At 40.2% G+C, this 72089-nt stretch overlaps 3 protein-coding genes across 4 annotated transcripts; 2 read left to right on the top strand and 1 right to left on the bottom strand.

Moving 5' to 3' along the window:
- The first annotated feature begins 25287 nt into the window (after positions 1 to 25287).
- On the top strand, positions 25288 to 27712 carry LOC133419742 (guanylyl cyclase-activating protein 2-like). The gene is made up of 4 exons (XM_061709150.1): positions 25288 to 25494; positions 25593 to 25742; positions 26942 to 27050; positions 27153 to 27712. Exons 1-4 carry the CDS (start codon positions 25297 to 25299, stop codon positions 27278 to 27280), a joined length of 585 nt encoding a protein of 194 aa, XP_061565134.1. The 5' UTR covers positions 25288 to 25296; the 3' UTR covers positions 27281 to 27712.
- Positions 27713 to 30019: 2307 nt separating this feature from the next.
- On the top strand, positions 30020 to 39466 carry si:ch211-210p4.6 (malignant fibrous histiocytoma-amplified sequence 1 homolog). 2 transcript variants are annotated; one of them, XM_061709139.1, is made up of 10 exons: positions 30020 to 30095; positions 30758 to 31661; positions 33980 to 34271; positions 34586 to 34772; positions 34878 to 35071; positions 36153 to 36652; positions 37732 to 37889; positions 37969 to 38143; positions 38644 to 38711; positions 38797 to 39466. In XM_061709139.1, the coding sequence occupies exons 1-10, from the start codon at positions 30080 to 30082 to the stop codon at positions 38808 to 38810; spliced, it is 2508 nt and encodes an 835-aa protein (XP_061565123.1). In that variant the 5' UTR covers positions 30020 to 30079; the 3' UTR covers positions 38811 to 39466. The 2 variants fall into 2 exon arrangements, with proteins under 2 accessions (XP_061565123.1, XP_061565116.1); XM_061709132.1 differs by having other exon boundaries at positions 33974 to 34271.
- Positions 39467 to 48187: 8721 nt separating this feature from the next.
- Positions 48188 to 68796, bottom strand: si:ch211-71n6.4 (para-nitrobenzyl esterase). Its single transcript, XM_061738922.1, has 10 exons — positions 68735 to 68796; positions 64806 to 65076; positions 61501 to 61921; positions 59708 to 59815; positions 57934 to 58130; positions 55416 to 55615; positions 55277 to 55335; positions 53358 to 53525; positions 51681 to 51908; positions 48188 to 50063 (listed from the first exon to the last, which is right to left on the bottom strand). Exons 2-10 carry the CDS (start codon positions 65067 to 65069, stop codon positions 49921 to 49923), a joined length of 1788 nt encoding a protein of 595 aa, XP_061594906.1. The 5' UTR covers positions 65070 to 65076; positions 68735 to 68796; the 3' UTR covers positions 48188 to 49920.
- Positions 68797 to 72089: the final 3293 nt, after the last annotated feature.

The raw sequence follows: 72089 nt of genomic DNA, 5'->3' as shown, positions 1-72089 counted from the left end.
CATTGACTATGCATGTTATTATACAAAAGTATTTTTATGAACCATCATTTCATAAAATCAGAAAACTGGACATGTAAACTAAAGGGTATTTTGAGATTAAACTAACTCACGTAAGTGCAACTGTCACTTGTTCTCAATAGTAATTAGGCAAACAATTGAGAGAGTCCTGGTCTTTCACAAGGTTACCAAGTTCTGCTTATTAAAGGTGGAATTAAGCTTTTGAACTGTTAAATTGCTGTTGACAAGAGGTCAAAATGAGCTTTCTGAAAATCAATTTCCTTGTTCTACAATTAGACACTTTGAAAAATAACAGTAATGTCAAACATTTACTTTAAAATAAATGGCAATTTTGTGACATTTACACTGCCATAGTTGCAAAATATAAAATCTGATAATGTGAGGACTGGATTGATTTTTTAAGTAGCTCGTGCTTGCAGGACACTGCAGGCTTCAGTGAGCGATTTATCACAGAAAAAAAAAAAAAAAAAAACAACAGCCTTGGTGAACTCAGTGGAAACCACCAGGGCAGTACCGACACATGTAGTGAAATTATTGTCGTTAATGATACTCTAACTCGCCAGCCAGTCCCCCCATTTTCCCCTCGGGCTTTGTTTTGGAGTGAATTTTGGCGTGGAGCTGAATGGTCAGCGTTTACAGGAAACTGCAGCACGGCCATGCCTGTGACCTTGATCACTGACCCAGACGCTGTTTCTGGAGACAAAGGACATAATTTACAGATAACAACCATAATCTGTCTCTCTCTCACACACACTGCTGTCTCCTCTGTCTGATTAGCCACGTGGTCGATATTCACCAGTGCATGTCACTGTGTCTGGGGAAGGAAGACAAAGGTTAATGATGGGGCAAAAGGGCAAAACCTCCCCTCCTCCCCCGCGGCGTGTGAGTGCCCATTTTTAGTGGAGAACAAAACAGACGGCAAACCACAGAAGGATGAACAGAGACCATGTACGGACAGCCTTTCACTGAAATGATGTAAATCTCCTTTACTCATCAATATATTCAAAGGGTCAACAAGGGTTTTATTTAAGTAGCTATCCTTTCAAACGCTCATCGGTTATAATAGCAATATACTTGAAGTTGTGTTGAAACTGGACATTATTGGACTAAACAAAAGGATGGAGGTCCAGATTCTCTGCCAATGTTGGTGCAATTACCTCATGGACACAACATTGTTCTTTAAGTTTCTGTGACAGCAGTTATTATGTAGTATGTTACACAACAACTGCTCCCAGCCAGTACTGGGAGTTATTGTGAACATCCATAATAATTAAACCAGGAATGATGAAAGAAGGAGAAGAAGAATAAGGTCTGAACTGGCTGAAATGATCCTTGAACTACATATGTTAATATCTAAACATCTGTTACGAATAAACTTCTCACCAGTTATTATCTAATTGAAGCATGTACCCAAAATAATGGAAAAATCCAAGTAAAATTGCTGTGATGATATATTTGTGCACACCATTGTTATGGAAACAAGGCACTGCTGGAAAGGGACTATAATGGTTATTTAAAGAAATACAAAAATCTATGACTGTGTATCTGTGATATATCTGTTAAACGAATGACTCCACCACTACAGTGAAGGCAGAACCCAGAAGCCCTGATGGCTTTAATTGTCTGTTACCTCATCTTACACTACGTCTCTCCCCTAAAGGGAAATTAGCAGCAGTAAACCATTTTTCTACTCAACAGCCCACCCACAAAGGCTTAAAATTTGTCTCACAACATTGGACAGTTTAATCATGGAGAGCACAAATTAGTAAAACAGACAGAATGAGTAGGAGAGAAAATAACAAATCAACAGCTGGTCATAAAAACAAGAGGGCGAAACGGCTACACTTAAGGTCATGGTAATGTTTGGTGCACATTTATTAATATGTTGCTGTGGATTCTCAGCCAACCAGGTGTTGGTAATCGTAAAAGCTACAACTGAGGGTAACTGGACCTCTTTTCTTGGTTCTTGAAAATGTTTCACGCTTCATCCAATTGATGTCTTCAGTTCTAACTGAGTGGAGTGGAGTGTCAGGATTATAAACTTTTGTTTAGTAATTCATGCTTGTGAGTCACGTCAAACACAGGACAATAAAAACATGTAAAAATGTAATTCCATATCTCACAGGGGGGTCTGAGAAACTTAAGGCTCGTTGACACAGCAATCTCAGTTTAAAGAGACTCGGAGTCCCTTTTTTATCCTGCCTCTTTTCTCCAGCTGTCCACTCAAAGTGATACCAGGAAAGCACAATATTGCCTCTCTTGTGTGTGCATTACAGCCTTCTCCAATCTGAAGATGGCTCCTTTATTTGTCTTTGTAGTGCGCAGCCAACAAGTCCCTAATGCCTCTGGTCACTGACAGCTTTATTCAGTCACCGCTGAATAAAGCTCAGTGGCGTCTGGTCTCTGCCTCTTCAACCAATGTGATCGTAAACCTGGTGGTATTTATTTATTTATTTATTTTCCACGGTTGTATTATCTAGCTTGTTACTAGGGCTTTGGTGCTTCTTATAGAAATGGCGTTGACATTTTTCCGGTAGGCATTCTGACAATCCATCTCTCACCTTCCTCGTGCTGACTGATTTCATCCTCTGCTCAGAGTTTGAAGCCTTCCTCCCGCCTGCTGTTACACCTTTCTATAATGCATCTGCACAAAACATTCTTTTCACTGTAGTCACAGCCCTATTACAACCACCCCAAGAAGAAATATAGCCACTGCAGTTTGATCAATTCACCTAACACAGCGAGATTAAGGTGTTAAGAGTGGCAGAAGAAACAGCTGTGGGAAACAATAATAATTTTTACCTCGCTAAGCAATCCAAAAGATTGCTTAAAAACGGTTCTTTCGGGGGCACAGTGCAGCTGGTAATGCAGCCCTAGATGGTCCTGGGTTCAATTCCCGCCGGGGACGCTGTTCCCCCATGCCTTCAGCGCCCCACACCCTGGGTGGGGTTGGTGAAAGGGCCTTTCTGTGTGGAGTTTGCATGTTCTGTCCGTGTTCCCTTGGTAGCTAATGTGAGCTACCCTCACAAAAACATGCAACAGTCCTGGGTTATACATGCCCCCTCTGGCCAACCGGGACACCAGATGGGAAAGGAGGATCTGGCTGGAATAACGTGATCCTTCCACGTGCTACGTCCGGCCAGAGAAACCCCACCCTGTCTGGTTGGTAGAGGGAGAGCAATGCCCAGGAGTGAATAAAAGTAGGTAGGATCACTGGTTTATTAAATGGGAAGAAAAATCAGGGAAAAAAATATAAATTTAAAAAAACATTTCTTCCATCCTGAGCAAGCACCAAGAGACTGTGAAAAGGAAAAACTCTCCTTTAACAGCAATAAAACTCTGGCAGAACCAGACTCAGAAAAGGCAGCTATCTGCCTCCACTGGTTGGGGTCTGGAAAAAATGAATTCCTAATCCTCTAATGCTTTAGAAGGATCTTCGACAAATAGTACATTACAGAAACTTCAAACCTAGCAACACTTTTAAACCCAGATTGGTTCAGCACAAAGACAAAAAATCCCCAAACTGACTGCCGTTTTTACCTGAACTCTGATGGTTGAGGAGTATGGTCTGAACAATTTTATTTCCTACATTGATCCAACGCGCAATCATTAAAAACAGTGCTTATTAATCACAAAACACAGTTTAAGTAATATGACCAAATTCGCTACGACTGGTGCTCACTGCAGACAGATTGCCAGACGTTCAGCGGGACCAATGGCTCGCCGATAGTTGATGTCCATCCTGTTGATCCGGGGACCAACCTTGTTAAGGAGAGCATCACACTCACTCATGTCTACAGGAAATAATGCTGAAACCAAGCATTGTCAAAAGGGAGCTTTGATATCAGACGATGAAATTCCCCGACAAGTTCCCAGGTTCGCAGCACTTTGTGGAACCAGATGGGCAGACGGTGCTGGGCCCTGCGCTTCTGCAGCAAATGCACTGCTGAAATATAAAGAAGGTTTCCCAAAATGTGATCTATGGTGAAAGAAGAAACCGAAGATGAGCAAAAAAGTACCAATTGTGCAAGTTCTCCCACTTAAAAAGATGAGAGAGGCCTGTAAAGGTACACTTCAACTATGAGAGACAGAATGGGAGGAAAGAATCCTGGAAATCACATTGTAGGATTTTTACTGAATGAATTGGTAAATTCCTCTGTAAAATAAGTATTTGGTCACCTACAAACAAGTAAGATTTCTGGCTTTCACAGACCTGTAACTTCTTCTTTAAGAGGCTCCTCTGTCCTCCACTCGTTATCTGTATTAATTACCTGTTCTAACTGGTTATCAGTATAAAAGACACCTGTCCACAACCTCAAACAGTCACACTCCAAACTCCACTATGGCCAAGACCAAAGATCTGTCAAACGACGTGAGAAACACAATTGTAGACCTGCACCAGGCTGGGAAGACTGAATCTGCAATAGGTAAGCAGCTTGGTGTGAAGAAATCAACTGTGGGAGCAATTATTAGAAAATGGAAGACATTCAAGACCACTGATAATCTCCCTCCATCTGGGGCTCCACGTAAGATCTCACCCTGTAGGGTAAAAATGATAACAAGAACGGTGAGTAAAAATCCCAGAACCACACGGGGGACTAAGTGAATGACCTGCAGAGAGCTGGGACCAGAGTAACAAAGTAACAAAGGCTACCATCAGTAACTCACTACGCTGCCAGGGACTCAGATCCTGCAGTGCCAGACGTTCCCCCTGCTTAAACCAGTACTTGTCCAGGCCCGTCTGAAGTTTGCTAGAGAGCATTTGGATGATGCAGAAGAGGATTGGGAGAATGTTATATGGTCATATGAAACCTAAATAGAAGTTTTTGGTAGAAACACAACTTGTCGTGTTTGGAGGAGAAAGAAAGCTGAGTTGCATCCAAAGAACCCCAAACCTACTGTGAAGCATGGGGGTGGAAACATCATGCTTTGGGGATGTTTTTCTGCAAAGGGGCCAGGACGACTGATCTGTGTAAGGGAAAGAATGAATGGGAACATGTATTGTGAGATTTTGAGTTCCATCAGCAGGGCATTGAAGATGGCTGTGGCTGGGTCTTTCAGCATGACAATGATCCAAACACACCGCCCGGGCAACGAAGGATCGGCTTCGTAAGAAACATTTCATGGTCCTGGAGTGGCCTAGCCAGTCTCCAGATCTCAACCCCATAGAAATTCTTTGGAGGGAGTTGAAAGTCTGTGTTGCCCAGCGACAGCCCCAAAACATCACTGCTCTAGAGAAGATCTGTATTGAGGAACGGGCCAAAATACCAGCAACAGTGTGTGAAAACCTTGTGAAGATTTACAGAAAACGTTTGACCTCTGTCATTGCCAACAAAGGGTATATAATAAAGTATTGAGATTAACTTTTGTTATTGACCAAATACTTATTTTCCACTATAATTTGCAAATACATTCTTTAAAAATCATTGGATTTTCTGTTTTTTTTTTGTTTTTTTTTTTGTCTCTCATAGTTGAGATATACCTGTGATGAAAATTACAGGCCTCTCATCTTTTTAAGTGGGAGAACTTGCACAACTTGTGTCTGACTAAATACTTTTTTGCCCCACTATGTAAGATACACACACACTTTCCGACGGCAACCGATTTTGAAGCTTTCGTTGTGAATGCAGGGTTACACCAGTAGTCATGAACCCTGGGCCTCAAGATCTACTGTCCTGTATGTTTTAGATCTTTCACTTCATCAACACGCCTGTTTTTCATTAAGGTCTGCACAAGTCTGAGAGTGACACAGCCACTTGTCATGGTGTGCTGAAGCAGGGAAACATCCAAAACATGCAGGACAGTAGATCTTGAGGACCAGGGTTCATGACCACTGCCCTACACCCTTCCAGCCAAAAGGTTTATTTTTTGAGGCTTTGTGACTCACAACTCCCCCTGCTGGTCAAATACTGTTAAACATCCACATATATTACAGGAAAATCCTTCCATTTGATAACACACTCAAGACTATACTGTAACAGTGTAGCGATGTGAATAACCCAAGTAAAATCATATAACGGATATGAAATGCGTTTCATGTATGATGTGTATACAGATGCATTTTGTATTTTTTTGTTTAGTATATTGTGGGTGTGAAACATTACACTACAATAAATTATAAAACTTTTTTTGGGGCTTGTGGGGTTCAGACAATTTCCCATCTTTGAAACCAGATAACTTGCTTTGGGGAAAAAACTCCTGCATGGGGTACTGATGATACAGGGCTGCACAAGGAATACATAGCGAATTGTTACAAATTGGGATATCGGGGGGTCATGCTCTGGGTGTCTGGAAAGCGCCTAGAGACAACTTCTGTTGTAGTACATGCTATATAAATAAAATTGAATGGAATATATGCTTTCATCTGTCCTGGTAATGTTGGGTTCTGAGAAATATCCCTGGAGTTTGACCCTCCCATCTGCATTGTGAGTTGTCTCAATCTCCTTCGCTGTAGCATCTAAGTAACGACAAAGCTAACCCATAAAGTTTGAGAGGATCATCTATTTATGTTCACTTTCGTGCTGTACTCGAACCACTTCCTGAACCACTTAGGCTTCCGACATCATCACTGACGCCACTCGCCCTTAAAGACCCAAGCCTTGATACCTGCTTCACTAAAAAGTTCCAGAATAACTTGACAAATGCACTGAACCATCGGCACATTTGGACCCATTACTGTGTATAAGCAGTCCACAACACCAAACAGTGCACAGACCTTTTAAATAGGAAAAAAGGAGACAACTCCACAAATCCATGGCGCAACTAAGGGACGCAACCTCGAAGACAAAGTGTTTACATTTTGGGCAGAAGAAAGATAATTTGAAAAAAGAGTGAAAGAAACAGTGTTAAACCCGAGAAACCAACATTAAACAGTCCCCTATACTACACTTATCATACAGCTTTGAATCTCCTTTCGTAACCATTTGCACATTGACAAAATATCTCTCTTCCTGAGTAGGTACACAAGTCTAAGTTGTTTAATCCACTGGAATGTATCTCCAAACAAATAACTTGTATTTATATATCGTCTTTCAAGGAACCCAAGGTCACTTTACAATGTTAATATATTATTCATTCACATATGGTGATGGTAAACCTGATTGGATACATGGAGGATCAACCAGTACGGAACCATGGAAAGACAAGACAAGATATACACAAGGGTTGACAAGACACAGGTGCCGATGATCAGGGCAGATTGGAACAAGGGAGGTCAAGACGCAACTGAACCAAAGACATACATTTCAAAATAAAACACAAACTAAATAACAAAACTGTGACAGTCTCATGCATGTTTAGTGCACAAGACTAGTAATTTAAGTGAGCAAGAAGAGGCAAAACTGTCTCTAGTTGTCAGCAATAACACCAGAAAGTTGTATTGGCACAGCAAACAAGTTTACTGGCCAAGAGCACACCAAGAAAACCCAGCGTGAATCCAAACAGAGTCTGTATTTGAGACAGATCCATCTAAAAATAAAGACTGGATACTGGAAGAAGGGAAACAACAACTAATATTGGAGAGATTTTCCCTCACTTGAGGGTAAAAAAGGAACTGAAGAGTGACCACATTTCTGTTGAACACATTATTGTTAGCATTTCAATTTGTACATACAGTTGAGGTGGTATGTTAGTTTGGTTAAACCCCGTGCATCCATCTACGTGGTACGTTAAGGGATGGGATTAATTCATATAATGTTAATGTATGTAACATGTGCCTTCTCTCCAATTGAAACATTATCATCGTGCTGTGTTTCTGCTGCAGGGCTTAGTTTGATTTGTCTCTCTGTAGCCTGTAGCCATGGGTGTTTTCTTGCTTCAGCTCAGCTGTATTCACACTCTCTCTCACGCTCACACTCTATAAATGATTCAGAACTTTCTATAGCTCTCAGCCCAAACCATGCCTCTAATACCTTCAACATCCCTTTGCACAAAAACAGCCAAATAAAAATATACAAACCCACTCTCAGGCACTCATGAGGTTACAACACAACCCAAAATAACTGTATTTACTATTTAAAAGGTTTAAAATGCGCTTAAAGGCCAGAAACACTGAAAAGGGAATGGAAGTAAAGCAAGAAAATGCTTTTTATGTTTTTTTTGTTATTCTGGCATCTGACGTCTGCTAGTATATATATATATATATATATATATATATATATATATATATATATATATATATATATATATATATATATATATATATATATATATATATATATATATATATATATACACATCTTAATCCTATATCAAATCTGTAGAGGCTTTTAAGAACCTAATTTTGCTGAGATATAATGTGGTTACTTTTTGATTGCTTCCAGCAAAAACACATCAGGCCAATCAGGACAATGTCACATAAACAACAATCACAATCACAACACTTCTTCCAACTGTCTGAAAGACATCCTGGAGTACATCTTGAGGCAACTGCAATTTGAGCCCCTTGACTCAAGCAGCAGAAAATCTTCTCTCTTCCTCAAAATCTGCATATTCCAAGATTTTTTTGTGATTAAAGCAACACAATATCATTGTTACTTAATGTTGACTCTGGAGTACTTTTTTTTTCCCCTTTCTTCAAAGTCGTACTCACAAATTTGCATCTTGCTTACTTCAAATCGCCAATCAGTGAAATGTGCTTCAGTTTGATGAGTTCAAGTATCTCGGGCTGTTGTTCACGAGTGAGGGAAGAGTGGAGTGTGAGATTGACAGGCGGATCGGGGCAGCATCTGCGGTAATGCAAACTCTGTATCGGTCTGTTGTGGTAAGGAGAGAGTTGAGCCATGAGGCAAGGCTTTCTGTCTGATCCATGTTTCTAACCTCACCCATGGTCAAAAGCTGTGGGTAGTAGCAGATGCAAAAATGTTTCCGCCCCAGGGTGGCTGGACTCTCCCTTAGAGATAGGATGAAAAGTTTAGTCACCCAGGGGGAAGTTGCTGCTCCTCCACATCGAGAAGAGCCAGCTGAGGTGGTTTGGGCACCTGGTGAGGATACAGTCCTCCGGAGGTGTTTCAGGCATGTACAACCGGGAGGAAAACCCAAGACACGCTGGAGAATACACATCTCCGCTGGCCTGGGAACACCGCAGTAGACTATTCTCCAAGCACCAACTATCTAACTTCAGGGTTGAGGCTCATCCGAAACTCAGATTCGTTGCAGTTCCTCAACTGACCAATATATGGAGCCAAATCAAGGCCAAAAGTTTTGCTAATTTGAAAATAAAATTTGAACCTGAAAATTCTTTTTTACAGTTTCAATTTTATTTTTTTCAGTATCAGATCTTTTTTTTTCAGTTTCACTTCTTTTTTTTTCAGTTTCAAATTTTTTTTTCAGGTTCAGACTTTTGGCCCCGATCTGGCGTGGGGGCGTGGCATCAACTGAAAGAGGCGTGGCATCATGAGTGACAGCAGAACAGAGAAGGCGGGGGACGTTCCTTAGTCTTGTTGCCTTCAGGAAACGTAGATTGCAGAAGTTATCAGTAGAAGTATGATTCAACACTGTATATGCACCATATTCACATGATTGGCAGTGGAAAAAACTGATATTAGTGACACATTTCTTATTTCATATTTACAGCCTGGTTAAAAAAAAAAAAAATAGGTTTCGGTCCCAATCGTTTGATTTTACATCCGTGACAACTCTGAAGTTATCCCGCTTACTGAAGCAACCAGCTGTTTATGTTAACCCAGTTTTGGCTAAACATGACAGTCATCTTTTGATTGCACAGACTCAACATTGTTGCCAATGTAGCATTAAATAACCACTGGGTATTCCAACAATTCATCCAAAACCTTTTCTGTCTCAGAGCTTAAGTCTCATTCCTTTTGATCATCTGAATAAGGTGCTATGGTTTAATGTGTATGCTCGGAAACCACCATATTTGGATAAACTGGAGCATTTTGCTATGAGGGAATGGGATAAAATCCCTAAAGAGAGATGTGGCAACTCAGATTGGAACTACCAAATCAGTTGAATGTCACAAAGGCTTACACAATCAGTTAGTTGTGAGAGGGATCATTCTTTTGGCCTTGCCATATTTTAACTGAATACAGAAACAGAAAAATCTACTATCTAATCTATCTTCTAACAAACATGATGTAAACATCCAGTGGAAAAATGAGGACCTTTATGAAAGTATCCACTCCCCTGACAGCTTTTGTATGAGCCTGTGAATGATACAAACAGATATGTTTTTCTTTTTAAGCATAAAATGATTGGAAACCTGATGAAACATTAGACATGAAAACTTGACAGGACTGCGAAGAACTGAAGCACCATGGGGAAAATTTAAAAGAAAACACAAAAATCCTTGCCCTCTGGATACCCTTGTTGGATGGGTGGGTGTGTGTTTGTGTGTATGCACCACTAAAATAGAATAAGAAAGTGAACCAGCCAGCCGTATGTTGACAAAATAGTGTGTGGAGAAAAAGTAAAAATCAATGTGTCCTCCCATCATTCGTGTTATTGACCTGCAAAAATTGTTCATCATAAGATGTCGAGGGAGAAGAAGGTCTCGAAAACAAAGATTCAACCTTGATTTTTTGAGAAATTTTATGTGAGCAAACTAGGAAATCTGTTTTAATCCTTTAGAGCCAAAACAGTAAAAATAATCCACATTCCCTCTGAAATTAAACCAGAATGTCCTATTCAAGAGTGAGTATTATGACAGGTTTATAACTCTGTTTTGTGCAGTTATATAATGATGAGTTTAATTTGTGCCCTTCTTTTCCTATGGAGTGGAAAAGTGGCAGAATGTGTGAGGCCGATGAACTCCGCGAACTGAAAAATTATTCTTTCCTCTTTGTCCAGGATTGAAGCAATACATAGATGAGCAGAAAAGTTAATGAACCACTATTTATAGGTACCAAGAGAGGGACGGGCTCTCTGCATCAGGATGTGTCGTCCATCATTCCACCAATCTGGGACAGTCCATCCCGTATCACACTGTCCATTACCAAGATCTGAACAATAGCTGCAGCTTCCTCTCCAGACCTGCAGAAATAAACAAAAAACAGCAAAGCTGAATAAAAGTGATAGCATTCATCACATCTGTTTGCCTTGAGGTGGAGCCTAATGATTTTATTTTTCCTCAGTGAATTTCCACTTAGTTGTGTGTCTCTTAAAGCGTGTGTGCGTATGTGTTACATGCACAGAGGAGACCTAACTTGTGAACAAAAAACATACAATATCCAAATGCTATTTAAATGTAGACAAATTACGCACATTAAAATTCATTTTGGCCTCATAGAGCCTTAATATCTCAGATTATATCTCAAAGATAAGATATTAGAGAAAGCTTGTGGCTGAGAAACATAAAAACTGTTGGGGTTTTTTTTTCAATTAGAGTATTCTGAGACCTTTAAAAAGCTACTAAAATGAGTGGCTTTAAGCTCAGCATTAAACACTATCGTATAAAATTAATTAGAACTCACTATTTAGCGGCAAGGTACTGGGTTTTTATAAAGCATATTTTATGGACTTTGCATTTTCTTCTGCGACCAGAGTTCTTCAGGTTGTTACCCGAGGCCTCGTTCAGACCCTCCAATGACACGTATCTTGAGACGTCTGATCAGATCAGAGGGCTGAGGGCTGCAGAAAAGACCATTAGGACTTCTCTTCCCCCCTCACTCAGAACACTGGAAGCATTTGATGTCTGACGCGAGTCAAACGCACCATCAAAGACTCCAGCCAGGAGAAATCCTGGCTGCAAATCCTCAGTAGAGGAACAGCTTCTGTAACGGTTTTATCCCCAAAGCCATCCGGCTGCTGAACCTGTCAAACAATCACACCTTCCTCCACATCCGACACACACTTTCATGCTCCACTATGTCATAAATTGGACCTCTAGATTATTCTATATTTGTTTTTCAGTGCAATATTGTACAAAAGTGAATTCACATAATTTATATAGATACATATGTTGTATAGTACCAATAACAAAGATAACCTTTTCATATCTTTAACTGTGGCTCTTCATTATTGCAATCTCACACATACAGTATTATACATGTAATATTCTTTGTTTTTAATCATTTGTTTTGAGGACGTTCACAATCCTAGGTTCACAATTAAAATGTCTACCTCTATATACCATAAACATTTACGGGACTTTCCCTTCAAAAATACAAATTGAACATTTAAATCGCCACAGTCTGCAGCTCGTAAAGGCGAGGCATTACTCACAGACAAAAAGCTGAAAAAAAGAAGACCCACCACAAACTCTTTTTTGCCCCCAAACTTTATTTGTCAGAGCAACGACAAATCTCTGCGTTTGGACTAGAAGTGAATATATCTACCTCGAATAAGAAGTCAGAGTGGCAGAAGACATTGGAGTAATTCATCTGCAAAATGAAACAAGCTATCACCTATTAGGTGGTTTATTAGACGTCCCTGAAACTGTCTCTGGACTCTTCAGACCACGAAGAGAATGATCACATCTGAATCCTCCTTGGAACATGTCCAAACCTTTCAGGGATTTGTGGATTTTCTATTATGAACCACAAAGCTGTATTCAAAATGTTACTTTTTTTCTTTTTTGGTTTATTTGTATGCTTCTATGTGTTGTCTCACAAAAGATCCTTGAAGTGCTTTTCTTCTTGATAACAGTTGTTTTTTTCATCTTCGTCTTTGGCATCTCTCTGATTTAGGGTCATCTTGGGGCTCTTTTGTTTGTTTATTTTTCATATTTTCCGTGCGTAGGTTTACTTCTTGATGTCAGTCGGCATAAACTTGGGCTGAATGTTATTTGGATTAAATAGTTCTATTTGGGTGAATTCTTGGAAAGTTGGTGAAGAGTCAAACTTATGTGGCTTTGTTGTGTGGTAAGTCACCGGCATCCTGACTGCACACGCTCGCATCTTTGATCCACCCAATAGCAAAAAGCCACTTTTTCTGAGCACCAGACGGTAAAGTCGCAGTGTATTCACCTGCTTACATGCTGTGTGCTGCACACCGGAGGAGGCTCAGAGATTTACAAAGTGTAGAAGTGGAAGATTTCAGGATTGCATCTGAAAAAGATACTTCCGTTCTGCTTTTGAATGTTGTGGTGGATAAAAGATTGGAAAAATATAAAAACATCAAACCTGACACAATTTTCCAGCCTTGCAGCAGTTCCTTTTTTGAGCAACTAAATAAATGAATACATGATTATCACAAACCCTGATGAAAGAAATATTTTCTAAAATGGTTCAAAGTTGAATAATCCATCCATCCATCCATCCATCCATCCATCCATCCATCCATCCATCCATCCATCCATCCATCCATCCATCCATCCATCCATCCATCCATCCATCCATCCATCCACCCATCCATCCATCCATGAATCCATCCATCCATTAGGGATGGGCGGTATGGACTAAAAACGGTATCACGATAATTTCTGGCATTTATCCCGATAACGATAAAAATGACGATAAAAAAGATACCAATTCAACTCCACCTTTTCAACTATAAATCTATCTCGCTCTCAGATCCGCCATGTTTGTTACACAAAAACGTCACCAACGGGAATTTATCCTTTCTTTCTTTCTTTCTTTCTTTCTTTCTTTCTTTCTTTCTTTCTTTCTTTCTTTCTTTCTTTCTTTCTTTCTTTCTTTCTTTCTTTCTTTCTTTCTTTCTTTCTTTCTTTCTTTCTTTCTTTCTTTCTTTCAGGCTCATTTACTTCCTTCCTTCCTTCCTTCCTTCCTTCCTTCCTTCCTTCTTTTCCTCCTGCTCTCTCCTTCCTGCTTCCCTTCCTCCATTCTCCCTTCCTTCCTCCTTTCCTTATGTTCTCCCTTCCTTCTCCCCTTTCCTTCCTTACTTCCTTCCTTCTTTTTTCCCTTCCTTCCTTCTTTCCTCCTGCTCTCTCCTTCCTTCTTCCCTTCCTCTTTTCTCCCTTCCTTCCTTCCTTCCTTCCTTCCTTCCTTCCTTCCTTCCTTCCTTCCTTCCTTCCTTCCTTCCTTCCTTCCTTCCTTCCTTCCTTCCTTCACGTACGTTGTGCGTGGATTTAACGCAGAACTATAAATCAGCTTTACACAAAAACGTCATCAACAGGAATTTATCGTTTTTACCGCGAGATGACAAATTCTTATTGTGAGGAATTTTTTCTACGGTTTATTGTGAACGGTAAAATATCGCCCATTCCTACCATCCATCCATCCATCCATCCATCCATCCATCCATCCATCCATCCATCCATCCATCCATCCATCCATCCATCCATCCATCCATCCATCCATCCATCCATCCATCCATCCATCCATCCATCCATCCATCCATCCATCCATCCATCCATCCATCCATCCATCCATCCGGTCCAGCAGTGTTGTAAATACGGGTAATGAGTTGAGAACTACCCACAGATAGTAGCACCACCGAAGCTCAGTATAACCAGCAAAGACAGCGCAGCTTATGAAACTAATAGGGACTGCTGAAGAAGGAAAAAAAAGATGTGTTGGTTGACACAGGACAATTCCAAAAGTTTTAGTCCAGTGCAACAAGTGGTGAAATCGAAGCTTTCAGCGCAGCAAGGTCAAGGTGTTGTTGTCCATCTGCCCAGCTCTACAAATAAACATGCATCCTGTGTGCATGTTTTTATCATGCAATGGTCAAAAAACACAGCACAAAACTCATCACAACCATCTGAAACTATGAAAACTGAGCAAAAATAAAGTAAACAGCCTTTTACAGCTATGATGTTAACCGAATTTACGTTGCAAAACGTACAACCTTTCTTACCATGTTATAGCCAATATGACTTCACAGTTAACAACCAGAAAAAGCTAGTTTCAGGAGCACACTCTGCATTCAGACATCAGTACAGATGTTAGTCAAAGTTTGATGTATAGCGCATATTTGAAAGCGGTTCCTAGGATCAATGAAATGAACAAAAAACAAAACTACAGAGTAGTAGGCTTCATTAATACATCAAAACAAGAAATCGCCGCAACAACACAAAGCAAGGCAGCTGCCAATTAAAACGGACTTACTGGTCCAGGAAGGCAAGTCCAGCGTTGGTCTTGCATCCTGCTCCTTCTCATAGCTCTTATAAACAATTAAGCAGAAATCCCTTTGTTGTGGTCCCTGCTCTTTTCCTCTTCTTTGCTTCCTACAACCTGGGCCTCTTTCATCTATTAACCATGATGCATGTGTAGTTGCTCGCCTCCTATAACCAGGGAGAAGTTGATGTGGTTTGACATATGTGTTCTCATTTTTTCAAAACCGATCTCTATAGGTACACGGAGCAGATCCAGGCTGGAGGAGGAGGAGAGGGAGGTGAGGGAGGTGAGGGTCCTGCTCAACCTAAAACACACCAATGAAACCTCAGAAGAATATACAAACTATTGTACATTAAGTTACAGTCTTTCTTATCCAAAATTACATCTTTCTCATGGTTTTTTGACTGTTTTCAATTTCAAACAAGGATTAAACTTGCCGCTTTTAATGTCAATGTAAAGCACTTTGAATTACCTTGTGTTGAATTGTGCTATATAAATAAATTTGCCTTGCCTTGCCTAAACTTCAGATCAGTTATTTGTTGTTTTTTTTTTTTTTTTTGGCTGGAAACAACTATTTTTTTTGTATTCTTATTAAGCTTCTCATTAAAATAATTCAGTCATTTTCTCTGGACATATTATGAATGATTATAAGCATTCTTTCCCTGAGCTGCATATAAATAGAACTAAGAGTGCATTGGACAACGCAACATATGCAAGGCTCGAACAAAATTGAACTTTAATTACATTTTAAACCATCAAGTTTTCATCTCCACCTGTGGGATGAAAGAAAAATAAACAAGTCTTTTCTGATATTGGATGATGGGCAACATTTGGAAGAAAAAGCACCAGTAAGTACAGATGGCTCTTATGAGACGTGAGTCAGAAATAACTTTGTAACTTTTTTTTTTTAAGTTTGATTAATGGAGGCCTGGGTGTCGAGCTTTGGTGTGAACTTTTGTCGCCACCTGGTGGATATATAGACAGGTCAGGAATTAACCAGTTAGTTCAGTAGTAGCTTCATACAGAGACAAAGAAAATTGATATTAAGGACATTTTTAAACCCCACTGTTTGTACCTGATATGAAAAAGTTTCAGTTGTTTTCCAAGAAAAGAAATGTTTCCAGATGTAAACCAAACACTTCAGTCAAAATCAAAATAAAGAAATCAAAAGCTTCAGAGAAGAATCAAAAGGAATTCAGGGAAGGATTTCAGGGTCAATAAACGGTTCTTTCATGAGAATATGTTGCTGTGCATGTGGTCAAGAAATGGAGTCAGCAATGTAATGATTGAAGGTGCTCTGATTGGGCCTTCATCAAGTCAGCAAAGACATGTAAAGAAACAAACAAACATTGATACAGCATTTAACAAGAGAATACAGCAGGTGGAAGACAAATACTGCTATTAGGCACGGAGTTGTAATGTTTGAAAAACTCCAGCCATGCTGTCAGACAATGGTTTGTTCATCATAAGAATAAAACATCCAAATACAAACTGAAAAGTGTGTTTAGTGGGCAGGGAAGTGTTGAGTTTACACACCTTTAAGTTCTCCACAAGGACAAAGCCCAACACAGGAGAGTCAGCCCCTGGAGTGGAGACTCAGCATTTAAAAGACAACGTACAATTCATGGACGGCAGTGATGTCAAATATTGAGTTTTATGCCCTCCACAATATGAGCAATCAATGACTTTCAAGTTCCTTTTAACCTAACTAGAGAACGAATTCCAGCTTCTACAAGTCAATCTAATCAGCACTGAGGAAGCTCTTGAATGGGAGATTAAACACCTCTCCAAATAACAAAAAAGTCAATTTTTGATCCTGCGAGAGCACTTGTGATTGTCAAGAGTTGATCTCAACATGTTCAAATGTTATGAAAAGAGCTTTTCATCTCTTGCCGTACTCTAAATACTCTATGAGCACTAATTATACGCCTTTACACAATAAAGATAGCAAATTTCATTATTACAGGTATAGAAATGGACACTTCGGACTGTATTTATTTGTGTCCTGAAACACAGTTCGGTTTTACCACGTTGAGCCCAGTGGATGCAATTATGTACCAACAGCAGCATCTAGTGGAAGTATCAGTGCAAAGGTTAACACCCACACAGGATCTTCCTGAGTGTACTGTATGTGAATGTGCTGTAGACTTACATCTTAAATAATAACAAAAGGAAATACATTATTATTCCCTTTACATAGCTGTCCAAGTACCCCCAACTCTGGCCTTTTGCTTTTTTGTACGTGAACAATTTCCCATCATGAAATCAACTGGAAGAATGTTCAGTGCAGCATTTTCTGCCAGACGTTTTGATTAAAAAATTAAAAACTCAGCTGAGTTAATCAAATCTGACTTTGACCTCAGAGATTTGTATCACACAAACAAACTTAAAATAAGCTCTCCATTATTGCTGGATTCATTTTTTGTTTTCAATTAGCCTGATTACGTTTAATGTGCCCACACTGTGCTCATTTTCAGACATCTAATTTCAATCTCTTGCACCTCTAGAGTAACTTTGAGCATAACTCCAAAAGCCTGTAAGTTACTTTTAAACAACCAAGACTAAGAATCTCAAGGAGAGGCTCAATGAGCACATTTGGCCCATGTGTGTTTTGACTGGTCAAAAACACACAACTCTTATTGCTCATCTCACACTTAAAAACATAGCAATGTTTTAAGTTTTAACATTTTCTGTAGATGACTTTAACACCTCAAATCCTTCCCACATATTCAGATTCTTAATATGAAAGTGGACAGCACAGTGAACCGCGACGGCAGAGACTGAAGCGGAGCATCTCTGCCCGGTAAAAACTCATTTGTGTAATATTCTGGATGATGTTGCAGTAAAATACCAGTTGAGTCAGAAAAGATCTGCAGCCAAGAAACAGAGAAGCTAATGAGGCTGTCACCAAATTATACACTAAAATACACACAAATACAGCCACACACAGGTTGCCAACACATCACACTCTACTTACCACACGGGGTTCAGATTTATGATCTTCTACCATTTGAACAGCACCAACATTCAGCTTCATTTTGTCTGCAAACCCAGCTGTGTACTGGGACTTGTTCATAAAACAGTGTCAGGGAAGTGTAACGAAAAATAAATCAATCAATCAAATCAAACTTTATTTATATAGCACTTTGCATACAATAGTTACTTTACATAATAAAATCAACATGTAACCCGACCAGGGCGATCCCCACAGCAACGACCTCACAGGCCAAGTAGGCATAGTCCCTGGTGTGGAAGATCTCCATGAGGAAAAAGTACTGGAGTTAACATATGAAAAAGTAAAAACAACATTACAATAAACCATTACAAAAAAAAGTTAATATAAAAGAATAAGTACATAATAAAATAATTGAAAAATAAGTAGTTCAAATAATAAGAAATAACTAAATAACAATAAATTAAACCACACTATTAAAATAAATAAAATTCAGCTATAAGCTAAACTAAAAAGGAAGGTCTTGAGCCTCTTTTTAAAAATGTCAACCGTCTCTGCAGCCCTGAGGTTCTCTGGTAGGCTGTTCCACAGATGGGGACCGTAGTAGTGGAATGAGCTCTCGTCAAAAGTTTTTGTTCTAACTTTAGGAACAATTAAAAGGCTGGTGGGGCAGCACGGTGGCTTTGTGGTTTACACTTTTGCCTCACAGCAAGAAGGTTCCCAGTTCAACTCCCAGGCCTGGGGGGGTCTTTCTGTGTGGAGTTTACATGTTCTCCCTGTGCTTGCGTGGGTTCTCTCCGGGTACTCCGGCTTCCTCCCACAGTCTGCTTGTGTGTATATATGTGGCCCTGCGATGGACTGGCGATGAACCCCTGCCTCCCGCCTGAAAAATGAGCTGTGATAGGCTCCAGCAGACCCCCGTGACCCATTATACTGTAGATAATGGATGGATGGATAAAAGGCCGGTACCAGAGGACCACAGGGTCCACAAGGGCTCATCATTTACTGTAAAAGCAGATCAGATAAATAAGAAGGTCCAAGACTATTAAAACATTTGTAAACTTATAAAGAACCTTAAAATCAATCCTGAAATGCACAGGGAGCCAGTGCAGCAATTTTTTTTAGACTGGCATAATGTGGTCCCGCCCTCTGGTCCTCGTCAGCACACGTGGGTGAATTCTGTAGTAGTTATACATTTGAAATACTATTTTTAGGAAGACCAGAGAGCAGGTCATTGCAGTAATCTATTCCACTAGCAATAAAAGCATGTATCAACACTAGGGTTGCCACCTTTCAGAAATAGAAATAAGGGACGCCCTGATTTCAGCAGCGCAGGAGCCAAAAAAAAAGCCCTAAAACTTCTAAACTGAATAAAAATGTGTTTATTTTATATGAAAAACAAAATGCTTTGATTTAAAGTTTAAAATGCTTTAATAGCATTGAACTTTCATGACTGTAGAGACAGACAACCATATAGCAACTGAAATAGCCTCCTATACTACGTATGTCCACATCAGCCCAGATGTATAATATACAGTACATACATACATACATACATACATAGGTGAAGAATATGGTGTAAAAGTTAACTTATTTTAATAATTCAACTAGAATATGGTGTAAAAGTTAATTTATTTCAATAATTCAACTAGAATATGGTGTAAAAGTTAATTTATTTCAATAATTCAACTAGAATATGGTGTAAAAGTTAATTTATTTCAATAATTCAACTAGAATATGGTGTAAAAATTAATGAAAATACGGGACAAATCGCGTCCCATATTAGTTCAATACGGGACGCAACATTTTTTTCTCAAATAAAGGACAATTCCGTATTTTACGGGACGGGTGGCAACCCTAATCAACACCTCCGTGTTGGCAAGAGGGAGAAATTGACGGGCTCTGGCAAGGTTTTTAAGGTGATAAAAGCCTGTCTTTGCTACATTTCTAATAGTTGAAAATACAAATACAACTCAGAGTCAAAAAGGTATGACAGGTAATACTATGTCTTGGAACAATAATCATCATCAAGTTTAGGGAAAACCTAGCAGCACCCCATGCTAACTGTCAAGCACCAAGTTGAAAGGATGACAGTTTGGGGTTGTTTTGCAGCTTCAGGACTTTGCCACATTGCAACCATTGAGTCAACCATGAACTCATCTGAAGAGCAACATGTTCTAGAGTCAGATATGAATTTAGCAACAACAGGACAACAAGACGAGGATTTCAAGTGTAACAGCTAATCAACACCAAGAAAGTCAAATAGTAAAGGTGTTGAAGTGGCCCAGACACAGTCACATCAACCTGACTGAAATACTGTGACCTTAAACAGAACTATATTCTTAAATGATTGCTTGAAAATGTCAGTGAACTGAAGAAACGCTCTAAAAGTAAGAGGTCATAATTCAGCCACAATTAGAGCTGAAAGAGTTTGTACGTTCTGTCTCTTACGACTGTGATTCCTCATACCGTGGCTACAACGATCGGATTTGCTAAGTATTGCAATGTCCTGTTTATTAATGACAGTCTTTCAATGACAAGGTTTTGTTTTGTTCTGTTTTGCTTTTCCTTGATGAAATTAGTGCACATTAAGCAAATCACAGCAATCGAGAGAGCGGCCAGCGATGGAGAAAAGCCTAAAGTGAATCCTTGAAGGACAATCCAGGATTAAACAGCAGATCCGTGTTCATTTTCACGGGGGGCTTAATCCTGGTTACAGTCACAACAGTCATTTGCAAAAGTTAGTCACCCCTCTTTAGTCCCATCTTCTCTGCATGTAAACAAATAATAAAAAATATGAGATGGTCAATCTCAATACGATGAATAAAACCTTAGACAAACAACAATATATTTCATAACTTTTTTTCCATTCTGTCATTATTTATTCAACAAAAATGTATTAAAAAAAAATAGAAAAATAATAGTGTGGGCTATAATAGATACCAGTTACTGCCAGTGCAGGATTTGATAATTCAAGATGCTGGTAGTCAGCAGTGGCGCTTTTACACTAGTACCTACTCAGCCCGTCTCGACTCCACTCGCCTTGCCCTCGTTTCTTTTAAAATACCCAGATCAGAAGTAGGAGGTTGGAGTGAAGATGCTGCGACGTATTTGATTGTGTGATCTAAACGAAGAAGACAACACTAAAGATGTGGCCTGGAGTAGATGTTAGATGTGCTGCTGGATCTGTGGCTTGTGTTTGATACCAAGTTAAAAAATGAGAGTGAGAGAAGCTTCAAGCGGCGACGCTTTTAAAAAAAATGTTGTTTCTCTATGCGCTGCTGAAAAAACAGCTGGGAGCCGCAAGCTCCTGGTGGATCTTGTCGTTCCTAATCGCACGAAACAGACTTTTGCGCTGCCATTGCCTGTCGAATAAAATGAACAAGAAACCGCGAGTTGCTATTTCGCTGATTTCCTCCTCCTGACTCAGACGTCTGACTCCCAATCCCCCGACCAATCGGTGGTGTGTAGTGTGATGACGTTAGATACAGCCCAACTCAACCCGCTTAGAACCTCAGCAGAATAGATACAGAAAAAGAATCTACTCGGCACGCCTCCACCCGCCTCCACCCCTAGTGGAAAAGCGCAAAACCGAGGCGAGACGAGGCTGAGTAGGTACTAGTGTAAAAGCGCCACAGATGTCCAGACCTCTATTGAAGGCCCATTTCTGGGGTTTCTGGCCTGGAGTATTCAAATGTGTGTTTAATACAATACAAGGAAAGAAGGAACAAAGGCGAGAAAGGTATTAGGGGAACAACTGTTGCTGCACATCGATCTGGCAAGGATTATTAACGGTGGCGGAGGATTGTGAGGTAGGGTTATGTTACAGACACAGTGTGCAGTCTTTTCATTTACCATGATCTACACTTTTGAGCCATGGGAGTACCGAGTAAAAGATTCTCTACGTTTATGTTTGGACTTTTGAGAAAAACCACCTGAAAAACACAATTCGATTATTTAGGATCAAAAATTTGTCATTCAAATTTGTAGCGTAGTTATTAAGTCACAGACCCATTAGCCTCTTTTTTTCTTTCATGTGTGTGTGTGTATGTCTGGAATCTCCACCAGATTTAAAATAAAAATACAGGTTAAATACATCTTAGTAATGTAGTCCAAACTCCTAAGTGGAGCAGCTAAATGGATTTGTTAAGGAAACCTCCTTTTTTATGTAAGAGGTTCAAAGTATCAGGTGATACTGAACTGATTGAGCTAAAGCCGACTGACTGCAAACTCATCCAGCAGGTGCTGGAGGTTTATGTTTCCAACCAGAGTTTTACCTTTATAGACACGTTCCCCTTTTTTAAAATAAAATTAAAGATTTTTTTTTCGTTATCCCATAGACAGGTATAAAAGGGTGAAATTACATGTTAAAAACTGGAAGAAATGTATTTCAGAGAAGAAATTACAAACAATGTTGGTGGTTTAATAAAGTACTGTTGGCCCTTTCTAAGATCTGAATACTAAATAAATAAATGTATGCATCGTCTAACAGGTAAGTACATGTATTTTAAATGTTGACATTGTGTGTCTTCCCGGTTCATTTGGGATTTGTTTTGGTAGCCTATTTACTGCAATCTAATTAAAAGAGATATACAACACCCGATTAGCCCGGCCTTCAGCGCTTTAGCCTCTTAGCTTCTTTATCAACCAAACCAACACTGAGACTGATTAAAGCCTCAGTGTTGCTGCAAAACATGGAGATAAATTCATTCTGACTTTAAACAATAAAAAAAAACAGAACATCAACCACAACACTATAAGATGGAATTCTTGTCTATGCAGGACTTAAACTTTGGATTAAAACTTTAAATTATTTTAAAGTCTGCATTGCATTGTTTTGTAATTATATAATTCATGTGTATTTATATAGTGTGTGACACACACACACACACACACACACACACACACACACACACACACACACACACACACACACACACACACACACACACACACACACACACACACACACACACACACGATCTGCTGTGTTGACTGTGTTGACAGTGTAGGGATGGACTGTCAAGCCTTTTACTTTCTCCCAGTCGATGCAAAATCATGTGAAAGTAACAGTTGTTGATGGAATATTGTACTCTGCATGTCAGTCATGGTAAGACTATCACCCTGGACAGACTATATATTTAAAGGTCAGACTAGAACTTGGTTAAACCACTCACACCACAAAAAAAAGAAGAAAAGGTAGGGCAAAAAAATATAAATGAGGGTTAATACTGGTGTTGGTTTCCCACAATGGAGACAGCTCTTAACAAATAAGGACGGGAGAACTGTCAATCTTTCTTCTAGATGGATAAATAGTTTCTTGCAAAACTATACTAATGTTCACACTGATTGTATTATGTTAATTGCTGCACAACTGAGTAACTACTGTATTTTTCCATTCTTCTCACTGTTTTGAAATGTTGCTGACTCGGCTCAAAGTAGAATTATGCCACTTTTCCACTAGTCTCGCCTCAGCCCGGCTCGACGCGGCTCCACAAGTGTGTTTTTGCACAGCCAGATGAGAAGTGGGCAGGTTGGGGTGAATCTGCTGTGACGTACTCGATTGCGCAACACCTTTGTTCATGTCGGCGCAGATAAGAAATCAGCTGGAGCCGCGAGCGGCTGAGAGTAAAACAGCCCGTCTACATCCCTTTTTTAATTCTCTCGACAGCCACCAGGTTTATGAACATCCGCACCTCAGAGTTGGATCACCAAACAGACGTTTCGCGCTTTATAATAAAATCGCTGCGAGCCGCGGGTTGCTCTCGCGCTGACTCCCGCTTCATGATTCAAACGTTTGACGGCCCCGACCAATCAGGGGCCTGTAGTTTGATGACGGCCCGCCCCCCGACCAATCAGTGGCGAGGAGGGTGGTGACCTCAGAAATAGTCCCGGCTCAGCCCTGATAGAACCTCGCTAGAATGGTTACAGAAAAATGTATCTGCTTGGAGCGGCTCTACCCGTCTCAGCCCGTAGTGCAAAAGGGCAAAACGGGGCCGTGGCGGGTAGAACCGAGGTGAAGCGAGACTAGTGCAAAAGGGCCATTACTCTGGCCTTCCCCTTTATCTGCACCTAACTTCAGACTATAAACCAAGCTTCGTTCACCCTTTATTTGTGCTCTTGCTTTTTTTACTTTGTCAGGAACAGCAAATCAACATCAACAGTGACATAGTTCACTCATACCTTGTTCAGTGTTTTATGTTTTGACTCTAGAAATAATGATGTTTGTTGTTATTTGTTTCACATGAAAAATGTCAAGTTCCCATTTGTTAGGAATACACCATCCATGGTAACATCATAACCCAGGTTAAAGACTGGTGAAACTTTACTCATATAAGGCAACAGTTCTTTAAATTATTCCCCAATACACAACACAGAGGAAAGACCCCATGGTAAAGTCCAGCCTCAGTCAAGCCAATGTGTGAAAAGTTAATTACAAATCAATGTTTTAATTACCTACCCGTGAGGCACTTTCACCAACTGTACCTGGCTGACCTGCAGACAAGGGTTTGTTTAGGACGTGGTATTGTTAGTTTGGTTTGCTGCATTAGCTTGGTTTTACTGTGCTTTCATGCTCGATCGTGTAATTTGTGCCAGGGGATCCCTGAAGTTTAATGTTTTAAATGCTGGGCCGCGGAGGAAAGCCTGGTGTTCTGCCGATTTCTGCTGCTTTGCCGAAAAATGCTACCTAATGGTTTTCTACCTTTGTAGAGCTACAATTTTACTGTTTTACTCCCTAGCCCACTTTTTTTTCTGTCCATTTTTACATCGTGCAAGAAATGATGGGCGTGGCAATCAAAGTTTGAAAATCGACTGGGCGCGTGCGCAGAACCACAAAGTAGCATTTCTCGGCAGGGAGCAAGGATCGGCAGAACACCGGCTGGCTGAGTTTTGTTTAAAATTGAATTTCTGTTGCAAATAAAACCTGTCTTCCAATTCATTGCATTTTTCATTGCATTTTTAGCCTAGTTATTTTTGTGGTAGAAGTATCGGCGAGTACACAAATTAAAATACTCGTACTCGTACTCGGTGTGAAACAAATGGTATCGGGGCATCCCTAGTTTCAATAGAACAGTGGCAAAGCAGCTTCAATTGGAAAGTGGCCTTAACTGACCTCTGGCTCCAGACCTGCGCAACTCAGAAGGAGAAAGTCCTACTGACCTAATAGCACGTTAATCCTGAGGCTAAGGTAATCACTTGTGTCACAGACAAGTTGCAGGATTCCAGAAGAGGATTCCAAAGGATTAGAGAATAAAACAGCACTTACAGTCAGAGATGCCCATTTCAAGTTAGGCCACTCCATTGTGGAGATTACTAACTAATGGACTATGGACTGTTGTGTTTTTAGTTATGGGGCAGACACAGCAAACTGAGAGCAGTGAGGAGATCGACGTAAAAGCCCTTCAGGACATGTATAAAAGATTTGTCACAGAGTGCCCGAGTGGAGTACTTTTTCTGCATGAGTTTAAGCGTTTCTTTGGGGTGGACCCCACAGGAGAAGCAGCTGATTATGCAGAGAGCATGTTTCGAGCGTTCGACAAAAATGGGGTGAGAAAGTCAAATCTGTCAAGGCCTTTTTTATTCATCATCCATAAAGTTCAAATGTGCAGCAATTTTTTTTTCTCATTTAAATTTTAATCTTTTAGGACAATACGATTGACTTCCTGGAGTTTGTGGCCGCACTGAATTTGGTTTTCCGTGGAGACCTTGAGCATAAACTGCGCTGGTCTTTCAAGGTGTATGACAAAGATGGAAACGGCTACGTGGACAGGAGTGAGCTACGGTCAATAATTGATGTAAGTTGAGCTAAGACAAAATTTCTTATGGGTGTTGCGGTAAATATAAAACACATTGAAATGACAGGGTTCTCATATTTCTTATGCGTGTAACAGAAAGCAGGTTTCAAGTCCAAATTAAGTAGGAAGTGATATACTTTATATTCAAGGTACTGTGTTTTCATTTCTTTATTCTTTATTTGCTGTCCCCCTCTTAAAATGTCCAACTACTGGTTTGTCGGCAACGTATTGGTGAGAATGTGAATACAAGTCAGACACTCTTTACAACAACAAACATCTATTTGAATTATAAACAACATTGGGTTTCCTACCATCACAATAAATACACTTTAACCAAAACTAAATTCCATGTATGATAAAGTTGCATTAAAACCATTGACAAATACAACATAATTCAAAAGAAATTTGCTCTCAAAGTTTTAGGCAGATGAGGAGACGAGTATCAAAAAATTGGTAATCATTCGTCTTCCTTTGGATAATCAATCTGGGGCGAAGATCAAGGAAAGAGCAACTTTTGTTTCTGTTAAAGGTCACCAATAAGAAAAAAATCCTATCTATGTTGCAATGAAAGTGTTCTGATGGTTCTGCTGTTAATTTAAAATCAAATCCAGTTTGAATGCTTATGTTTTTGCAATGCTGAATTTCAAATATTCAACTCAGTTGTAGCTTTTAAATTAATATTGTGCATTTTAACTATAAGCATATAAATCTGTGTCATTGTACAGCTGTACCCTTCCTTTCAAAAACTGAGACATATTTAAAGTTGAGTTTTATAGTAAAAAATAAGTAAAAAATAATTCTGCAGCTAGTTTTTTTTTTTTACTTTTCTATATCAATGGATCAGTTTCAATTTCCTTCGAAGGAACATTTAATTACTTTTTAGGAAGCTTTACCTGGCTGTCCAGGTCTCTCGTCTCTACGATCAGCAAACACCTGGCTTGACAAAATAATAATGGAGGGAAGGAAAGAGAGAGAGTGACTGAACAAGAGTAAATCTTTGACAGTTTTAAAAGCATCTTCACCTCCACACCTATAGTGTGCTAAGGTACAAATAGCAGAAAATAATATTTTCTGCTCAAAGTTTGGGGCGGTTATTGAGTGCACTGTCCATCAGCAGTGCAGAGTCTTGAGCTAAATAAAAGCTGGTGATCTGACACTTCATACCATTGCAATATAAAATCTTTATTTATTTTCACTAGAGCATTTATCGGATTAAAAAGTGCTCGAAAACGGACCCAGTGGATTCACACCTCACAGTGGACGATGTCGTGGATCGAATACTGGAGGCTGTTGACAGTGATAGAGATGGTGAGGATCTAGAGCCATAACTCATTCATAACGCACTGAAGAAACAAGGGCTCATTATTTAATCAGCAGAAGAGATTAATCCTGTTCATTGTTCTTCCATAGGTCATGTAAGCCTGGAAGAGTTCATTAGAGGAGCGCAGCAGGACCCATGGGTGCTCAGCATGTTGAGGTTGGACATGAACCCTGCTGGATGGGTGCTCGAACACCGGAGAAAGAGTGCACACTTCTGAAGCATTAGATCACATGAGCCTTTACAATGCCAAACAAGAAAGAACAATCATGACTTCAAACCAACGGATTTTAAAGCACATCTATCAGATGTATCAACCACACACGCTACAACACCATCCTACCATCCACACTTTGAAACAGAATATGAAACAGGCAATTTCATATGCAAATACTGAGAAAGTTGGTGTCAACTTACCCATCATTTTCCTTTTTGGACTTAATGATTGTTAATATAATGATCTTTGTTTATCCCCCATGCTTATACTTCTCTGTTTTTACTGTTAAAATGTTACTAAAGGCTAAGATTTAAAGCCTTTAGTAACGGCATCGGCCTTCTTGTCATGAGTGTCATTGCGTAAATAATGAATCATGATGCTTTTTTACAGCGCTTCTGGTTTTTATATTATTATTTCTGTTTTTAAGTTATTGTACTAGGACTCCTTTTGGCATTTCCAAGTATTCAGAATAAAATGTATTGATAATATACATTTACATTTCTGTTATTAAAGAGAGATTCCAATGCCACGGTCAATCTACACCATTGGTGTCTGAGTTTGTTTTATTTGTTTACCTTCTTGATTTTTGATTGATTAATGAAATAAATAATCTTGCTATTTTATTTTTAAGTGCTACCATCCTCGTGAGTATGTCTGGTAAAAACTATATAATACATGAGGCTGGTTACTGATTTAATTAGATTACATTTTTCTTAACTTGACATTTAAGACACAGCCAAACAAGGGATGTGTTTCACTCACTGGTTGAAAGCGAGGGAAACAGATCCACTCTGATCCACCTGCACATCGATCTCCTGCTCCATTCTTCCCTCACTTATAAACAAGTCCCTGAGGAACTTGAACTCCTCCACTTGCGACAGTATCTGATTCCTGACCTGGAGTGTGCCCTCCACCCTATTCCAACTGAGGATTATGGTCTCAGATTTGAAGGTGCTAATTTTCATCCCGGCCGCTTTATTCGGCTGTGAACCGCTCGAGGGACAGGTGAAGGTCTTGACCTATTGAAGCCAACAGAACCATATCATCTGCACAAAGCAGACGCAGTTCTGAGGTCAGTAAACCAGACCCGCTCCCCTCCTTGGCTACACATACTGTAGATATTCTGTCCATAAAAGTATTGAACAGAATTGCTGACAAAGGGTGGCCTTGGCGGAGTCCAACCCCCATGGGAAACTGGTCTGACTTACAGGCGACAATGCGGACCAAGCTCTGAAACAGGATGTAGAGGGACCAGACTGCCTGTATTAGTAATTCTGGGATCCCATTGTCCCAGAGAAACCCCACAAGAGTCTCCGAGGGACACGATCAAATGCCTTCTCCAAGTCCACAAAGCACATGTAGAGTGGTTGGGTAAACTCCCATGGCCCCTCCAAGGCCCTGCTGAGAGGGCTGGTCCACTTTATGATCCACAACTATGTAATCGATCCTCGATCTGCGACCTAGATTGAAGGGGCCATTCTTCCCAATCACACCCTTCCGGGGGCATAAAGCCTTCCACAACTGAGCTCCTTGGATCATTGGAAAACCGCACAGCTGCATGTGTTGCATTTGCAGAACTTATTCCTTAGTTTTTATGTTTTCTTTTTTCTTCTTTAGATGTCTCTTGGCTACTATACTTGTGAATTTAGTCATGTGGATATCTAAGCAGGTGCATTAGAGATAGGGTCACTTAAGGTTTAAAAAAGATTGACCATGTGGATTACTGCTTTTAAAGTGAGCTTACTACAGCCTACGGTAAGACTGAGAATAAGCTTCTGGCTTAGAGTCACACTTCCCGTGTTAATTATTACAGCTGAATTAGGACTCGGCCTCCAAGGCGTTAAAGAGACAGCCAACACCAATACTTAAGTGGACAATAAGTGAAGTGGAGACAGCCCTCAGTATTTTGTTTTACTAAAGTATTTGCATTTTTTTATTCAGACGTTTGTTATAGTGGCAAACTCATGTTTGGCCTAGACAAATATTCGCACATAGAGAACGTTAAAAAAGTAAGAATAGAAACCGTAGATCCGTAAAGCGTATCTTTGTCAGTACGAACTAACACACTGAGAAGGTTGCTTGGAACGCATCTTGCGTTTAAAGATTCATTTTTTTTAATATAGTGATTCTTCCGTTTCATAAGTTGGTATCTGTAAACTTCAGAGTGGACCCAGGCCAAAATAAGAAACAAAATAGAACTACATTCAATAATAACAATCTTACCTGACTTCAAAATAAACAAACCAAAAGACAAAGACTCACTCCCTAAACTAAAGAAATGAGGGTCAACATGAATGGCAGTCCCTCCCTACACAGAAACCACTTCTGACTGACTGGATGAAGGTGTGGCTGATTGAGAGCAGGCAGAGAGTGGAATGGGCCTCTCCTCCGTTCAACATCCTGGCAATTAAAATCCCAAACAACCACCCGCACACTCTTCCAATCCTGACCAAGCACATGCGCACTAAAATTAACATAAGTAGTTGGTTCCACAAAAGATTACAGTCATAACACCTTTATTGGAAGGTTACTAACACATTTGTCCGTGTCTCCAGTACTTTTGTTTTTTTAAATTTAAATTTTGATTTTTTGTGGAAAAAAAACCTCTGAATCTTTTAGAATAAGGGAAGTTACTCAGTTAATGTATTTTGTACCTTCCCTATCTGAGGGGAGGGAACTGCTGGCTTTCGTCATAACGAGCCAGACATCTGTGTTCAACTCACTTCCTGAGGAACTCGCAGAACGAGAAGGCTGCGACACAAACGTGTGATGGGATTTTTTTATTTTTAAAAAACAAGGAAAATGGCTTCAGCAAATGGTAAGCAACCTGATATATCTGCACTTTTAATGTTGTGTTAACAGTTTGAACTGTTGCTATTCTGTCTCAAAAGCTGGAATATGATTTTGAACACTTCCTCTTTCATGCTTTAAAAAAAAACTACAGCAACACATTATTCTATGACTTAAAAACATTTCCACTGATTTGAATTGTACAGCATCATACATTATTGGTGATCATACCACATTTCTCATTTATTTATGCTAAATAAACTGAAAGTGACAAGTTAACAAAAGCAGCTTTCGTGGCGTATGTTTTGTCATCTTGCTCCATGGGATACCTTTTTGTCTCATGGTGATAACAGCTCACTCCTGGCTGTCTGATTGGTTGTAGCTCTAATGGGGACTAACAGCCTGTCCAGGTGTTCCAACCAGCAGGATTGACATGGGAGTAGAATAACCCCACATAGTGTATAGTGCAACTGCCTCTTATTCATTTGAATGTATTAATCCAGCAATGATTTATATGATTAGGACAAACTGGGATTACAAGATTTATCACTGTCCACACTTACCAGACCTAGGGTTTAAAGTGGCATCATTTATATACTGTATATAGTACATATATATTAGTGTAAATATTACAGCCTGGAGGCTTCTTACAATGTTTTTATATATAACACAAATCAATTTATCTTACAGGACAGACCTGGGAGAATTGGGACATGTCAGGACAGAGCTGGGAAAGTTGGGACATGTCAGGACAGAAACTGAAGACCCTTTCTCAGATTCCTCAAGTACATGTTCATTTGTGTACAAGTGTGGATTTGCAGAGGAACAAACTGAAACGTGCCATCGGCATTTCAAAATTCACCAACCTCACAGAGTTAAATCTCTCCAGGAACAAAATCGTGGAGTTTTCTGAGGAAATGCGTCACCTGCACAAACTAGAGATACTCTACTTGAACCAGAATAATATTAGATCAATTGCAGAGGGAATCTTCCCTGATCTTAAAAACTTAAAGTTCCTAAAGCTCAGCAACAATCGATTGGCCAAGCTTCCTTCAGATATCAGCAAATGCACAAGTATAATTTATCTTGAGCTTTCCAAGAACTACCTGCAAGACATCCAACCATTAGTTGGATTACCGAAACTAAAGGAGGTTTTGGTTGAGAAGAACCAATTGTGTGAGCTTCCATCCCAGCTTTTTGAGAAAGATACTTGCAAACTGACAGTGTTTGAGGCCAGAGGGAACCCACTGAGATGCCCACCAGAGGAGGTCTGTGCTGGAGGAGTCTTGGATATTCAGAGTTATTTCCTCCAAATGAAGGAGAACCCAAATGAACATTCTGCCTGGACGGTCAAGACAATCTTCCTGGGCTCGTCAATGGCAGGGAAGTCCACTCTGTGCCGCAGCCTGCGGGAAGGGAAGCCTGTGGCAGTGGCAACGAAGGACCGGACTGTAGGGATTGAAATCAGTCAACTGTACACTCAGGGAGTTCGTTTCCTCCTCTGGGACTTTGCGGGACATGAAGAATACTACCTGACACACCATGTCTTCATCACACAAAGGGCCCTTGTCATCCTTGCCATCGATTTATCCAGGTGGGCAAACAATCTTTTAAAACTAAGCTTTTAATTGAAGAAATACTGCGTTATGACTATAGAACTTAAATATCTGCATCTCACCAACCTCCCGTTGATAAAGAGCGGGTGATAAAATTATGTTTTAATTGTCTTGCTGTTTCTGCTCATGAGTCACGGTAACATGGGCTGCTAAAAGTCAAATATGGAGATGTACTAACCATGACAGAAATGTTCAAAGGTTGCATAACAAGGGAAATTATCAATCAGTGCAACATTGAAACGATCGCTTGTTGAGTGATATCACTGATGGTAAATTGTTTACGTAAAAGCGGAGTAAGGGATTGTTGATGACGTCAATGGAGTATATTGTGTCATATACATTTTTTCATCTTTCTTTTAGTCTTTTTCCTCTTATTATCATTACCATTATAATTCTACCTCTCTAGTTTATTACCATTGTGGTATTTCCATTTAGCTTCAAAGTATCACTGAACATTTTACTTTGGATTTGAAAAACAACATGGTCTCCTAGACTTTCACATAATAACACATTTCTAGAAAATTATGAATTAGAAATCAGCCAGAAATACAAAGATGGTTATTATTATTATTATTATTATTATTATTATTATTATTATTATTATTATTATTATTATTATGTATAGTATATTATATTATTATTAGTATAGGTATCGAATAGGTGAATGGATGAATGAATGGGATGCCTGGGTCTGGGGCCCTCCGTTGTCGGGCCTGCGTGGGTGTCGCCTTGTTGGGGGGTTCCCTCTCTCCGGGCCCGTCTCCGGTCCCCCCCGCTGCCTCTACGGCGGGGCGCCCCTCTGGTCTTGGAGGGCCACTTTCGTGGGGGACGGGTGCGCCTGCCCGCGTCGGCGGCCGGGGCGGCTCTGTCTCTCCGGGCAGGCTGGCCCCCTGCCGGGTGGGGGTCGTTGGCCTGAAGGGTGAGGGCCTCCTGGCCGCGTGTCCGGCCCGGACCGGGTGGCCGGGGATTGCCTGGGTCGCGGTCCGCCGCCGCGGGATCCCTGGCTGCTTCTTTCCGCGCCGTGGGGGCCCCGCCCGCGGGCCCCCTCGGCCGCCGCCGGGTGGGGGGGGGGCCTCGCAGGCGGTGGGTTGCCTCCCTCCTACTTCTCCCCTCTGTGGGGTTGCCGGTGGCCTGGGTTCCGGGCTCTTCCTTGTCGGCCTCTGGTCTCGCGGGTGGCGGGGTTGCTCCCCCCCCTCCCCCACTATAGATACACTTCAGGTGGAGCTTTGTTTGGTTTATTACACACACACACACACACACACACACACACACACACACACACACACACACACACACACACACACATACACACACACATATAGTCATTTAGTCACATGCATACACACACACACACACACACACACACACACACACACACACACACACACACACACACACACACACACACACATGCATGATCATATACATACACACACACACACATAGACATACACACTGGCTTGTTCACCTGCATGCTGGCTCTCTAGTTTTTGGGTTTAGGTAGCGGTAGCGATAGCTTAGCTCAGACTGCGATCAGATCTCAAGATTTAGGTCGATTGCTGTTCGTGTTTTGGATGGCTCCGTGCCGGTTTCGTGCTTTGTTTGTGGTTTTTTTGTTGCAGATTTCCAGTGCTTGACGTGTGTCTCCGTGTGTTCCTGCTTCCTGGATTGGCAGTGGATGTCGTCACCCCCCATCCCCACCCCCCCCCAAAAAAAAAAAAATAAAAAAATAAAATAAAAAAAAAAAAAAAAAAACACTGGGTTTGTATGTGTATATTTATGTATGTCTACGCATATGTGTGCGTATATATATGTATATATTACATATAGTAATAATGCACATATATACACTTTTGGTTTCTACCGTCATGGTATCAATTAATAATATGTGTGCAGACAAGGTAAAAAAAAAAAAAAAAAAAAAAAAGAAATCAGCCAGAATTGCGTGCTCTAACCTTAAATATATCAGAAAATGTTTATAGTGATTTTTTTTAAATGCTCTGAATAAGAGGATGATCATTTTGTGTCTGACATTAGCGCAGTAATAAAACAGTGTAGCCTATATATCCCGCCCATAGCATTAAACCTCTACACTGAATCTCTAAAGAGATTTAAATCATTAAATTGTTAAATAATGACTGGGACAGTTAATTTCCCCCCCTCAGGGATTGATTAAGTACCGGTATTTTTGAATTAGAATTGAAATGGAATAATTTTTCCACGCACTCTGGATTCTGTTTAAAGAATTATAAAATTTGACTGAGATTTTCTGATTTGGATTTTCCATCAGCTACAGCGTTGCAGACTCACATTCGTTCAAAGACCAAGTGTGGTTCTGGATAAACAACATCCAGCTGCGTGTGCCCGACGCAGCGGTCATGCTGGTGGGAACCCACTGTGACCAGTGTAGAGACCAAGATGAAGTGATGGAAAAGAAGAAGGACATTGATCAGAAGGTCAACTCCATGCTGGAAAACAGAAGGATGGTCTTAGAACAGCAAAAGAAAAATCTGGAAGAAAACAAGGATCCCTCTCTCTATATGGACCAGGTGGATGAACTGGATTGCCTTCTGGACTACAATTTAAAGGTAATGACTCAAAATGTAGTTATCCTGTATGGGTTTTGTTATTTATTTTTTCACTTTTGTGTACATTTATTATCACTTATACAATTTCCTAATTTCACATGGAGTCCAAGCCTTTTCCCTGAATTCTCAAATTGATTTCATATTTTACAACACAAAAAATGTTCCTGTATTCCTAAAATGTTTTTAAACACCTTAATTTACTTTTCTAAGGAGAAAATGAAGAACTTCACGACAGTTTTGTCACCAAATGTCTTCACTGTGCTGCTGTGCAAATGTTCCTGTCCTTTCATAGCTGTCTTTCACCTTTCCTCCAGGTTCTGCATCTCATAACTCTTGACTGCACAAGAACTGAGGAAATTGGGAAATTCAGAAGTCATATTTTGGATTGCATTCAGACACAGAACCAGTTTCTGTGCTCTGAAACCATCTTACCTAAAAGTTATGAGGAGGTGGAGCAAGCCATTCACAAGCTTATTGCACTCGAGGAAATTCCTCAACATGGTAAGTCAAGCTTGTGTGAACTATATCCTCATTTAAAAGTATCGCAGGACATCTTAAAGTTTCCTTTGTCTTAACAAGAATGTATATTTTTATTCTTCCTGTTAGGCATTGTATTACTTGAGGAACTGGGTGATTTAATTCAGAACCATGTTACACAAAGTCGAGAGTTTCTCCAGTCCACGTTGTGCGTTCTCCTGCGGTACCTGCATCGGATTGGGGTGATCATTTGGTATGAGGACATCAATGTACTAAGCGACAGAGTATTCATCCATCCTTCATTTCTCATCTCAATGTTCAAGGTCAGCAGTGGCTATTTTATTTCCCGTAGAAGATGCATTTGGGTCCTAGTCTCAGTCGCACGTGACAACACATGGGTGTCCTTTACTGTCAATTTGATATGTGTCGTTAATGTTTTGGTAGGGGGGGCAGCACGGTGGCTTGGTGGTTAGCACTGTTGCCTCACAGCAAGAAGGTTCCCGGTTTGACTCCCTGGCCCAGGGGGGGTCTTTCTGTGTTTGCATGTTCTCCCCGTGCTTGTGTGGGTGTTCTCCGGCTTCCTCCCACAGTCCAAAAACATGCATAGGCTACTGTTAGGGTTTGACCCTTCCTGTTTTATTTTGAAGACCGTGTCTTTGTGTGTCAGGATATACATAGGTCGGCCTCCGATGCGTGAAACCACGGCCACAACTAACTCTGGCCGGAACAACAACTCCGCCGGCCAGAGCTTCCGCCATTTTCTACGTGTCATTCAGGCAGCAAATAAGCACAGAGCCTCATTATCATAGCCGCCTCACCCACGAGGTTGGAGAATGGGATAGTAAAGACATGGCCCAGAGGCTGAATTTCTAATTTATTTAGCAAAAAACATCGCTGTAGCTGTAACATCGCACAAAAAAAAAAGAAATTGCAAATATTTCCAAACAAATATTTTGGGGTTGCATTACAACTTATTTAAGGGGATTAATGATTTTTTTAAGTTTTAGGACACGTTTAGGACAGGTTTACTTTTTTTATAAGTTACTGGTTGGTTAGGTTTAGGCTCCACACGAAATTGTTAGCTTTAGGATTAACAGCCCAGTGTTGTATTTTTGCTTTTGCCTTAATGAAGTACATGTAAAATCTCCGAGCTTTTTACAAAAGCACTGACGTCATCATTGCGTTTTCCAGTTCCGAAGCAAAATGATACCTGATGTGTCCGATGCAAAATTATATTATAACAGATTTGTTTTGCTTCATTTTAGCTCTTTATCTGAAACAAAGCTGAAATTACGTTTTATGTCATTGTCGCATTATCTTGGATGAGTTATATTTCATGAATAAGATTTCATGAATTAGACTCTTTAACCTCCAAGTTCACACCACCCCTCTTTGTGAATGCAGACCATTGTGAGACATGACCTGCTGCAGCAGCTGGAGGGAGTCTCCAGACACCTCCTGGTGCAGGAAGGGGTTCTGATGAAACAGAAGTTTACGTGGCTGGATGACTTGAAGTGCAGAGCCACCGTTCACAACGCAGCTGTCCGCATCTTGTTACGCAGAGAGCTGAAGAAACTGGTGGACGACGATGACGACTTGGTCAGAGAGGTAGTGGGGACCAAGCAAGAGGAAGGCATAGTGCTCACCCTGCTGCAGTACTTTGAGGTTTGCCTCCCAACTCTTATCAGAAGTCCAATAAATCCTGAAGCACCAGAGTTCATTCCTGGTAAAAAGAAGTGGGAGTCCGCCAGCGAGGCAAAGAGGGATCCAGATGGAGCCTGTCTCTTCCCGATGTATGTAAAAGACAACCTCATAGTGTGCCAAAAATGGGGCCAAGACAAACAAGACGACGTTGCTGTTCATGTATACTTCCTTCCTGAGATTCCCCATGGCTTCTTTCACAGGTAAAAGCATTGTTTTTATTATCTGAAGAGGTTGAATGAAAGTATACAGTACAAATCCATTGGTGACCCTGGAAAGCATGTGTTATTCTAACATCTCTGTATAATGTATTATTGCATCCATTATGAGGTTTGCCAAGGACACTGATGTGAAGACATTCCATCACTGACTCTTGTGCTGATGACAATCTGTTATGGTCTTATTCACCTTTGACCTTTGATTTAGATGGCATGGTGTTAAAAAGTCATGAATGCTGAGTCATCTGATGCGTGTGTGTGTGTGTGTGTGTGTGTGTGTGTGTGTGTGTGTGTGTGTGTGTGTGTGTGTGTGTGTGTGTGTGTGTGTGTGTGTGTGTGTGTGTGTGTGTGTGTGTGTGTGTGTGTGTGTGTGTGTGTGTGTGTGTTTACACTCACAGAGTAGTTGAGGAGACAGGTAAAGATAATAAAGCCTACAGCAATAGAATGAAAGAAGACCTAGGAATTGAAACATCAAGGGAAAAACATTCAAAATAAGACAGGGACTCAATGTAAAAACAAAACACTAAAGAGCATCAGTAAAGCAAAACTAAAACATCAAAATAAGAATTGACTCATGAGCAAGACTGAAATCATCAATAAATGATGACTATGACATGTGTTGATGCCAGAAATGCAAAAGTGGATGAATGTTAACAAACAGAAGAAGATGACAAGAACAAAATCACACAAACACAACATTTCTTTCCTAAAAAGGAAAGGACGCTAAAGTAAATGTGAGAATCATTATGGCTTTAAACTTTTTTCCTTTTCTTTTTTGAATGGAAGTTTTTCTTATTTAGATTTTATCATCATTGGAAGGTTATTATTCTACAAAGTCAGTCAGCTTATCAAATGTGACACTTTACTGATTATGTCATTCAAACATGGGACAGTTAAATGCCCCTTTGGTATCTTTGATTACATGTGATCAATACAACCTAAATAAGGTGTTTTATTATTCATTTTGGGTCATTGTTGATCATTACACTACTATTTAAGCAAATGCACACTGATAACGCTTTTTTGATCTTAAACTGTCCATACTGAATGTGCTCAATCAACAGAGTGATCATCAAGACGTGCTCGCTGTACCTGACTCACTGGGTGGGGAGAGACCACTGCCTGCTCTGCTGCGGGAACAGACTGGCTTTGGTCAGACTGAGGAACAAAGACGGAGATTCATTCATAGAGATCCGCTGCAGGAGGCCTGAGAAGAACCAAGGTAAACATCTTACAAGCTCGTTCTTTATGACGCCCAGTAATCCGTTTGGCAAAAATATGGACAACTGCTTTCCCTTCAGAGTTTCGACAGCTGTGGGATCTGATTTTGGCGGTGATGTCCAAGCTGTTTGTGCTGTCGAGGCAGTGGCCAGGACTGACCCTGCAGGTGCACACTCCCTGCCCAGAAAGAGACTGTCCCCACTACTTTACCTGGCGGGATTGTCAGGAGCTTACCAACATCAACTTCTACAACCTGTAAGTGTTTAGTAGGTCAAGTGTTTGTGAACCTAATTAGACTTTCAGTGGGGGCAGATTTATGTGCCATTGAAATATATAACATACATACATGTATATAATAAATTAGGGATTCACATTATTAAAAAGTCAATGGTACAAATAAATAACACCGCTACTGGTACCAATTACCAATACATTCATATTTTTATATTTGCAATAATCTTCATGTATATTGCAGTCTGTCCACCAAGAAGAATAAAAATCAGCAGACAACAGCCCCGGCTCATGATTTTTTAATGTATAAAAGGGAACACAATATTTCATAAACAAACAAACAAAAAAAAACCTTTTGGATACACTTTGGATATCAAACAAAGTCAAGTGGTTAAAACAAAAGAGATACAGGGGCTCAAGCAACAGATAAAGGAATAACTTTTGGAGGCAGCTGTGACAGATGACTTGGGTCTCAGGCTAATGTCATTACAGCACTGCTTTTTATTTGTTTTATTTTGTATTAGTGTGAAAGAGGACAAACTAGTTTGCCAGGGAGGTCATACACGGAGGACAGAGCTACTTTTTCCAAAAGGTAAATAGATCTCACTTCATGAAAGTTAAAGAAGGAAATAAAAAGTGAAAATTCATTTTAAAAATCCTACCGCTTCTCATTTCAGCTGCTGATTTATAGTGAAGAGTTTGATGACGACCTCACAACTGAGAAGTTCGGCATCTTCAGAATCTTAACAGACTCCTTCAACATGAAGACACCATGCTATTCTGCAATGGCATCTTAGAGATATACGTCATGCTTACTAATGTTAATATCTTCCTAACATCTGCAATGTTTTGCTGATGTAAAGTGGATGAACAAAGGAATGAGTGAATGAAGTGTGAATAAAGGCACTGGATGAAGGAATGGTCAAATCAATCACTGCAACTGTATCATAAGACACAATCTACTGTCAATAGGAGGAGACTTCATGGCCTGTTTCCAACATTTATTTGGTCATAAATATGTTCCAGTCAAGTACTATGGAAGCTGTCACCCTTTTGCATCTAGCGCCAGTAGTTGGCATTGATGTTGATGGTTGATTTGTACGGACAAGATGGCAGCAACCAGAATGAGATGTATCTAAGTGGTTTAAAGGCAAACCAACATGAATGTAATAACATCATAAACAGTTTAATATTGTTCAGTAATCCACTAAACTACCTCACTGAGCTGCAGTCTGCACTCTAGATGCTGATATAGCTTTGGATAGAGGAAACAGATGTTAATATTTGGTACTCTACAGAAATATAGGTTTGGTACAAATCTTATTCAGTGGACGATGCACCATAAAATCTCTGGTTTCAATAAAAACATCATATTTTCAAAACAGTTTTGTTGACTCACTGAATTATTAAGTAAGAAAGCGAGAGCTGAAAACAACATTATAGATGACATTGTGGATGTTCTTCTAAAGTCTAGGAACCATATAAGTAGAGGTCTCAAATTAGTGCGTTAATTGCCATGAATTGTTTAATTATAGGCATGTTTAGCGCGTTATGTTTTTTTAATCGCTTAATCTATTTTTTAATCTCTAACTTTAAGAGAAATCTGTGTTTATGCGGTGGGCTTCCTGTGCTTGGGTTGTGGGTGGAAAACAACGGTCAGTCACACCTTGAAGTGGACTTGATTGTCTTGCTTAGCTACGCTGTTATTCATTTCTACTTCTACTGACACATGTACATAACAATCATCATATTAGAGTTTAAAATCAACAAGACTGACACCCGTGACCCTGAATATTAAGAAGCAGTTCTAGATAATGGAGGGATTATTTTATTCATCTCGGTGAGTATATTCACATATAAACAAACCCTTTATCATGACAGAAAACTGACAGTCCAGTAGTGATTTCATGTTTGACAGGAAGTAGGTATGAATACGACCAGGATGAACCCTGGCTGCACACCAAACTTGCTCAGATCTGTCCGCAGTTTGTAACTTCATCTAGGCTAATTGTAAAAGTGATTCCTCTCTGATATCACAGTTCGTCACATGTGCAGCAAACTAACTGCAGCCGACATGAACTGAAGGATCTCAGCTGCACTGAGCTTCAGAGAAACATACTGATGTTCACTGTGAAGATTTAAACTATTTCACAAACATTTGATTCATACATTCTGATGAAAACAGAGCTAGACATGTACAGACTGAATTATCTGTCCAACAGAGAGAGTTTATCTGACAGGAGGAGACTCTTGATACTGAATTCAACACAGAGACAATGAAGAACAGGACCAGAACCCGAACCCAGGTTCAGTGAAAGTGTTGTTGAAGGTGTGGAGGTGGATCAGTCTGTCAGAGGAGATAGTCCACACACTGCTACTCTGTCAGAGGCTGAGGAAGAGGGAGAGGAAGATGTTACTCTGTTATTGTGCCAGACAGATTACCGACCATCATCGGAGCAGAATAGACTCCAGGAATGATCGTTCCCTCCAAACCCACAGTCGACAGAGTTTCCTTTCCTTCTGATTCTTCTGTAACTCACTGATATAGAAACATCTTCTCTCCTCTGGACCTCCCAGGAACAGCGACCCGTCAGAACTTCTCTACACAGCAACTGATGATCGAAGTGATCAAACCCGTCTGAATGATCAGGATATGACATTTGATGTAGTTAGAGACTGTGTTTGTGTCGATGGTGAGTTGACAGGAATCTGATGGAGAGAACAGACATGACCCAGTTGCAGTTATTATTGATCTGTCATTGATCATTGATGGACTCATGAATGAGTGATGTGACAGTGTGAAGATGGAGCGCACGAGGAGGCGGCATTCAATTATTATGGCCCCCGATTGTGGAACAGCCTCCCGGAGAACCTCAGAGCTGCAGAGAATGTTGATGTTTTAAAAAGAGCTCAAGACCCATCTCTTTAATCAGGCTTTCAACTGACTCATTTAACTCTTTATAATGTTCTATGCTCACCCCTATTTTTATTTGATCTCACTACTCTGTTCTATATTAATTTTTGGTTTAGTTTATCCTGTTTTATTATCTCATTGTTTTATCTTAATGTTATATTTAAACGTTTTAGTCGTTATTTATGGACTATTTCATACATTCTATTGTTTTATTTTCTCAGTTTCTAATATCTTGCTTTCTAGACCTACTTTTAGGATTTTATTTAATACTTTTAAACTCTTTTATTGTGTATTTTAACTTCACAGCCTATCTTCTCCTGCTTTCTTGTAGCTTTTAGCTCCAGTGTTTCCTCATGGGGAGCCTCCATGCTGGGAGTGACTCTGGCCTGCAGGGGGTCGTCCTGGGGGTGGTTCTGGCCTGGATGGTTGTGGAGCTCTGCACCACGGCTTCACCGCTGTGGTGTGGACTCCTCTATCCGTCCGGGCCGGGACGGTCTCTGTGGAGGCCCCTGTTGTGGTTGCGAATTATGAGACCTCCTGGCGTGGACGGCTCCCTGTTATCGTTTCCTCACCTGGATCCTCAGTGCTCAGCCATGTCTACCGCCATATTTATATAGATGTGTGTGTCTGTTAACTTTTTATGTAAAGCACTTTGTGTTGCATTTTTATGCATGAAAAGCGCTATACAAATAAAGTTTGATTTGATTTGATTTGAAGATGGTTGAATGTGTGAAGGAAATAAAAACAAACTTACACTTCCTCAGACCTGGTTTCAACCATCGTTGTCCAGCAGGCTTCACCCTGAAAGGAGGAGGGGGGTCAGACCAGCTCAGTCTCTTTCAGCAAACATGGACATTACATGACCCTCACACACACATTGTTCTACACTGATGAAGTAAAGTCCAACACAGATGCGCTTGACTGCAGCATCTCTACAGTCCTGTCCTGTGGTGAACACGTTCCAACACAGTTTGAACAGATTCTTTTAATCTGATTTAATCTTTGTTCAATAATGAGGAGGAGGAGACCATGTTATGGATGAGTGAAAGTGCAGCTGTTATTGTTCTGTGATGGGCCTGAAAACCATGCTATGTGGTTTTAGTGTGGTTACTGAGTCAATAACAGCTCAGAGTTGTGATCTGCATCTGTCAGCTCTGCTACCAGCACCAGATGAGCTGCAGCCACTTGATCTGCTGGAAGGTTTCTGTTCAAAGCCAGAGAGTCACAAATATGATGTTCACAACAACACCATGAAGAGTCCAGCACACTAATGTTCTCTATCTTCATACCACTCCAGTCTCCAGCGTGGATCCTCCAGTCCAGCAGACGAAAGCTTCACTGCTGACTCTCCTGGATGGTTGTAGCTGAGGTCCAGCTCCTGGAAGAGCAAAATCAGGACTAAAATCTTCCAGTTGTGGTGTTGGTTGGTTAAACATATTTATTGATTTCCACTGCTGTCCTGTACAGGAAGGGTGATACTGTAGCGGGGTGCTGTTAACATATGGGGGTGACTGGTCTGCAGAAATGTTTAGGTAGGTGTCAATGGTCAAAATAACCTTTATGTGGATAAAGAATGCAGAATTGATTCCAACAGAAGATTGTTGGAACAAAATGAGCAGAGTTCCTCATTTCATCTTTCAGTGGCTGTAATGATCTGTGAATGTGGTTCATCTCCTGAGACATTCTGGGTCATTTATCCAGCAGCTTAAATGTTCAGAGAAATCCTCTTACTGCTCTGCAGACGCTCAGCCAGCTCCTCCTGCTTCATTAGGGCGTGTTAAGTCCCCACATGTTCCCCCAGGAGTTCAGCACCCGTCGTGGATCACTCCTCAGTGCAATGCAAAATGGGGAAAAAATCCAGATAAAAATCTCCTTCAACATCTGACTGCTTTTTTCTTTTGTCTGAATACAGAAATGTTTTAAAAATAACTGTTGTCTGCTGTTGGCTGTTAAACACATTTGGTATAAATAATATTCTTAGTTACATTTATATCTGGTTCACCTGTCTGCACCAGAAAATTAGTCTCTTTTAAATCCAACAATAACTTTGTTTGACCGGTCACTCTTCAAGGACACACAGCTGGGTTCTTGTTCAGGATCAGGTTCAGGTCCATGTTCAGGTTGATTCCTGTAATAATGATGTTGGGTAATTTGAGTTTTGAGCTCTTACACACAGGTTTGTACTCCTCACACAGAGAGGTTTTAGAGGGAGGGACTCCCTCCTCTCTGTCCTCACACTGATCCATTCTGCTGAATTCCCGTCCACATCAGCTCACACACACACACACACACACACACACACACACACACACACACACACACACACACACACACACACCTTCATCTGCAGAGGAAACACACTTCACTGGTGTTGTACAAAGATCAGCTGATCTCGCACTGGTTTGCTCCTCTCTTTTGTTTTTATATCAGTCAGAAAACAGCGGGAGGTATGGAAGTCTTATAGGTGAGGAAAGTTTATTTGTAAACTACAAGTCAACAACCAGGTGATTCAAAGCTCCTTACAGAGACATTAAAACATCACATAGAAATAGAAAGCATGATTTAAAATTTGAATGAAAAGAAAGAAAGAACGAAAAGAAGCATGGATAAAATCAGTAGTTAAAATATAAGTTTCGAAACTCAAGCGTAAAAGTATCAGTGCAGATTTGGAGGTTGATTCAAATGCAGCTGAGAACAGGTGAGTATTCAACCTAGACTTAAATAAACTAAGTGAACTGAGTGTTTCAGCTGATTTGGGGCTTTATGGGAGTTTTTTCCAGACACGTGGAGCATAGACGCTGAATGCAGCTTCTCCATGTCTGGTTCTGACTGGTTCTGACTGGTTCTGAATGAGCTGCAGTTGTCTAAATGACTTTTTAGAAACACCTGTAAAGATGCTGTTACAATAATCAAGCCAGCTCAACTTATACTGTGGTATCCTAGCTGGTTTGAAGTAGGACTGAATGATTAATTGCATTTGTGATAATATCGGGATATCATAAAATGCGATTTCGTAATCGCAACGTGAGCGATTACAAGGTTGTCATGGGATGGGAGAGTGAGCCGAGTAGAGTACTACATCAACTTTTCAAGCTGCGCTCTAATCTGTTGCACAATGGCCTCTGGTTCGACAGAACAGGCAGAAGCTGGATCAACTGAAACTGTAGTCTCGAAGAGCAACAGCACATTCACGCTGTGGGATTATTTGGGTTTTTTAAGAAGATAGTGCGTCATGTGTTTAGAACATGCCGTGCTAACGTTGGTACTTCAGAGTAAAATTACATATGTTTTCCAGCACTGAAAAAAAAGAGAGAAAAACACCATACAGGCATGTAACACAGTTGTGCAGCTAAAATGTCAAGCGCTAGTACGCCAGACAGGTCCACAAGCCAAAAACAGGGATAATTACCCAAAATGTTTGAAAGTGTCACCACAACAGATTTTAAAACAATGCAGGGAAATCCCTCAGGCAATAAAGACATCCTTAGCTAAAGACCAAGTCTGGGTTCACGGCATTGATACATGTTTAATCAGTCCGGGCCTGAGCCCTGGTACATAAGCCGCTGCTGCATCACTGCATCATGGGATGCACATTTTAAAAACAAATGTTTCTTATGATTTTCAATTTTTAATAATAATTAAAACAATATTTTCAACAATTTTAACCCCTTTGATGGTTATTTTTTTTGTGGTGGAATATTGTTTATAAAGAACTCTATCTGCCTATCAGAGTTCTGATTAAAACCATAATACTCTATACCCAGGGGTGCACACAAGCAGCCGGTACTCGAGGGCCAGTCCACTGCACGTTTTAGATGTTTCCCTGCCTCAAAACAACCCTGATAGACAAGGCTGTGTCACCAACAGAGTTGTGTAAACCTTGATGACATGTTGATGACGACCAGTGATTAGAATCAGGTGTGTTGAAGACAGGGAAACATCTAAACATGCAGTAGACTGGCCCTTGAGTATCGGCTTCTGTGCACCCCTGTCTATACCGCTGATTTACCCTTCTTTTTGTTTGTTTCTTTTGTTTTTATTATTATTTTTCTTCGCGTGAGTCAGAGACGTCCATCGCATCATTCTCTCTTCTGATTTGTGTCAGCTGGGCTGTTTCTCCATCCTGCTTTCTGCTTGGCAGACAATATTTTCCCCTTTTCGGGTTCAATAACATCAATAACTTTGATCATTTTAAGTGTTTTTAAGTTTTACATTCAAAATTATCAAGAGGATCCACCTTTGTGATGTTAGTAGTGGGGAGCGGAACAGAATGTTTATGGCCACGATCTTTACAAAATTATTCCTTTTGGATCATGTAATTACATACACCACTCTGCTGAATTTTCATGGTTGGTGTTCCACAATCTCATTAACCTCCTGAGTGTAAGTTAAAGTATTTTAATGTTGCATGTTCATCCAGGATGTCTGGGATTCTGTCTGTCATGTCAGAGACTGTGTCCTTGGGAAAGGAATATCTTTAGGTGTTTTTGCTGTTTAAATCATTCACATCTTTAACATAAGGGTCATTGTCAAAGCTTTCCGTAAATCAGGCTGTACATAATAATAGTATGCTAGATCCCGTTTCTATACATATTATGTAAGTTTAGTCGACAGAAAATAAATATAAAGGAGAAAAAACTGATTTGTAGTTCTTGCTTTCATCCAGCAGATGGCGGTATTGGTCAGACAGAACAGATTCCACAGCAGAAACCCGCCATCTGAATCAGGTCCACACTGATCTGAATCAGCTCCAAACATTCATCAGCCAGCGGTTCTAACAGGAAGCTGCTGGACCTGGATCAGACCAGTAGATACAGCCGTGGAGATGCAGCACAGACATGATTCATCCTGACATTGAAATACACAAATAACTTACATTTGCATGATTTACTGAGAAAAAACAAAAAGAAAAACAGAAAAGGTAATTAATGCAAAATAGTCTTCTGGGGCTTTTTAAAGGGACATCTGTTACAACTTTTCATTGAACGTGGAAGAGGTAATTAAAGTCTTTTGATATTCATTTTTTTCCCATGTCTTCACATACAGGTAAAAAGGATTAAGCCATGAATTTTGGCCAAAGAACGGTGTGGATAGACTGAAAATGTCAACGAAACGGTGTGTGATGAACACGCAATCTGATGTGCTGGCTGTGAGGAATTTTGGCTTTCAGTTTGTTTTGAGATTGGCATGAAGTGGTCGGCCCAGAAAAGATTATGTTTGGCAAATTGGTATCATCTGAAAGTGTAGCTTTTCTAGTTGCATATACCCACTGCGTTGGGGTGGAGAAAACGGATCTTGCGTTCTGTTGCGTTTTGTTGTGGGTGTTGCTCGTGTTGGGGGCATCATCTTTGTTGAATATGTATTTTGAAGTTGTTATAAATCAAATACTTTGTTGACAAAACGTACTTGGAGTTTTGACATATTGGCTTTGGGGCTTTTTGTTTGAGAAACAGTTGAAAGAAAATATCCGGACAGCACTTGGAGTAACTTTTTCCACACATGAACTGGTGCATTCAGCTGCTGGACCGGTACCGGCTCCGTCGGGGGGAAGGGGTTAATGTTACAAGTCATTCTGTGAGCAGAAAAAGAATCACTATTTACTATTTGTATCAATTAATTGCATTACAGCCTTTGTCCAACAGACGGAGCCAGACGGCAGTATTCCTCCTTTCCTCCACTGTACTGGCAGTGTACTCTTGATGTAAATTGTTCTTTGTCCACCAAATGACTCTGGTATTCTAACAATAAAAGGGTGTCTTCTCACAACACACACAGGTATTTAGTCAGACACAAAAGATAAGAGAGGCCTGTCATTTTCATCACAGGTATATCTCAACTATGAGAGACAAAATTGAAAAAAAAAAAAAAAAAACATTTCAGAAAAATCACATCAGGAGACTCCAGGACACAGATCAGTCGTCCTGGTCCCTTTGCAGAAAAAAATCCCCAAAGCATGATGTTTCCACCCCCATGCTTCACAGTAGGTTTGGTGTTCTTTGGATGCAACTCAGCTTTCTTTCTCCTCCAAACACGACAAGTTGTGTTTTATACAAAAACTTCTATTTAGGTTTCATATGACCATATAACATTCTCCCAATCCTCTGGACATGTGGCTTCAGCAGGGGGAACGTCTGGCCCTGCAGGATCTGAGTCCCTGGTGGCGTAGTGTGTTACTGATGGTATCTTTGTTACTTTGGTCCCAGCTCTCTGCAGGTCCTTCACTAGGTCCCCGTGTGGTTCTGGGATCTTTACTCACCGTTCATGTGATCATTTTTACCCCACGGGGTGAGATCTTGGTGGAGCCCCAGGTGGAGGGAGATTATCAGTGTCTTGTATGTCTTCCATTTTCTAATAATTGCTCCCACAGTTGATTTCTTCACACCAAGCTGCTTACCTATTGCAGATTCAGTCTTCCCAGCCTGGTGCAGGTCTGCAATTTTGTTTCTCACGTCCTTTAACAGCTCTTTGGTCTTGGCCATAGTGGAGTTTGGAGTGTGACTGTTTGAGGTTGTGGACAGGTGTCTTTTATACTGATAACCAGTTAAAACAGGTGCCATTAATACAGGTAAAGAGTGGAGGACAGAGGAGCCTCTTAAAGAAGAAGTTACAGGTCTGTGAAAGACAGAAATCTTGCTTGTTCCCAACTCCAGAGTCAAAGGAAAAATCCACCTCCACTCCACAAGATTTGAGTAATACGTGACACTTCTGCTCCCCTCCGAACCCTCTGCAGACCTCTGTTCAGCAGCTGCGTGCTGCTGCCTACTTGTCGTCATCTACAACACCTGGGCGGAGTATTTGTGACAGGTGGCTGCCATGCAAGAGTCCAGATGCATGCTGGTATCTTCCCTGGCCTGAAGAAGCTTGCAGTTGGACGGATGGAGGTCCAGGTGGGCATGCGAAGCCTCAAGAGGATTTCCTTTTCTTCCTGAAGGGAGTCAAAGCTTCCGTGTGAGAACAGTGACATCTGGTGATCAACTGAGGTCTCATCAGCCTCCGGAGAACCAAGCACAGCCTGGTTCTGATAAAAGACTCCTGTGAAACTGGATCAAGTGGTCTCTGAGAGAGTAAAGATTTAAAGCACCGCTATGATTTCTGAAATCTGTGAATAAGCAAAAATAAAGGAAAAAAAAGGAAAGAAATCAATGTTGCTTTCAACATAGTTTTTATGCAATTTATTTACTGTAATGTTTTCACTTCAATTTCAGACTTCACTTCAATACTTCTGTTTTCTTGCTCTGTGCAAATATTCATACAAAAATAGTGTTTTAATCTGCATTATTCATTTATTGTTTGGCAACATTTCTGTAAAAGTTCTGATCATGTTGGATGGAAATTAAGAGAAATAAATGTCTTCAGCTCAAATGTCCAGATAATTCATGTTCACAAACCTTGATAGAAGAAAAAATACAATTATTCACACGATGTCAATGTATCTGGCTTAAAATAAAGTAAAATTGAACATCAATAATACACAGGAAAGCATGATGCCTGAGGAATTATTTGCAAAATAAAAAAACAGCAACTTGATAGACGATTGAACTTTGTTCGACTAATTAAGACTTCAGATAAAGAAATGATAGAAAATGCTGACAGGAAGGTGCAAAGGAACAGACCTAAAACGTTAGAAAAAACATTAAAATGTTAGTCATCAGTGCAAACGGCAGGATTTAACAAAACTCAACAACATCCTTTGAAGATACAAGTTTTAAACTCAATCTCTCATTCTCTCATTCCCACACACCACGTTTTCCAAAAACAAATAAAAATCCCTCTGAAATTCACTCCCGGAGACAGTTCAGCCGTTTCTGAAGTTCTGAATCAAAACTGAAGTACATCTTCTAATCATATCCTCATGTGAGACGAACGTTACATTTCTGGTCTGTGTTGGTAACAACATCCAAGATGTTTATTCACTCTTGAGAACATGAAACCACAGTGAAGCACGGCAGCGGCGGCATCAGTGAGAACAGAACCAACACTGGTTGGTGTTAAATCTAATCAAACGTGTCTCACATCCAGAGTCTCCACAAAAACAACAGTCCCGTAGTTTTACGTCATAGAATTATCTAGTCAAAGGCCACATCTCAATCTGGTTAAAGATTTGTAGTATTTAAAGTTTCTGGAAACTACCAGAACCAGCTAGAGGAAAATGCAGCAGTTCTGTGTCCGGGGCGACTGGAAATCTAATCTGACAAATTTAAAGAGGCAAAGAAACTCAAGAGTTGTAACTGCTGCACATCTGAAACAAGGGGAAGACATGTATATTTAGATTTAATTAGATCATTTCACCCGTTTTGTGCTGCATCGCAGCAGTGTTTTCAACAAACAACTTCACAGATATTTAATTCAGACCTTTAGAAACTATCAGCTTTGAAAAAAGAAGGAATTACTCGTTAATGACATTTGGTCCCTTTAGAATTAAGAGAAGCAGAAACATCCACATGGCCTGGTAATCACGGCCACATGTTTTTCCTCGTCATAAAGTGGTCACTGTTTCTTCATGTTAACAACCCTGGCTCAGGTCCACTGTGCACTTCACCTTCACTTTGGTCTATTAGTTTCCTTTAAACTTCTTCAGTTCTCCAGACAGACTTACAGTCTGATAAAAGCTTAATTCACCCACATCACAACACAATTACAAAAACAGATGAACATCAACTTCTGATGGGTACGCCCCCACGCAGAAGCTGGATGATTTTTTTTCAAGCCTCTCTTCAGTCCACAAAGACATTTTTAACGCAGCCAGACGGCGAGATCCTGAACGTCACATAAAATCATCTGCTTTCTTTTTTAAAAACACAATTATAAGATTTTAGAGCAAATTCAAATGGTGATTCTGAAGTTAGCTTCAACAGAATGTGGTTAGAAACCGGGAAGCTGCGTCTGCTCAGTTCATCCAGGCATAGGCGAACAGGCCGTTCTTCTTCCACAGGTCACAGCGAGTGGACGAGTAGTTGTGGACCACCGTCAGGTTGTGGGACAGCAGAGCAGTGGCTTCTGGGTAAGCAGGCCACTGCGCCTCCATCTTACCTGCAAAACAGGAGGAGGAGTCACTTTAAAGTCCACCCAAAAGAAGAAAAGCTGCAGAAAAGAGCAACCCTGGAGGAGGACGGAGGGGGCATGAACGCAGCGTGGTGCGTTCACAGACACCCCTGTGACATCATGTAGAGCAGTGTTTCCCAACCCTGGTCCTCGCCCCCCCCTGTCCTGCATGTTTTTGATGCTACCCTGCTTTCAGCACACCGTGATACAAGTAGCTGTGACTTTGATGACAGGCTGATGGGGACCGTTCATCAGGTGTGATGATTCGAGGCAGCATCTAAAACATGCAGGACAGGGGGAGGCCGAGAACCAGGACCTCTTGATCTTCCTCCTCTTTGTCCTCGTACCTGTGGAACTGATACCCAGCAGCCATTGGCTCGTCTGTGTTCAAGGGGCGGGGCTTACTGATAGACAGTGTTGGGTGTAACGCGTTACTTTGTAACGCGTTACTTTGTAACGCGTTACTGTAACGAGATTACATTCGCCAGTAACGCAGTAATGTAACGCGTTACAGTTGTAATTTGGGTAATCCCGTTATAGTTACTCTAAGACAAAAAAAAATATGTTACTTTAGTTACTTTAAGCTTTTCAGCTACATGTAGAACGGGAGAACAGAAAAGAAAATCAAACTTGCCTTTCATGCGTCTTCACGCGTTGCGCAACACTTGTCTGACTTAAGGCTGATTTATGGTTCCGCGTTGAATCGACGCAGAACTTACGGCGTAGAACGTCTTACATTTTGAGATTGAGATTCCCAGAATATTCTAATTTTTTGAGATAGGATATTTGAGTTTTCTTAAACTGTAAGCCATGATCAGCAATATTAAAATAATAAAAGGCTTGCAATATTTCAGTTGATTTGTAATGAATCCAGAATGTATGACATTTTTGCATTACAGAAAATAAAGGACTTTATCACAATATTCTAATTTTCTGAGACAGTCCTGTATATGTTGTTCATTGGCAATCGAGTTATGGTGCAGCTCAGGTGATATTGCGGATAATCCAAAAGTAATGTAACTAGTAATGTAACTAGTTACTTTCAGCAACCAGTAACTAAGTAGTGTAAGGGATTACTTTTTTTAAAGTAACTAGTAATATGTAATGGATTACTTTTTTTGAGTAACTACCCCAACACTGCTGGTATGTGAATGAGCCTCCCTGATAAGTGGTTTTCTACAGAAAACACAGGAGTTCAGTTCCAAAACCGAGCCCTCCTCCTTCTGTGAATGTAAAAACTCTTGGATTCAGTTTAATTGATCTCCAAGACCAAGTTTCTTCCAGGGAGGTGAAGGTTCACTGCGATCGTCAGGTTTTAACACCTGGTCGATGGTTTTAAACACAGTTTCAGTCCTTTTAGCAACCGTCTCTGTTGTTTTGTTTGACTCAGACCAATAACTGGACTCGAACTGCTCTTGTAAACTGAAGGACTGGTCTTTAGACGTGGTTGTCCATCAGCTGAAAACTAACGTCTCCAGCTGTCTGGACGTATGAGAGGAAGAGCTGTGAACGGTGATCAGGGAAGTTCTAGGACCCCAGGAGCTGCAACAATCCAGGTCTGGATTGTTGCAGAATGCGTCTCAAGTGAGCAGGAAACCTCCTCACCTGTTTTGGCAAAGCTGACGAGGTGCTTTGTGATGAGATCCTGGAAGCTCCTGTCTCTGTCAGAGAGAGGTTTTCCCAGGAACAACTCCAGTCCTCCTAAGAAAGCCACAGCATCCAGACAGTGGAAGGAGAAGCGGCTGGGGAAAGTGAGCAGGTCACCGGAGACGTTGACCGGTCCGGCCGGTGTGTGGGTCACCACGTAGCGGTACACCGGACTCCGGAGGGCCGCTGGGACAAGCAAGACATCAAAATTAACTCTAACCAGATGTAAGTCAATACAGATACATGTATACACAAACATAAATATTACTACATGTTATTTAAATAGCTGTAGGAAAATCCACAAAACCAAATCAAAGCAGATTTGACCAAAAGTAAAAGTAAAAAGCTCCATTTAGTTCATTCTGACACATTTCATTTCAGTCTTTAGATATCTGTAAGTGTAGGGCATCTCCTTAATTGCAGCATTTTAGCTCCAAAACATAAGAAAAGTGAAGAGATCACAAGCTCATCACGTCATCTTTCTTCTTCTACCTTCTGAAAAATCAAACCCAGAACTTCATGTCTTTGTTTGAACGTCTATTTTTTCCCCCTGATTGTCAGGACTGATTTTTTTACTTTATTACTTAAAGAGCAAAACGGCCTAGCTTTACGAAATTTGCAAGACCTGATAGTACCTCATGTTCCTAACAGAACTCTCCGTTCTCAGAGTGCAGGTTTATGCATTTGGAGTATCCAAATGTAGATTTGGAGGACGAGCGTTCTGCTTTTAGGCCCCATTACTATGTAAACAACTTCCTATTTCGGTCAATGAGGCGGACACCACCTCCTCCTTCAAAATCAAAGTAAAAACGTTTCTGTTTAGTAAAGCCTATAGTGAGTGTAAACTCTAGTGTGATATGGCCAGTAGTCATAGCTGCAGCTACAGGACAAGACTAAAGCAGTTTGTCTTAAACAGAGCTTTGTTGTAGATATGCAGCTATACACCTTGGCTTTAGGGGGACATCAACATGATCCACTGAGAGTGACCATCACCCCTTTCCTTTCCTTTCCTCAGATCAACCCTCAGTTATTAAATAAAAGTAACCCATAACCATAATTCCATTGTTCTTGTAGTTTGTTGTGCTGGTCTGCCCACCCTTTTTTCTCTTTTGTGCATGTTAGCAGGCCAGAGCTTCAGGAGCTGCGTGCTGCCCTGCAGTCTCCCCCTCTGATCACCTTAGTGTCTGTCGTCTACATCTGCTTATATAGTCATCCCTGTAGTGCACCAGTTAGCCATTGTGTCTGTGTTTCCTCTTTCTGTTCTTCAGTCTCTCTGTCTGTTTTCTCTTTTCCTGCTCTGCCCAGTCTGGCCTCTGGCAGGAGCCCCCCCTTTTGATCCAGGTCCTGCTCAAGGTGTCTTCCCTCCTAAAGGGGAGTTTTTTTCTTGCCACTGTTTGGCTTAAGATTTTTCTCCCACTAGGAGTTTTTACCTGCCATTGTTTATGTAATAATTGCTCGGGGGTTTATGTTCTGGGTCTCTGGAAAGCAGCTAAAGGCAACTTGTATTGTAATCGATGCTAAATAAATAGAATTGAACTGAAAATTTAATCGACCTACTGTCAATGTCTGATAAGTTTGGGAAGCAAGACAGATGATTTTTTTTGAATCACTTATTTTCAGAAGGCGTGAGTTTACCTGCAGCCCTCCGGGCCAGGTCGTTGTTGGGACAGGTGACTCTGATGTCGGACACCATGGTGGTGTAGGCCCTCTCTGGACAGCGGTCTGTGGTGGGACAGACGGCCGAGGGCGGATACAGGTCCAGAGCTTCTTTAGGCAGATCCGGACTGAAGGACTTAAGTTTTTCTGAAGGCAGCAGAGAGGAGAGAGAGAAGTGGTGACACATTCAGACAGAAACTACACTTGTTGATGAAGCGTATGAGTCGGTCCGAATGAAACTCATCGGTCACCTCACATCAGACTGGGTTACGACCACCGTCCACATGGAGCTGGACCATTCTGTCCATACATGGAGACAGTCGTGCTGTGGTTATGCTCTGAGTAACATTTTAGATCTGAGAAATGATTATTGATATTGATTTGTGTAGATATAGGCCGGCCCAGTAAGTCTGATGAACTGATCAAATACACGTGAGGATACATTTGTTGGCCTCATTAAAATAAAGAAAAAAAAACCTCAAAGGTCACTAAAATAAACTGAAACTGACAAAAATAACAAGTAATTTACTGAAAAGTCAGATGCAAATAGTTGTAAAGCAGAATTATTAAAAAAAAAAAGAAAAAGAAACCTGCCTAAAGAAAATAGTTGCTACCTTCAACTTAACATTTAGTTTCACAACCTTTTGAGTGGATCGCTTCAGTCCAGTGATGGGTGTAACTCCCAGTGAGACGTGTCCACCTGTGGACAGGTGTTCTGGTCCTCATGGACAAACGTCTCCAGCCGTCTCAGGTTTGAAGGGTTTCTTCTCCAGACTGCAGGTTCCAGATGTTTCCACAGATGTTCAACAGATGTTTACATCATGACTCATTGGAGAACACTTCAGAACAGTCCAGTGTTTGGTTTTGAGTGGTTCTTAACTGGTTTTAGTTGTGTGTTTTGGGTCATTGTCCTGTTGGAGGACCCAAGACCTGCGACTGAGACCAAGCTTTCTTACTCTGGGCAGCACATTTGTCTCCAGAATGTCCTCATGGTCTTCAGATTTCATTATAGTTGCACAGATTCAAGACACCCGGTACCAGACGCAGTAAAGCAGCTCCAGAACAGACCAGAGTCTTCTCCTCTGGTCTTTTGTCTGATGTTCTTCCAACAGTGGAGTCCTCAGTCGTCCACTTTGGTTCCCACGGTGATGGATGATGTGATCTGACACTGATGGACCTCGACCTAGGAGTTCACCTTGAATCTCTTTGGAACTTGTTCTGGACTTATTGGTGTCCGTTCTTAATATCCGTCTCTTCAGTTTGTCATCAGTTGTGCTCTTCTGAATTAAATGTCCAACCGTAGTCCCAGGATCATCCAGCTGCTTGGAGATTGTCTTCTGGTCTTTACCTTCAACATGCTGGTCTAGAAGGTTCTTCCTGATCTCCTCAGACAACTGTCTCCTCTTCTTTCTCTGGTCCACGTTCAGTGTGGTGAACACCATGATGACGACTTTTAACACTTTAAATAATCAGACTGACTTACTGAAACACCTGAGATGTTCAATACAGGACACACTTTAACACTTCAGTAATTATTGTTACTTTTGTGAGATTCAAGTTTCAACGACATCTGTAGGTTTTTCTTTCCTTGATAAAAGTTTGTTGACATTTATACCAACGAGATCTACACAGTTTAACTGGCGTCCTCCTCTTTAAGGTTTTTATTACACTAGCAAACATAGTTATTACCATTAGAAATGAAGATGGAATTGATAATTTCCTCCAAATTAAACTCCTTAAAAAAGGAAAAATTAATAATGGTGAGCTTATCACCACCACCGACAAGAGCACTGACCTGACTGGAGGATTAACCCCCCCCAACACACACTGAAAACATGAAAACATGAGCTGCCCACAAACGTCTACACTCTTCTGAACGTCCATGCAGCAGTTATTACCTGTCACAAACCACCGATAGTCCCCCCAGGTCCACATGGAGATGTTCACAGACGGAGGACTGTGGAGGACACGAGACAAAATAGACTTCAAGCTCAGTACCAGTTGATGGTGAAGAACCCGAACCAGGCGAGGTCTCACCTGAAGTCGGCCTCCTGCTCCGTCGTACCAACGAGGAAAGGGACATCGTTGTAAACTCCCTTCTTCTGCCACAGCTCGAACGGCGGCGCCTCCAGGACATACCCGTCCACGACGGCGACTGGACCGATGAAATGACCTGGAGTAGGGAGGTCTGTGAACTCTTCTGCTGCCCAGGACGGATACTTCTGCCAGGGGACGGCCTGAGAGCACCCCATAAAGAAAAATAACATTTGATTTTCTTTACCCTGATACCTGCAGCTTACCCTGATTTATGAATAAAAACATCCCCCACATGCTTACGTGCAACACCAGTTTGCCACTGACGTGATAGTTATTAGGACAAACAATTTACAACCGGGAACAGTTTATACATTCAAACAAAACCTCAGAAACAATAAACAACAGAATTATCGGTTTTATTTACTCCAGTGATGATAAATAATGACAAGTATGTTCTTTAAAAAGAAAAACATAAACCATCAAAATGCAGAGCAGAGCCTTAACTCTTCATGAACGTTTATTCCATTTTTGCTGTCATTAGCTGTGTTTATCATTTATTTATCTCAGTTTGCCATCTCTCCTAGCGGCTTCCTCTTCTATATAAAAAATTACTTTGGTTTCTCTGGACTGGACTCTGATTTCAGAGGGCAGAAGTGGACAGATACAACCAACCAGAGAAGTGAAGTGAAGTATGTGACAACGACACAAAGAGCAACATTTACAACTTCCAGGTTAAACTTAAAAAAATACTAAGAAAAGCTCCAAGAAAAACAAGTCAATATATTATCTGTCCACAGTTTTAAATTCAATATGCTTCATAAACATGTTTTTGACCCAAAGATCTTTGCCTTTTAGTGGGAAACATTGAGTAGTCGCTCTGTTCCGAGTCACCTCAGCTCTGAATATAAACCCAACACGAAACAGTCTTCCTTTTGATCCAACTGTCTTCACCACATCGGACCAGTTCACATTACTGCAGATGCTGTCCATGGCTAATCCCACTCTCCCCTCACTCACAAACAAGACCTTGAGGTATTTAAACTCCTCACTCCCGACCCGGAGAAGAGCTTCCACCCTTTTCCCCCTGTGGACTCTCTCTCATCCAGCTCATGGTAACTTAGTGATGCTTTGTGAACAAGTGAACCACTTTGACACAATTGATTCAAGGACTCAGCATTTGATGCAGCTTTTGACGCAGGAGAAGAGTGACATCTGCTGGCCGTGTTTGAGAACTGCAACTGAGTGGACAACCTGAGAAAACTTCCATCCTGACGCACATTTGTCTCCAATAAATGTAAAAATGTGTGTGTGTGTGTGTGTGTGTGTGTGTGTGTGTGTGTGTGTGTGTGTGTGTGTGTGTGTGTGTGTGTGTGTGTGTGTGTACAGATATAGAGATGTATATTACACACACACACACATACATGTATATATATATATATAATATATATGCATGTGTGGGGGTTCACGCTGAGATCAAAGAGCTTTCATACCACAAATCACTATGAACTGACTTCTTCCCGACTGTGTTTACTGTTTAAAATGTGAACATTATTGTCCTCAAAATAGTGTCCTTCATCCCTGAGATGCAGGTGCACCTGAATCTGGCCCTGCCGACCCCGGCCGAGCTGCTCTCCTGAGTTGTTCCAGGTGTTTGTGAAGGATTGTTTAGTTACGCCCAACGTTCCTACACTCCTCAGGGCTGTGGTTCATGTCTGAAGGTGTTTATAATCGAGGGTGGTGTTGGTCTCGAGTGGTCTGAGTCCTGGTCTTTACTGCGGCCACGCTTGGATTTAGTAGCACCAGTCTACTGGCAGTACTGGTAGATATACCTAACCTGAAGTTTAAAGTAAATACACCAGCTGAAATGGTCATGGGTATTTTTGTCAACATCAGCAATCGTGCGCTAAAATAAATCCCAAATGACTTATTTATGGATTCAAACAAGTTTGTGGTTAAAATTAGGAGAATTCAAAAATCGGATGAAAACGGCCGTCTTTTCAACCATGAGTGGCAGCTTAAAACCCTTCCTGTGACATTTTAAAAACCTAATAAGAGCAATGCGCAGCATGAGCAGGATGAATAATGTACGTCTTAAAATAATGACGACAGCTGAACTTTGGTGAGTCGGGTCACACGTGTTAAACCTGAACTCTTCGGAGGATTTTCCGTGAAAGAACTCGACTGAGTTTCAGATGGAAACAATAAAAGATTTTAATCACAGTCGTAAATTTTGCTCCTATATTCTGGAAACAGGAGACATTCAGCTCCTCTGATACCTGGATGTGACATTTAAAATGCATCAAAATGAAAAAAGTTATCTAAAATTTGTACTAAAATGTCTGTAATGACTATAATAATGAGCTGTGGAAAATAATATTTAATGGCACCATCTGTTATTAAAAAAGAATAATAAAGAAAATGAGTATTGAATATTTTTCTTATTAGATTTTTTTTTTTTAATTAGTGGAACTTCAGAAATAGTTATTACTTGAGCTGGAACACTTCCTGTGCTTCCTACCTGCAGGATCTGCTTCACGGAGAGGCCTCGGAGGCAGGCCGGGTCCGTGCAGCCCGTTTCAGTCAGAAACACCAGGTTGTCGGCCTCGGCTTGTTTCAGCGTAGCATTGTAGACGTACGAGCCGCTCATGTCCACTGCGGCGTGGAAGAGCCCTTTGGCCAGCGGGGACATCATCAGGGTCCATACGGAGGTCCCTCCTTCATCAGACGGAACAAAACAACAAACACAGCCGGTTTGAAATTAGTCAAAACAATGAACTGCAGCTCTGGAGTTTCTCCGGGGTTTTAAACCCTCTGTAAGCTCAGTCTATTTCTGCTGAAGCAAAGGACTCTAGGAGTGGCTGTGACCTCTTGTTTAGCACTAATCTATATTATGGAAAGACTGCTAATAACTAAAGAAATACAATAACGTGGTCAATATTTTTCTGAGTTTAAATGGGCCATCTTAGTATTAGGGCTGCAACGATTCGTCGACGTTGTCGACAAAAGTCAATAATCAAAATAGTCGACAATGAATTCCATTGTCGACAATTGTCGCCAGATGTGTTTTTCCAATGGAGTGAGGCGTCTCACTTCAATACAATCTCTGCCGAGAGTCGCGCATGCACGATAGCGTCTCAGCGCAGCTGCGGGTAATAAAACTTAAAAAGTTTGGGAGCATTTTAGCCTGGATACGGTGAATAAAAAGATGACTTGCAAGGTTTGCAAAGCCGACGTTGCTTTTCACGGGAGCACGTCGGTAATGCATTTGAAGAGAAAGCACGTCGGAGTGTTGGTAAGATATTAAGCCTATTTTCATTTGTTAAATTAATTTGTTTCATTCGTTAATTTTGTTTATTTTATGTTATTTATTAGTATTATTTTGAGCCACTTACAGCTACTCTTGTTGCTATAACCTCAATCATAAGTGATGCTGCGGGAAAGGAGAAAAAGCTTGTGTGATGATGACAATGATGGATTTGCATCTAACTTTCAGTCAGGTGGCCTATGAACTGTCAATTATCCATCAAGCTCCACAATGATCATGTTAACATTAAATCAGATTTGTCTGGATTTCTCTTGCGGGACGGGAGAAGACACAATGCATCAATGCATCTCTATTATCGTGCGCCACGCGGCATGAATTCTCAGAGTTTTGCGGATGCGGGCGGGAGCAGGATGAAGAAAACTCCAACTAGTGCCATCTTTCTGGTGTTTATTATCATTTGCCACATAATTAAAGCAACCTCATACTAAATTTAAAAAAATGTACTAATTATCCGATTAGTCGACTAATCGTTTCAATAGTCGGTGACTAGTCGACTATTAAAATAGTCGTTATTTGCAGCCCTAGTTAGCAGGGATCCGAAAGTTGAACCTGTAATGGGGCCGGACCCCCCTCCGTGGCTGCTCTTTATTTGCACAGAGTTGGTACGAGCTGTGTTGAGTATCAGTTCCACAGGGACCTGAACTCGGACATTTGTGGTTTTCAGCTCCACAGAAAAACACAGGTAGACCCTGAATTCTCATCTGTTTTATGGAGTTTATACCAAAACAAATCCAAACAGAAGAGAACTAAATGTCTGCCTTGAATTAAACCACCAACTGGATGTCCAGAAGACCAACAAAGGCGCCTACATTTGTTCTAAGATAAATCAAAGCTACAATGATTTAAACTTTGTAATCACCACAAGGGTCCACTAGTGTCGTGAGTTTACCTCAGATTACGGAACTACCAAGCACCTGATACAAAGTTGTAGATGCATTTATGTAATTTTCATCTCCCGTGTTCATACCTGAGCTTTGTCCAAATATGGTGACCTTCCCAGGGTCTCCTCCGAACACATGAATGTTCCTCTGGACCCACTTCAGAGCTGCAATCTGGTCCAGGAAACCATAATTCCCTGTGGAGCAAGCAGTTAGGAAGGAATCAATTACACGCAGAACTCGCTTTGATATGACCTTGTTTGCGGCGTCCCATTTCCCTCCGTCAGAAACAAAACCGGCTCAGTGCTTGAACTAAATTTAACTTATTTGGAGGCGAGGGAGCGATGAAACGGGCTGGGGAATTAGACGACTTCAGAGTTAGAACCGCAAGTGTGAGAGAAGCCGTTCCTGTTGGGTGAAAATGGCTGGCGCTCTACAGTACGTCGCAGCATCGTTCTGGAGCTCTCTCATTTACCGGGTCATTTCACATAAAAAGGTCACAGCAGGTGTATTTAGATTATGTAACAGAAATTACCCAGCCTGACTCGCAACACACAAACACTATCAAGGAAATGAGCTCCATTCATCCAGATAACTAACATTCATTAAGTATTTACATCTTAATGGAGGCGTGTAGACTTCTCAGCATTCGTTTGGGGCGCGAGCCAAAGGTAAACACCATAAATATAAAAAGGTCTCCTTCAGAGGTAAATAGCTTGTAACAAAAAGGCCTCGGTACCCATTAGAACTTTTCTAAACGCTGCACGGTGCCTTTCTGCAGTCTAATGAGGGCTGTTAAAAACTCCCTACACTCTCCCTAAACAACTACTGCCGACTGTTGAATGTCACCATGTGAAGATATCTGTTTATTCAAATAACAGAATTTATAAAATGACACTTAATCTGCATCTCAACTCTAAATATTGAATTTCAGATGTAAAAAATCTTAACTGACGACTCAAACGGCAGATGTGCAGTAGAAGGAACGAGTATCACTAGGATATCTTTCTATACCAGGGGTCGGCAACCCGCGGATCTAGAGCCAGATGCGGCTCTTTAGCGCCGCCCTAGTGGCTCCTGGAGCTTTTTCAAAAATGTTTGACCTTTTTTTTTTCCTTTTTTTCATTCTTTTTTTCTTTTTTCTCTCTGTTTTTCTTCCTTTTTCCTTTCCTTCTTCCTTCTTCTTCCTACTTTTTTTTTCGACATAGACTTTTTTGTCAAAATTGTACTTCAACATTAATCTCGACATTTTTTTCTCAACATTTCGACTTTTTTTCTCGAGATTGGACTTCAACACTAATCTCGACATTTCAACTTTTTTCTTGACATTTCGACTTTTTTCTTGACTTTTCGACTTTTTTCTCGACATTTCGACTTTTTTCTCGACATTTCGACTTTTTTCTCGACTTTTCGACTTTTTTCTCGACATTTCGACTTTTTTCTCGACATTTCGACTTTTTTCTCGACATTTCGCCTTTCCCCATTTGCCTTCATTCTAACTTTTCATTTTTTGCAGCTCCAGACATATTTGTTTTTTGTGTTTTTGGTCCAATATGGCTCTTTCAATATTTTGGGTTGCCGAACCCTGTTCTATACTAATACCACTTATCAATACCGGTACTCATCGATGCTTGTCTCTATACTTTGGAACAAAAGGTAACAGGTATGACGTGAAAAAAATGTTTCTTGTAAAAAAAAAAAAAAAAAAAAAAAAAAGAGGCAGGTTTATTACTTTATGCTTCTTAGATGCTAACAGAATTTTTATCTCTCGAGTGGAACTGGATGGAGATATGATGATGATCAGATCACAAGTAAGAGCAGAAAAAAAACCAATAATCAATGGCCCACGTACTGGTTTCTCAGGAGTTTGTCAGCGACTGACCTGACGTGTTCCTCGGAGAGCCTTCCCTCAGCATCTCCAGAGCCAGGAAGCCGAAAGCGTTGAGTCTGTAGTTGAAGCTGACGTACACTATTCCCGTGTCGGCGGCGAGCTTCTCCGTGGGCGAGTACCCGGGCTCTCCTCCGCTGAGCATGTGCAGGTATCCGCCGTGGATCCAGACCATGACGGGAAGCTGGGCGTCCCGCTGCAGACTGGGCGTCCACACGTTGACGAAGAGACAGTCCTCCTGGCCCATCACCCTCCCCCTGCTGGACATGGGCCGCACCTGAGGGCACACGCTGCGGAAGCGGCTGGCTTCCACCACCCCGCTCCTGCACACCGGGTCAGCCGGAGCAGCCCAGCGGAGGCTGCCGACAGGTGGGGCAGCGTAGGGAATACCCTTGAAGGAGAACGCTCCATTTTTCTGCAACAACAGGATGAAAAAAAATTATTTTAAAGAAATAAGTCCCTTATTTAATCGTCACAAAGGAAGTTTTAGCTCAGTTGGTGCCTATACAGCTGTGAACTTTGAGTCATTTCAATTAAAAATGATGCAAGAGTCTTGGATAATTCTTGGAAACCAGCTCCAACAACAATGTAGCTGGTTTTATTGTTGTTCGTTAGGGACAAAGGGCCGTGAAACAATGTGCACTTGCTGAAAAAAGCAAGCAGGATGAGAGTCCAAAGATAATTTGGGTGAATTTTGCTCACAGAGACGGGAGACTGCAAGAGCTGGATGGCACCTCCTTAGGGGTCAAACAAAGATCGAGCGGTAAATGCAGAGTCTTGCCTTCTGGCTCAAGTCTCTCTTCACCACAACACACTAGTGCCAACTCAAATATACCGCTTCACTTCACCCCCCAGTCGTTAATCCCCCAAATTGTGGTCTTGGACCCCCACTTGAGGCAGAAACTCCCTCCCAGCCAGCAGAGGGCATCCCAGTGTTGGGCCACAGTCCTGTGTTGAACATGGAAAGACTTTATTTTAATTCTGAGGCCTAACTCTGAGGCCAGCCTTGATTTCTTACAGCCGACTGCATGGTCCGAAACAAAGGAACCTTCATAATGACTCAAAGTCCCAGCAGTCTTTGCATTTACAGCCCTTGGTGATAAGGAATAGGCATGGACCCCAAATCGCAGGAGGGGCTGTTGTCGATTCATGGCAGCTGTTCCCAGTTGAATGACCAGAGCGCACATGTGAAGTTAGTTTCACATTGGTCTCTGTGTGGGAAACATCAGAGGAGCTTGGTTTTCTGGTGATGAGAAGTTATTGTAGTGTCTTGGGTTTTACTTTCTTCTGTATTTCTCTCATCCTCTCCTACTAACACACACTATTATGTATTATATATAATCTGAAGTTTGTGTTAATGTTTAGTTAGTTGTTGTTTATGTGTAGTTTAAGCATCGGAATTTATCTCAAGTGTTGTTTCACTATCTTTTGACACTTGTGTAAATAAATTCTGATTAATTTGAATGAAAGAAGTTGTTTCTGTTTATTTTATACATATTTCTCACAGCTGCTGGTTGCAAAGGTCTGTGCCCGGACTTCTTCTTTCACTGTTATTCTGTAACGCCCCCCCTGGCAACAGGCTGGCACGTAGGGAATAACAGCTACTTTGAGACTGATTTCACTGTTCAGTTATTATTTTCCTGATAAGTCAGGTGGTGCCCCGTTTTGATTGATTCATTTTGATAATTCATTTTGATAAGTAATCTTCTTTATTAATTATTAATAATTATCAAAAGACAATTATTAATAACTCTTTAATAACTGAACCAACTTTGTGGCACAACACCGTCATTTTCGATATTAAATATGAAGAAACCTTCATGTGCCGCTTTCCGTAAACATAATGATGCACACATTTTACATACATGTTCAAAAAAATTGGAGTTAATCCAGCAGTTTTATAACCTAAAAGCAGCACAACGTAACTTTCAGCTTTTGTTGAGTTTGGCGGCTCCTTTGGACAAAAGTGCTAGTGCTTTACCAGTAGTGTGGCAGGGTTCCTACCATCCACCTCAAAGTTACATAGTGCCAGTGAAGGTGACACAGATCCCTCAGACCATGACAGGGGTGTCATTAAACCTGTTGGATCACAATGACTCTGGACATATTATATTAAGGTGGAAAAGTTACATAGTGCTGCTTTAAATGATCTTTTAACTTCATGTTAAGAGATAATTTCCGGTTGCTGTGACAACGCTCGCCGGACTTACACGTACTACAGTACAGACGTCTGCAGAGCTGCTAAAGAGGATTGTTAGTTTACACGAGACAGGAAGCTCTGCTGGAAATATAATAAAACTGCTGCAGATTACAAGGTCAATGTACCGAAGGCATATAATTACTGCCATGTGGAAATCAGGCCTTCCTCCGGTGATGCATCTTTGACCACATGACAAAAACTGTATTGTATAAATTCTGCAGATAAGCATAAATCTTCCTGTTAGGGAAGTGAAACAGAGGTTTGAGAACAGCTGAAGAAAAAGGATTTCTTCTGTGGTCCTTGTTGTTGTTTTCAAAGGGTTTGGATGGGATATGGTGCAAATTATTTAAAACAAACATTTTAATGATGAAATAATCAAAACTACTCAAATTAGTAAAATTAGGTTTTCTTTACCTCTGAAATTTAAGATAGTCATGATAACTCGAAAACCACACGAATAACAACTGGACTCTAGACAAGAAAAATTAAAAGCTTACAGCCTCAGGAAAATGCTGTTTATTACAGTATAAAAAGAGAAATAAAACAAATGTCAGAATTGTGACATCTTTAATGTGATCATCCAACAAACGGAAATCAAGGAGGATAAAAAGAAATGCTTCATAATCAGGAACTTTTTAAGAAAAAAGGGAAAGGAAAAGTCCGTGACGGCCCAGTCAGAGTCCAGACCTCAATCTAAGAAACCTCTGAACTGAACTTAAAAAGAGCCGTTCGCAGTTTGAAGGAGGTTGGACTGTTTTATATAAACGAGTGGGAAAAATTCAAAAGTCGAGGTGCGTGAGGGTAAAAGAGACTTATTTACAAAGACTTGATGCTGTTATAAAGACCAGAGGTGTTTCCACAAAGTCTTTGTTGGTAGGGGGTGTTCATATTTATGAACTCAAGCTGTGGAAGGTTTAAATATTCCTTTTTTTTGGTTTTCTGTTCACGTTAAAGATGCAACAAGTCTGTTACTTATGCTGTTGTTATTTTTTGTCTTTAATTTAAACAAACCTGCATTTTCAGAAGGTTGTGTCAAGTTTATATGTCTGCATGACTCAATAGCGGAGACCGGTGAGGAAAATGAGAAGACTAAACTCACGTGTCTTCCTCTGAACTCTCCGCAGTCTGTCAACACCTGGGCCAGTCCCGGCGGCAGAGTCTGGGCCATGTAGCCCAGGTAGGTGGCGAGAGCGAGCAAAGACAACACGCCGAGGCAGATGAGGAAGATGCAGCGCCTGGACAGCACCAGGAAGGGGCTGATGTAGTGCCTGTGACGGACGTACTGCACCTCCTCCTCGTCCTCCTCGTGCACCAGGTAGCGGTACTCGGCCCTCTCTGGGACCTCAAACCCATCCTCATCCATCTTCACTCTGGGAGAGAAAGTTCACGTCAGACACCACGTCTACTCCGGCTGGGAGGAGAAAGGAGCTCCACCGTTCTGGAGGGACGGAGCAGAGTCACTGCTCCACCACATTCACAGTGCCGAGCAGACGCATCACTCGGGAGGAGTTTCATGACACCTGCAGAGACTAATTAAGCATCGGATAAACGCATAAGTCATTTCTGATGTCCCCACCCAAACAACATTAGAAACATCAGCTTCTGTAGTAGGGGTGTAACAATATATCGTGCCACCAAATTTAGCAATACAAACACGTCACGATACGTGTCGTGGAGGTGACAAACTGTAGCGCGATATTGGGTTATTAATATTAATATATTGTGTTTATTAGTAACGCGCAGTGTATTGGTGAAGACCGCGCCTTGACCCGCAGATGAAAATCTTACTCCGCTCAGAAGAAACTAGTACCGTTTCGCGGTCCTGATAACGGGACTCTTGCCGGGGTTTTGAGCTCCGGACTTTTACTTATAAAGGTAGGCATGAATCAATCTTTTTGATGATGTTTTTTATGATTTAAGATTGTGTAATCACCAAAGGTGGGAGCGGGATGAAACGATAACGGGGTTCACCTTACGGGTGCGAGCATGTGGCTAAAGCTCTTAGCTCTGTCATGAGCTAAATAACAGTCATGTTGCATTTTGAGTTTGGGACTTTTCATAGTTTATTTATTTACTTTTATTTATTTACTTAATTTTAGTTGTTAAATTTCTGGAAAAAAAGTCATACATGAGAGAAACTATTCAGTTTGTGGCAAAATATTTTTACTTGTATGAAACTAAAGATGCATAATGCAAACCTGACATTTACTTTTAGTTCAGTTTGTCGAAAATGGTTGGCCTGGCTTTCTCTTTAAAACTTAAACAGTTATAAAGCATTACAAACTGTAACAATAGGGAAAATGCACAGCTTTGTTTTGTATTTTGTGTCTTTCAAATAAAAGACATTTTTTTCCAGTCATATGTTCCTCATTCAAGGTTTGTTAAAAAAAATACTGCTATAATATCGTATCTTATCGTTATCGTGACCTCAATATCATGTATCGTACCGTATCGTGAGATTAGTGTATCGTTAAACCCCTATTCTGTAGCCAAGGGAACAGGGAACCAGGGCGAATCATTTCAGGACATAAAAGGTAAAAACAAAAATAAAAAAATTAAAATAGAAAGGGCGTAGAATAGAATGTGTCTTAATTTACCATCATTAAAAGGAGTTTTACAACTCTTGCAATTGTTTAAGCCACGGCTCTATACTTTCCCTGGTGCAAATTAAATGTTTACTCTAGTTCTGCCTCTGTTTGGAAATAAAAAGCTATTAATTTCATCAATATATACATTTTTTTAGAAATATTTTGCATTTACAAATTCGTAGCATTACTCATTCAAAAAAAGAAATTACGGCTTGGGTTTTCTGAATTTGAAGAAACTTTGTTATCTTCAGACACAATAGAAGGAAAGATTAGTGAAGTCTACAACATTCTATCAGGAGAAGGTCGATCCACTTTTCAGTTGTTAAAAAAGATTTGGGAGAAGGAATTAGGCAGAACCTTAGAAAAAAATGCCTGGTTAATATCTGTGAAAGAGTACATTTTCCATTTACAAGTAATAAAATTAAGGAAGCTCATTTTAAATTCATCCACAAGTTTTACTTAACTCCAATAAAAATGCATAAAATATCAAAGGATATTTCGTCAAAGTGTCCTAGATATAAAAAGATGGAGGGGACATTCATGCATATGTTCTGGGAATGCGACCGTTTACAAAGTTATTGGAATTCATTCCCTTACACAATTAGTCCGGGACAAAAAAATTGATTTAAGCAGTAGTATATATTTATTAAATGACACATATAACTTACAACTAGATAACAAAAAATGCAGGATATTAATTTTGATCACTTACTTTGCAAAGAAAGACTTTCGTAGATCAACACACAGCATTTCTACCCTTAGAAAAACTAACCTTGGAAAAATACAATCGTGGCCATCTTTTTCAAGAATTTTGGTTCCCATTATTCTCTGGTTTAGAGAACATCATTGTACGCTGTTTTATTGCTGTTTTATTGCTGTCATTTACTTTATGTATCTGTAGGTATTTGAGTTTTGATGCCCCTATTGTTATTTACTGATGTTATTTTCCATATTTTTATGCACTTACTTATTTTTTTTCTTCTTTCCAGTTTATTTATTTTATTTATTTTTTTTTTGTGTTTTTTTTTGTGTGTGGGGGGGGGGGGGGGGGGGGGGGGGTTAGTCGGGAGAAGGCACACATGCACAAAAGAAAATTGTAAGACTTAAGAATGTATCTCAGGGGAACAGCAATGTTTGACACAACAGCAGTAAGAACAAATACAAAGGGCAGATGTGTATCCGCTTTAGGAGTAAAACTGTGGAACTCATTACACAACAACCTTAAACTAGCAAACTCAATAAAAGCATAAAAGATATTATTCAAAGCAAAGGTAATGGACACATATATAGGAGCACAATAAGCAAACAAAGAAGAATGTACACATGCATGAGATGAAATGACAACCTAAATTGGTTTTGTCGGTTTCTTTAGCATCTTTTCGCTTTCTGTTTTCAGAGCTACCATTATAATTATTATCATTATTATTACTATTATTACAGTTATTTAAGCTATTATTATTATTATTATTATTATTATTATTATTATTATCATCATCGTCATTATTATTATTATTATTATTATTACTACTATTACTATTATTTTTATTTTGTGTAGACTTGATACTTCATTTATTCTTTTTGCATATTTTATTCTGTTAAAAGGTGTGCAAGATAAGCTTTATGCTTCAAGCCCATCCTTTTTGGTCAAAATAATCACAATGTTGACCAGGGAAAAACCTGTGTTATCTTGTTTGTTGATTTTTATGTTTGTGATTGACCGAAATAAATATTAACTAACTAACGAACTATCTGATTGTCTTTCTTTTGTGAAATAAAAAGATATATATATATATATATATATATATATATATATATATATATATATATATATATATATATATATATATATATATATATATATATTTGCAAAGCCCGAATATTGAGCTTTGGTTTGTTACACAAGTGTTACCCCATTTAGTCCTAGTGCACTGATTTGAGAATACATGTCCTAAAGGTTGATTTATGGTTCCGCGTTACACCAACGCAGAGCCTACGGCGTACGTTACGCGGCGACGCGTACCCTACCTCGTAGGCTCTGCGTTGGTGTGACGCGGAACCATAAATCCTCCTTAAGCCTGTCAGCGGAGGAACAACGGTATGTAGAACAATAAGCGGACATCCCGACAGACCAGCTCCAACAAGAACTACCAGTAATACTGCTGCCGAGAACAAACCTTCAGCGTCATGAAAAGGTTTAAAAAAATGTACAACTGCTGTCATTTAAACATATGACAATTTGAGCCAAAGATAAAAACAACAACAGAAACAATTAAACACGCATTTTGCAATCTTGTTGACATCCGTCCTAACAGCAACAAAAGCCGTGTTTTGCCGTAATTTTCCTGCTGCTTTTGCAATGTGAACTTCATCTAACTCTGCAGCTTTACAAGTAAACATGTAATATAACTTTATAAATGAAAAGTATTGCTTTTAGACATACCATGTCCCCAGAAAACTCCAGCAGGATCAGAAACTCCCAAACAACTGCCCTCGAGATGCGCATGCGCATAACTTTGCTGGTTACATTTAAAGGGACCGTACACTAAAAACGCAACAACAAAAAGTTATAACTTAAAACTTACCCAGAAAGCGTCTTCTTTGACTTGAAATCATTTGTAAATATATCACCTATAAATTAGTGTTTTTACTTGTTTATGATAGTTCATGATCATGGCGGGCCCAGGAGGACGCAGTGAGGCTGTGCTGCTCCTCCAAACTGTCATTTCTCAATAGCATATAAAATCTCGCAAAGAGTGGATATGCAATTCTACTCTTTATTTTTGGCATGTGACCGCAATCATCAGCTATTTAGCGGTTGTAATGGTCATGTCAGTGCGACCATGCTGGGATGTCACAACGCTAACGTGCGGGCGGTCGGTGAGCTGGGTGGGGGCCAGGACCGGGGTTTTCTGCATCGAGCTGCTGTCCGAGCCAGGTATCCACTTTGTTTTCCTCCTGTACTGAACTGAATATTTATACCGCTACTGTGCAACTACCAGCAGCAGCCAATCACAGTAACGTGACGACACAACAGCCAATTAAAAGCAAGTATTAACTGTTGAATCCTGCTTTTTTTTTTTTTTTTTTTTTTTTTAACATTTGCAAACATGTTTGCAAATGTTAAAAAACTGCAGTACAATGATAACAAAACTTCACATTATGCAATTTCACGTTGAATTATAACATATAAAGAGTATAACTCGAATAAAAAACAAAACAAAAAGCACAACACATTATAACCAGCCAGGGGGGATGGAATTATAACAGAAAGCCAAAACATTTACATACATTTATGGTTTTGATTGCTTTTGAATTAGTAGAAAACTTAATAGAGTCCAGATACTGATTTAATTCACAATGAAAAGTAAAAAAAGAGGGTTTTTTGGGTAAGAATTTGGATTTGTGGATGTGGAATTTTGCAAGGATAATCAACAAATGAATAATAAATGTTTCTTTTGGCTTTGTTCTAATTGTTAAATGGTCAAAAACACCAAACAACACATCCTTCCAAAATAAATTAAAATCAGTTTCAATTCTTTCAGATACAATATTACACATATAACTCCAAAAAGTTTGAACAATGGGGCACAGCCAGAATAAGTGAGTCATCGTTTCAGAATTTGCAGAACAAAAAGTACATTTTGAATCTATATTTCTTTTGAATCTTTTTACAATGTGATCCTTTGTATGATAGAATGTATGAATTAACTTAAATGAAATTTCTTTAACTTTGTTTGTCACCAGGTATTGGTTGGGGGAGAGCCAGACCTTCTTCCAGTTAATATTTTCTACATATTTATTCCAATATGGGATCACGTATGGAACTGAAGAGATATCCCTTTTAAATAAAGTTCTAATTGTTTTATTATTCTTATTATGGTTGCAGGATAGGCAAGTTTTGCCAACTGTCGTATCAATCAAAGGTAGCAAGGCTAATTGTCGGGTTTCCATTCTAATTTGAGACTTAAATAACATGCACACTCCAGATGGGATTGCTCCAAAAACTTTTGCATAGTCTCCAGGTGATATTATATTCTTCTAAGAACTCAATGTAAGAATAGAGATGACCAACCCTGTCAAACAATTGAGCCACAAATATTATGTTATTTTTAAACCAATGTTCAATAAAAAGGGATTTGTGTTTAAAAAGTATATCCTTGTTGTTCCATATAATATATTTATGGGGAGAAAAGTTGTGTTTGAAGATGAGAGACCATGATAGGAAGGCCTGGCAGTGAAATGATTACATTTTTGTTGGGATTTTTTCAATATTGTAGTTGCATGCCAAGAAAAAATTCAGTCCACCCAATTTTGACAGAATATAAGAGGGTATGAAATTCCATATGGAGTGGGGATTTTTATGTACATTTTTAAGCCAATTTATCTTAAATGTGTTATTTAAAGTGCAGAAATCAAGAAAATGTAGTCCTCCATTTTCATATTTATTTAGTAGAACAGATTTTTTTACATGGTGAGTTATGAAGAGACAGAGAAGCAAATGTAAGGTGTGATATGCCTTCTGCCTTTGAAAGTAGAACTCCACCCCTGAGAGAGAGATCCCGCAGCAGCCTGCGGGGGGACAGTATACCTATATGTATATATATATGTATATATATATATATATATATATATATATATATATATATTTATATATATATATATACATGCATACATACACATATAATTAGCTGCCCATTTCTGTACATAAATATAAACAAATCTACCCTTACACCCAATAGTGTTATATCAGGCCCCTAAAAGCCGCTAAATCCCTTCCTCTTTGTACCTTGTGAAAATCATGTTTTTATATTTATTTTTAAACTGGTTAATGTTTGGAAATTGTTTTAATTCTGAATCCATTCTGTTCCATAGTTTAACTCCACTGACTGATATAAAAAATCTTTTCATTGTTGTTCGTGTTCTGCGAGTCCTAAAATTTAGAGCACCCCTTAAATTATACCTCCCTTCTCTGTCATAAAACATTTCCTGTAAGTGAGATGGTAATAAGTTGTTTTAATAATCTAAAAAGAAATCACTTGTAGAACCTCATACACAGCCCCTCTGGCATCGCCCATAAGTTTCTGAAGAGTGTTTTCAAAGCCTCATTTTCATCGTACTATGTGGTGCCATGTTGTACAATGGGCCAGGGAGGCGAGCTGGAACACATCACCCATCTCAGGTAAAATCGGAAATAACTTCTGCATTTGGCTGATGCTCAGTTTTTGTTTCATTTAATTTAATGTATTTATTTATTTAGCACACATTTTTTTTAAAAACAGTGCATGGAGGGAACGAAGCACGAAGGGCTTGTACAGATTAACTCCCATCAACAACTGTGATGAAATAACAAACATCATGTACAACAAATTAAAAAATATATAAATATAAACGTAAAAGAGAACATGGATACAAGGTCTGGATTACATTAAAGATAAAGACTTTGAAGGTTAAGACAGAATAAGATGTTTTTTTAATAACTTTCTGAAGGAGGTCAAAGATAATGTTGACTTCAGCGACACATTCAAATCATTCCAGAGTTTTGGATCTAAATGTAGAATTAAATTGATGACCAGATGTTCGACAGAAGGGTAAATGAAGATTGCCACTGTGTCTAATTGGATATGAATTAAAATCAGATGAAAAAGTAAAAAACTGCTGGAAAGTGACAGGAAGATCTTGTTTTCTATTGATAAACTTATGTACAGACAAGCATGAATGAAAAACATTGGTGCAGATGGTCCGTGTCTACCAGACTGAGAGATCATTCTTAAGAATCTTTTTTGGATTTTCAGTAA

The sequence above is a fragment of the Cololabis saira genome, chromosome 2, assembly GCF_033807715.1.
Source record: "Cololabis saira isolate AMF1-May2022 chromosome 2, fColSai1.1, whole genome shotgun sequence".
In the NCBI taxonomy this organism is placed as follows: domain Eukaryota; kingdom Metazoa; phylum Chordata; class Actinopteri; order Beloniformes; family Belonidae; genus Cololabis; species Cololabis saira.
This window is presented reverse-complemented; position numbering and strand designations above follow the sequence as displayed.

What these genes read in the sequence shown, in the direction of transcription:
- LOC133419742 (XM_061709150.1), top strand. Translation starts at nt 25,297, where the DNA reads ATGGGGCAGACACAGCAAACTGAGAGCAGTGAGGAGATCGACGTAAAA. An exon ending in AGCTACGGTCAATAATTGAT is followed by an intron (nt 25,743 to 26,941) that starts GTAAGTTGAGCT and finishes TATTTTCACTAG; the next exon opens with AGCATTTATCGGATTAAAAA. An exon ending in TGTTGACAGTGATAGAGATG is followed by an intron (nt 27,051 to 27,152) that starts GTGAGGATCTAG and finishes GTTCTTCCATAG; the next exon opens with GTCATGTAAGCCTGGAAGAG.
- si:ch211-210p4.6 (XM_061709132.1), top strand. An exon ending in CTTGCCATCGATTTATCCAG is followed by an intron (nt 31,662 to 33,973) that starts GTGGGCAAACAA and finishes ATTTTCCATCAG; the next exon opens with CTACAGCGTTGCAGACTCAC. An exon ending in CCCCATGGCTTCTTTCACAG is followed by an intron (nt 36,653 to 37,731) that starts GTAAAAGCATTG and finishes CTCAATCAACAG; the next exon opens with AGTGATCATCAAGACGTGCT.
- si:ch211-71n6.4 (XM_061738922.1), bottom strand. Translation starts at nt 65,069, where the DNA reads ATGGATGAGGATGGGTTTGAGGTCCCAGAGAGGGCCGAGTACCGCTAC. An exon ending in CATATTTGGACAAAGCTCAG is followed by an intron (nt 58,131 to 59,707) that starts GTATGAACACGG and finishes CGTCTGATGAAG; the next exon opens with GAGGGACCTCCGTATGGACC. An exon ending in CGTCAGCTTTGCCAAAACAG is followed by an intron (nt 50,064 to 51,680) that starts GTGAGGAGGTTT and finishes CCTGTTTTGCAG; the next exon opens with GTAAGATGGAGGCGCAGTGG.